Source organism: Ranitomeya imitator, chromosome 8, assembly GCF_032444005.1.
Source record: "Ranitomeya imitator isolate aRanImi1 chromosome 8, aRanImi1.pri, whole genome shotgun sequence".
Classification (NCBI taxonomy): Eukaryota; Metazoa; Chordata; class Amphibia; order Anura; family Dendrobatidae; genus Ranitomeya; species Ranitomeya imitator.
Window position 1 is genome coordinate 183009403 of NC_091289.1, and position 60948 is coordinate 183070350.

The following is a 60948-nucleotide window of genomic DNA, read 5'->3' on the forward strand; positions in this document are numbered from 1 at the left end:
GCAGCAAAAGCATATGAGGCAAGTGGCTGTACGGAGCATCTTATGGGGCCATAATATTTGTGCAGCACTATATGGGGCAGTGACTGTATGGAGCATCTTATGGGGCCATAACACTTGTGCAGCACTATATGAGGCAGTGACTGTATGGAGCATCTTATGGGGCCATAACACTTGTGCAGCACTATAAGGGGCAAGTGGCTGTACGGAGCATCTTATGGTGCCATAACACTTGTGCAGCACTATATGGGGCAGTGACTGTATGGATCATCTTATGGGGCCCTCAGTACCCTTTATGCAGGATTATATGGGGCATATTTTAATATGGAGCATCTAATGGGGCCAATCAAACTTTATGGAGCATTATATGAGGCTCTTGATTCAATATGGATATTCAAAAACACTTAACCTACTGATGTCTCAATTAATTTTACTTTTATTGGTATCTATTTTTACTTTTGAAATTCACTGGTAGCTGCTTGCATTTTCCACCCTAGGCTTATACTCGAGTCATTAAGTTTTCCCAGTTTTTTGTGGCAAAATTAGGGGGGTCGGCTTATACTCGGTCGGCTTATACTCGAGTATATACGGTAACTGGATTTGCGCTGCTAGGTTTTTTTTTTTTTTTTTTTTTTTATAAAACTCCGGGGTCAAGTGTCCGCCCCCCCCTCCTCCCTCCATTTTTCCCGCCCCCCCTCCAGCAGGGACTGTGTGGGGGGGCGCCATTTTTCCGTTCGCCTTAGGCAGCAGAGAGGCTAAGTTCACCCCTGGGAAGGCGACATTAACCAGAACAGGAGGAGAACCTCTAAGGGTATGTGCACATGTTCAGTAATTGGCAGCTCTTTGGACGCAGAACATGTTCGCTGCACCTAAAGCGCTGCTGTCTATTGAACGCGGGTGAATCCGCATGTGTTCATTGAACCGTGCGGATTCACCGCGTTCAATACATTATGCGGGTGAAATTTATCTTGCTGAGACTTGCATCTCCACAAGATAAATAGACATGCTGCGGTCTGGAAAGACGTGCCGTGTGGCCGTCTCCGCTGGTAAGCCGCGGGCGTCTGTGCACGCATAGTGGGCATCAGATTTCTTAAAATCCCATCCACTATGCTGTATCATCTGGCCGCTGCGGGTTGGACACTGCACAAGTACGCACAGTCCAACTCGCAGTGTTTACAGATCGTGTGCGCATAGACTAATACTTACAGGTGCTTTTCACAAATTAGAATATCATCAAAAAGTTTATTTCAGTTCTTCAATACAAAAAGTGAAACTCATATATATTATATAAAGTCATTACAAACAGTGATCTATTTCAAGTGTTTATTTCTGTTAATGTTGATGATTATGGCTTACAGCCAATGTAAACCCAAAAGTCATTATCTCTGTAAATTAGAATAATTAACAAAAAACACCTGCAAAGGCTTCCTGGGCATTTAAAAAGGTTCATTAGTCTGTTTCAGTAGCTCCACAATCATGGGGAAGACTTCTGACCTGACAGATGTCCAGAAGGCAGTCATTGACAGACTCCACAAGGGGGGGAAGCCACAAAAGGTCATCGCTTAAGAAGCCGGCTGTTCACAGAGTGAACATCCAAGAATATTAATGGAAAGTTGAGTGGAAGGAAAAAGTGTGGTAGAAAAAGGTGCACAAGCAACCGGGATAACCGCAGCCTGGAAAGGATTGTTAAGAAAAGGCCTTCATAAATTTGGAGGAGATTTACAAGGAGTGGACTGCTGCTGGAGTCATTGCTTCACCACACACAGACATATCCAGGACATGGGCTACAAGTGTCGCATTCCTTGTGTCAAGCCACTCATGACCAATAGACAACGCCAGAAACGTCTTACCTGGGCCAAGGTGGAAAAGACCTAGACTGTTGCTCAGTGGTCCAATGTGTTGCTTTCAGATGAAAGTAGGTTTTGCATTTCATTTGGAAATCAAGGTCCCAGAGTCTAGAGGAAGAGTGGAGAGACCACAATCCAAGCTGCTGGAGGTCTAGTGTGAAGTCTCCACAATCAGTGATGGTTTAGGGAGCCTTTTCATCTGCTGGTGTAGGTCCACTGTGTTTCATCAAGACCAAAGTCAGCGCAAACGTCTACCAGGACATTTTAGAGCACTTCATGCATCCCTCTGCCGACAAGCTTTTTGGAGATGGAAATTTCATTCTCCAGCAGGACTTGGCACCCGTCCACACTGCCAAAAGTACCAATACCTGGTGTAAAAAGAACAGTATCACTTTGCTTGATTGGCTGCAAACTCGTTTGACCTTAACCCCATAGAGAATCTATGGAGTATTGTCAAGAGGAAGATGAGAGACACCAGACCCATCAATGCAGATGTGCTGAAGGCTGTATCAAAGCAACCTGGGCTTCCATAACCCCTCAGCAGTGCCACAGGCTGATCACCTCCATGCCATTGATGCAGTAATTGATGCAAAAGGAGCCCCGACCAAGTATTGAGTGCATTTACTGAACATACATTTCAGTAGGACAACATTTTGGATTTTAAAATCATATTTCAAGCTGGTGTTATAAAGAATTCTAATCTACTGAGACAATGACTTTTGGGTTTTCATTGGCTGTAAGCTATAATCATCAACATTAACAGTAATGAACACGTCAAATAGATCACTCGGTGTGCAATGACTCTATATGTGAGATTCACTTTTTGTTTTGAAGAACTGAAATAAATTAACCTTTTGATGATATTCTAATTTTGTGAGTGGCCCCTGTATATACAGGTCCTTCTCAAAAAATTAGCATATAGTGTTAAATTTCATTATTTACCATAATGTAATGATTACAATTAAACTTTCATATATTATAGATTCACTATCCACCAACTGAAATTTGTCAGGTCTTTTATTGTTTTTATACTGATGATTTTGGCATACAACTCCTGATAACCCAAAAAACCTGTCTCAATAAATTAGCATATTTCACCCATCCAATCAAATAAAAGTGTTTTTTAATAACAAACAAAAAAACCATCAAATAATAATGTTCAGTTATGCACTCAATACTTGGTCGGGAATCCTTTGGCAGAAATGACTGCTTCAATGCGGCTTGGCATGGAGGCAATCAGCCTGTGACACTGCTGAGATGTTATGGAGGCCCAGGATGCTTCAATAGCGGCCTTAAGCTCATCCAGAGTGTTGGGTCTTGCGTCTCTCAACTTTCTCTTCACAATATCCCACAGATTCTCTATGGGGTTCAGGTCAGGAGAGTTGGCAGGCCAATTGAGCACAGTAATACCATGGTCCCATGGTCCGTAAACCATTTACCAGTGGTTTTGGCACTGTGAGCAGGTGCCAGGTCGTGCTGAAAAATGAAATCTTCATCTCCATAAAGCATTTCAGCCGATGGAAGCATGAAGTGCTCCAAAATCTCCTGATAGCTAGCTGCATTGACCCTGCCCTTGATGAAACACAGTGGACCAACACCAGCAGCTGACATGGCACCCCACACCATCACTGACTGTGGGTACTTGACACTGGACTTCAGGCATTTTGGCATTTCCTTCTCCCCAGTCTTCCTCCAGACTCTGGCACCTTGATTTCCGAATGACATGCAAAATTTGCTTTCATCAGAAAAAAGTACTTGGGACCACTTAGCAACAGTCCAGTGCTGCTTCTCTGTAGCCCAGGTCAGGCGCCTCTGCCGCTGTTTATGGTTCAAAAGTGGCTTTACCTGGGGAATGCGGCACCTGTAGCCCATTTCCTGCACACGCCTGTGCACGGTGGCTCTGGATGTTTCCACACCAGACTCAGTCCACTGCTTCCTCAGGTTCCCCCACGTCTGGAATCGGTCCTTCTCCACAATCTTCCTCAGGGTCCGGTCTCCTCTTCTCGTTGTACAGCGTTTTCTGCCACATTGTTTCCTTCCAACAGACTTACCATTGAGGTGCCTTGATACAGCACTCTGGGAACAGCCTATTTGTTGAGAAATTTCTTTCTGGGTCTTACCCTCTTGCTTGAGGGTGTCAATGATGGCCTTCTTGACATCTGTCAGGTCGCTAGTCTTACCCATGATGGGGGTTTTGAGTAATGAACCAGGCAGGGACTTTATAAAAGCCTCAGGTATCTTTTGCATGTGTTTAGAGTTAATTAGTTGATTCAGAAGATTAGGGTAATAGGTCGTTTAGAGAACCTTTTCTTGATATGCTAATTTATTGAGACAGGTTTTTTGGGTTATCAGGAGTTGTATGCCAAAATCATCAGTATTAAAACAATAAAAGACCTGACAAATTTCAGTTGGTGGATAATGAATCTATAATATATGAAAGTTTAATTGTAATCATTACATTATGGTAAATAATGAAATTTAACACTATATGCTAATTTTTTGAGAAGGACCTGTAGTTAGTAAGGCCGAAAAAAAGACATTTATAACATAGTAACATAGTAACATAGTTAGTAAGGCCGAAAAAAGACATTTGTCCATCCAGTTCAGCCTATATTCCATCATAATAAATCCCCAGATCTACGTCCTTCTACAGAACCTAATAATTGTATGATACAATATTGTTCTGCTCCAGGAAGACATCCAGGCCTCTCTTGAACCCCTCGACTGAGTTCGCCATCACCACCTCCTCAGGCAAGCAATTCCAGATTCTCACTGCCCTAACAGTAAAGAATCCTCTTCTATGTTGGTGGAAAAACCTTCTCTCCTCCAGACGCAAAGAATGCCCCCTTGTGCCCGTCACCTTCCTTGGTATAAACAGATCCTCAGCGAGATATTTGTATTGTCCCCTTATATACTTATACATGGTTATTAGATCGCCCCTCAGTCGTCTTTTTTCTAGACTAAATAGTCCTAATTTCGCTAATCTATCTGGGTATTGTAGTTCTCCCATCCCCTTTATTAATTTTGTTGCCCTCCTTTGTACTCTCTCTAGTTCCATTATATCCTTCCTGAGCACCGGTGCCCAAAACTGGACACAGTACTCCATGTGCGGTCTAACTAGGGATTTGTACAGAGGCAGTATAATGCTCTCATCATGTGTATCCAGACCTCTCTTAATGCACCCCATGATCCTGTTTGCCTTGGCAGCTGCTGCCTGGCACTGGCTGCTCCAGGTAAGTTTATCATTAACTAGGATCCCCAAGTCCTTCTCCCTGTCAGATTTACCCAGTGGTTTTCCATTCAGTGTGTAATGGTGATATTGATTGCTTCTTCCCATGTCTATAACCTTACATTTATCATTGTTAAACCTCATCTGCCACCTTTCAGCCCAAGTTTCCAACTTATCCAGATCCATCTGTAGCAGAATACCATCTTCTCTTGTATTAACTGCTTTACATAGTTTTGTATCATCTGCAAATATCGATATTTTACTGTATAAACCTTCTACCAGATCATTAATGAATATGTTGAAGAGAACAGGTCCCAATACCGACCCCTGCGGTACCCCACTGGTCACAGCGACCCAGTTAGAGACTATACCATTTATAACCACCCTCTGCTTTCTATCACTAAGCCAGTTACTAACCCATTTACACACATTTTCCCCCAGACCATCCAGTTCAGCCTATATTCCATCATAATAAATCCCCAGATCTACGTCCTTCTACAGAACCTAATAATTGTATGATACAATATTGTTCTGCTCCAGGAAGACATCCAGGCCTCTCTTGAACCCCTCGACTGAGTTCGCCATCACCACCTCCTCAGGCAAGCAATTCCAGATTCTCACTGCCCTAACAGTAAAGAATCCGCTTCTATGTTGGTGGAAAAACCTTCTCTCCTCCAGACGCAAAGAATGCCCCCTTGTGCCCGTCACCTTCCTTGGTATAAACAGATCCTCAGCGAGATATTTGTATTGTCCCCTTATATACTTATACATGGTTATTAGATCGCCCCTCAGTCGTCTTTTTCTAGACTAAATAATCCTAATTTCGCTAATCTATCTGGGTATTGTAGTTCTCCCATCCCCTTTATTAATTTTGTTGCCCTCCTTTGTACTCTCTCTAGTTCCATTATATCCTTCCTGAGCACCGGTGCCCAAAACTGGACAAAGTACTCCATGTGCGGTCTAACTAGGGATTTGTACAGAGGCAGTATAATGCTCTCATCATGTGTATCCAGGCCTCTTTTAATGCACCCCATGATCCTGTTTGCCTTGGCAGCTGCTGCCTGGCACTGGCTGCTCCAGGTAAGTTTATCATTAATTAGGATCCCCAAGTCCTTCTCCCTGTCAGATTTACCCAGTGGTTTCCCGTTCAGTGTGTAATGGTGATATTGATTCCTTCTTCCCATGTGTATAACCTTACATTTATCATTGTTAAACCTCATCTGCCACCTTTCAGCCCAAGTTTCCAACTTATCCAGATCCATCTGTAGCAGAATACTATCTTCTCTTGTATTAACTGCTTTATATAGTTTTGTATCATCTGCAAATATCGATATTTTACTGTGTAAACCTTCTACCAGTTCATTAATGAATATGTTGAAGAGAACAGGTCCCAATACCGACCCCTGCGGTACCCCACTGGTCACAGCGACCCAGTTAGAGACTATACCATTTATAACCACCCTCTGCTTTCTATCACTAAGCCAGTTACTAACCCATTTACACACATTTTCCCCCAGACCAAGCATTCTCATTTTGTGTACCAACCTCTTGTGCGGCACGGTATCAAACGCTTTGGAAAAATCGAGATATACCACGTCCAATGACTCACCGTGGTCCAGCCTATAGCTTACCTCTTCATAAAAACTGATTAGATTGGTTTGACAGGAGCGATTTCTCATAAACCCATGCTGATATGGAGTTAAACAATTATTCTCATTGAGATAATCCAGAATAACATCCCTCAGAAACCCTTCAAATATTTTACCAACAATAGAGGTTAGACTTACTGGCCTATAATTTCCAGGTTCACTTTTAGAGCCCTTTTTGAATATTGGCACCACATTTGCTATGCGCCAGTCCTGCGGAACAGACCCCATCGCTATAGAGTCCCTAAAAATAAGAAATAATGGTTTATCTATTACATTACTTAGTTCTCTTAGTACTCGTGGGTGTATGCCTTTCGGACCCGGAGATTTATCTATTTTGATCTTATTTAGCCGGTTTTGGACCTCTTCTTGGGTTAGATTGGTGACCCTTAATATAGGGTTTTCATTGTTTCTTGGGATTTCACCTAGCATTTCATTTTCCACCGTGAATACCGTGGAGAAGAAGGTGTTTAATATGTTAGCTTTTTCCTCCTCATCTACAACCATTCTTTCCTCACTATTTTTTAAGGGGCCTACATTTTCAGTTTTTATTCTTTTACTATTGATATAGTTGAAGAACAGTTTAGGATTAGTTTTACTCTCCTTAGCAATGTGCTTCTCTGTTTCCTTTTTGGCAGCTTTAATTAGTTTTTTAGATAAAGTATTTTTCTCCCTATAGTTTTTTAGAGCTTCAGTGGTGCCATCCTGCTTTAGTAGTGCAAATGCTTTCTTTTTACTGTTAATTGCCTGTCTTACTTCTTTGTTTAGCCACATTGGGTTTTTCCTATTTCTAGTCCTTTTATTCCCACAAGGTATAAACTTCTTACAGTGCCTATTTAGGATGTTCTTAAACATTTTCCATTTATTATCTGTATTCTTATTTCTGAGGATATTGTCCCAGTCTACCAGATTAAGGGCATCTCTAAGCTGGTCAAACTTTGCCTTCCTAAAGTTCAGTGTTTTTGTGACTCCCTGACAAGTCCCCCTAGTGAAAGACAGGTGAAACTGCACAATATTGTGGTCGCTATTTCCTAGATGCCCGACCACCTGCAGATTTGTTATTCTGTCAGGTCTATTAGATAGTATTAGGTCTAAAAGTGCTGCTCCTCTGGTTGGATTCTACACCAATTGTGAAAGATAATTTTTCTTGGTTATTAGCAGAAACCTGTTGCCTTTATGGGTTTCACAGGTTTCTGTTTCTCTGTTAATATCCGGGTAGTTAAAGTCCCCCATAACCAGGACCTCATTATGGGTTGCAGCTTCATCTATCTGCTTTAGAAGTAGACTTTCCATGGTTTCTGTTATATTTGGGGGGTTTGTAACAGACCCCAATGAGAATTTTGTTACCATTTTTCCCACCATGAATTTCGACCCATATGGACTCGATATCCTCATTCCCTTCGCTAATATCCTCCCTTAAAGTGGACTTTAGACAAGACTTTACATAGAGACAAACCCCTCCTCCTCTCCGATTTTTACGATCCTTTCTAAACAGACTGTAACCCTGTAAGTTAACTGCCCAGTCATAGCTTTCATCTAACCATGTCTCGGTTATTCCCACTATGTCAAAGTTACCTGTAGATATTTATGCTTCTAGTTCTTCCATCTTGTTTGTCAGGCTTCTGGCGTTTGCGAACATGCAGTTTAGAGGATTTTGTTTTGTTCCAATCTCCTCGCTATGGATTGTTTTAGAAATGTTCTTACCTCCCTTCTGAGTATGTGTTGTACTAGTAAGTAAATGAGTATCATGACCAAATTTAATAAAATAGATAATGTGAACAATCCCCAATTTGTTGAAGACTGAAGAGGTGCAGTATGGGTATCTTTTAAAGGTACATAATAACAGCCAAAATCTTTTGTCACCTAGACTTTGAATAGATGTCAAATATTAGCTTATTAGCTTGGTGAGCACTTTGACTATCAGGATCCCCATGATTACTGCTCTCCAGCACCGCTACAAAACAACATCACAGAGGAGCGTACGCTGTGTCAGTCCTCAAAAACTCTTAGCCAAATTCCAGACCTTTCCCACAGTTTAACTGTAGTGTATGTAGAAGAATAGGGTCTTTTGTAGTGTCAGTGGTCAGCCCCCAAAATGCTGGGAGTTGTAGTTTTGCAGATATAAGTTGGGGAACAATATAATAAGAAGACTATATCCCTTTAAGACCAAAGTCAGCCTATCATAACTCTGTAGTCCCATCTACAGGACTGAATGTGTACATTATAATAGCCACATTTGCATAGCTTGATATGTAAGTATTTTGGAAACATGTAACCCCATGGGAATGCTGCAGGAAGACTTCTTGCTAAGTAATAGTCGGCTCCGGCCTGGAGTGACTTCCTTTGTTATTTCACATAGAACATAATAACACATAATAGCCGGTTATAATAGCATAATAACAGATTAATTATCACTGTAAAATTTTAATGATTGCCATTTCATGTTCTGATATAAAATGTATGCAAGAATACTTAATACTCAAAAACATACAGCAACATAATAACCATAGGAATCTTTCTGATATTTCTTTCATTCTTTCTGATTCCTTTTGGCTGGTTCACGGTTATTGTGTATCTACTATGGATAAACTGCGTCCTAAGGGCTGTTTGCCCTCTTTGGCCAAGCACTGCCCTATTACCCTTCTGGTCAGTCTGCCCTGAATCTCCGTGGTTCACATTTAACCTGAGATGCCACTAAGGTTGATGTGATTTATTAACCTAGATTATGCACCCATAATGTATATTGATAATATTTAACATTTTTCAACCTTGGGGATCTTTGGTGTAAACTTGACATATCAAACTTGTGTTCTGGGAAAACCCATAACCCTCACTGTTCCCTCTAGCTATACATTTCCTTTGCCATTCTTCACCTTTTTGGGACAATCGAGGGGGTTCTCTAATCACAGCTTTCCTCTCTATTGGCCCTAATTCGCTAAATACCTGTGAGTAATTTGTCTTCTTTGTCCCTTCTTTACGTTCGACTCACCTGTACTTTTTTCACGTCTGTCCATCTTGGGATCCTCCTTTTTGGCAGTAATATGTAGAGGAGTCCAGCAACCACCACATGTCCTGAGAGTGGTCACCCAGGCTAAGAGGCCTGCAAATACTAGGTAGAGGCTGATATTTAAAGAGTACCTCACTTCTTATTTCATAAGTGAATAGTATACATGAAAGTGAGCAACTTTGTAATATATCTTATCAGATAAAGCTGCTTCTTTCGCATCCTTAACTAATAATTCATTCTCAATTTAGGGGAAAAAAATTGTAAAATCTGTATTCCGTGAAGACATATTTTCCAATTACTGAGATAAATATCAGTTGGTTCTTTTACAATTCTATGGAGAGAGGAGGAGCAAGAGGCAGACACAAATATTCTATAGCCCCATAGAGCTTTATGAACACCAACTGTCATCTTCTATCTCAGTAATGGAAAAATCTGTATTCAATGAAGGCAGATTTTACTTGTGAACTAAGAATTTTGAGAATGAATGATCAGTCCTAGAGGAGGAAAACGCTGATTTCTATAATAAAATATATTACAAAATTTCATGCGTGCAATTGATTTATGAAAAAAATAAAAAGATGGTTACTGTTTAAAACTAGAAGAAAGCTTAAGCGATCATGAGTTTAAAGGGAACCTGTCAGCAGGATTGTGCACAGTAACCTACAGACAGTGTCAGGTCGGCGCCGTTATACTGATTACAATGATCCCTTGGTTGATGAAATCCGTCTTGTGGTTGTTGTGTAATCTTTATATTTGGGGGTGGTGGGTCTTCATGTGGTGCTCTGATTAGGTAATCATAATGCTGACTGCTGACAGGTCACTGATCCCTTAGTTTACATAATGAATATTCTATATATAGCTTGGAAAAAAAAACCTTCCGCAGGCAGGCGTTGGCGCCATCTTGGAGGACACATTTTTTTTTTCTCTGGCAAGATGGCGCCGCCTGCGCAATAGCAGCTATTGCATCACCAATAGCTGTAACTGCGCACGCGCGGACGGCGCCATTTTCAAACAGATCTTTTTTTATTAATATCAGGATTACATCAAACAAATTAATTATATGCATAGTACATATGCGATCACAGTGTCACCGCCAGCACCTGCCTGCAGAAGGGTTTTTTCTTTTTTTGCAACATATATATATATATAATATTCATTATGTAAACTAGCGGGCAGGTCAGTGAGGGATCATTGTTCTGTCAGAAGCCATACACATGAATACCTAAGCAGAGCACCACATGAAGCACACCCCACAGGGCGCCCCGGAGCACGAGTATATCGTTAACTCAAAACTGAAAACAAGGATTAAAGGACAACAAGTGATGAGCGAGTATACTCATTACTCGAGATTTCCTGAGCACGCTCAGGTGGTCTCCGAGTATTTCGGCATGCTCGGAGATTTAGTTTATGTTGACGCAGCTGCATGATTTGCGGCTGCTAGACAGCTGTTTGTTAGGGAATCCCCATATGTATTCAAGCTGTCTAGCAGCCGTACGTCATGCAGCTGCGTTGACATAAACTAAATATCCAAGCACTCACAATTACTCGGAGACCACCCGAGCGTGCTCGGAAAATCTCGAATAACGAACACACTCGCTCATCACTAACAACAACCACAAGACGGATTTTATCAACCAAGGGATCACTGAAATCAGTATAACGACGCCGACCTGACACTGACTGTAGGTTACTATGCACAATCCTGCCGACAGGTTCGCTTTAATTGCACAAATGAAGTGGATGGCCAACCAAATCTCAGGTGCCAGATAGCTGATTTCACTCTGAATATTTTTACCGGCACCGAATCCTTCTGAGTTATTTCTTGTAATGTCACTCGAGACATAGCCTTCCTGGAAGCTGCTGAGGGACTGACTCAGGTATATAGTCCTTTCATTGGGGTTTATCAGTCTGTATGCAGCACTTACCTGAAAACCTTTTATTTTTCACGCAGGTGACAGTAGGATGAGCTCAGACTACCACAGACTCTAATTGACAAGGGATCTAAGCTGGAGTCACTGCCCATAGCTGTTTTGTAATACAGTCTGGTAAGAGGGAAATAATATCCGTGATGTACTGTTGTGCTGAAGCCAAAAGCTTCACGACAGACGACCGTACTGATTTCCGAAGATGCTTAATGCATGCAAAATGTAAAGGGGAAGTTCACTTAGCGTAGCTCATTATACTCGGTTACAACGAGCCTCTGAGAAGTTGTGATTGAGAATTTAGCTATAGTGTATTGTCATACTCGCCTCACCATAAAGTTTGTTGCATACATGGAGGCGGATATTTAGACAATTTGCATAAAGTTCCAGGAATCACACATTGCAGAGAATGGTTGCAACAAAAGAACAAGGACAGACGTTTCCTTTTTTGTTTTAGTTTGGAGACCTGAGGACCACGAATCTAGACTTCAACAGCTGACCGTAGGTTTCAAAGGGATGTCTAGCTTTCAGACCACTTTATTTATTCATTTGAAATGCATACATTTGGAGTAAAAATATTTTTTGCCTTTGGATGTAATTAAAACGTTAGCACTATTTCGCTTTTACAAACATTTGTTTTCCTGCACATTCAACTTTGATGTGTCTATGTCTGGTGACTACCAGAAGGCAAATGGTGCAACATTTTTAATGAAACCCTATTGCAAATATTATTTTTAGCCCAACATACATGTATATAAGTAAAAAAAAAGTAATATAAGGGGGACAACCCCTTTCAATTGGACTCTTCAATCTACTCATTTCTATGCTCAAAGAACCAACAATCGCCAAGCTAAAGGTTTAAAGGGTATAACATTCTGAAGTAGCGATCTAGGGTTCGATTAGAATGTGCTCAAGCCAAATGCTTTAACATAGATGTCTTCACATTATGTGAGTATTTGGCAAGCGTTTTAGGTAATAATACTAATCCGTTTTACCTGCCCCTTAGTGCTTAGGCACATTCTTGAAAACTAAGTCTCAGATAACCCCTTTAAGTGAAGATTTTCTGTCTGTCAGAAGTCACCACTAGGGGGAGCTTACTGTATGTGGGTATATACTGAACCCACTAACAATGTAGTAGCTCCTAAGCACCCCCTAATGGTGACTACAGGTATACAAACAAATGGGGCCATGGCCTTTATATGAATATATTGGGAATAATAAACATAGAATATAGGAACAATGTGATAAAAAAATAAAAGGATAAACATCCAATTGCTATTGTTATTGTGCAGATGACAGATATTATTTGATTGACCCCAAAGATTGTGCTCAGCACAATCAGGTTCCATTGTGGTCAATGGAGCTGCCTGCCATATCCATTTCCTATCATGTGGGTAATAAAAGTCACAGAATGTTATTGCTTTGTCATTTCTTTATTAATATTGCCATAAATAAGATCTTTTAGCATAAATCTCACATGTAAAACCTAGAAAGTATTCTGACTTTGTACATATCTGCATGCACGGAATCATAAAAAATACAATCATCTTATAAAAAAATAAATTACAGCATTTATATAGTAAAGGATCCTTTAGGGAGCAGTACGCGGAGGCAGCACTTAGGGTGAAGGCGCACATGGCTACTTATCACCTGAGCTTCTCCATGTAAATAGTGTGTCATATTGGCTGTTACCTTCTTTGTGACACAAGGGGGCGCTGCACCAGATATCATCTCCAGTCCTTCTCCATGAAATTTGTTGGACCCATCAGAATTTCCCATCGTATTAGGTCGTATAAGTCTATAAATAGTGCAAGATTTTGCCTCTTTGTCCTTATCAAGAGGACACCTTGTTCAGATATTCTAGCTTGTGGCCACTTCATGGATTAACGAGATAAGAACCTCTCTGGAATGATGAAAAGTAGAAATGACGCTCTTCATTTGTTAATAGGCTCAATGAAGAGCTGTAATGTAAAGTATAGAGGAGGAATAAAGCATCCTGAACCTCCAATGAGACAGAAAATGGATTTATGATTCCCATAGGCTCCAGTAGATGTGATAGCCAGGAAATGTCACTGATTATACCTGCATCCTAATGAAGCAGAACCAAAAAAGTAGCTGCACCTTTATGGAGTGATTTGCTGCTGAAAATGATTGTGTGATGGTTTGTTGTCTTTCTTTGGTATTAGTGTCTCTTAAATTGAGAATATGCTGTAGCGCATCTCTTACCTTAATAGTCGGCATTTGCACCCCAGTACTTCGTGCCTGCATTTCGGACTCTGGTAGATCATATACAGGAGCCTGAGTCCATGGACTAGCAGCCTGACAACACAGCCGCAGTCTGACGGCCTGAGGAACAGAAAGATGAAGAGATGAAGCCATCAAAAGAAGAACAGCTAGACGTTTCTGCACTATAACGTTTATAGGACGGGTTTAAAGGGAATCGGTCAGAAATGTTTATACCTCCTCCTAACCACTTATATGACTGTGTATCTGTAACATCCCAGGAAACTGGTTGTTACAGTGGTGTTGCCTTCCTTTCGGGGAGAGTGATACCATTCCTGGAAGCGAGGAGGATCCCTATAACAGGTTTTACATACATGCAACATGTTCTGATTCCAGGCCAGAAGGGGGAGCTCTAGACCTGGTTTCAGGGGAGCTTCCCCACATATATATTCTGCTTTGGAGGAGGAGTTAGTTGAGTTTTGGAGGGAGATTGTAGCACACAATCAGAGAGGACGGTCTGGGAGAGGAGAGTGAGCAGAAAAGCTGGGGCCGTGCAGCTACGTGTGCTGCAGCTCCAGGCCAGAGAGGAGAAGCAGACAGCGTTGCATCTGTTGAACATGCCAGAGGGAAGAAGCACAGGAGAATTGAGGAGCTGGAAGGGAGCTGTGACTGAGCTCCTTCCACGCTGAGGCGCAGGAACTGGACACCGGGAGCCCGAGGCTGTGTGGAACTGTAAGTCCCAAAGCAGAATTGGAGGGCAGAATACTTTAGGTCGTCTGACCGCACCCACACCCAAAGGTACAGCAACACACAGAGCCCGGAGTCATCTGAGAGACCCCTGTAAAAAGGCTTGCGTTGCCTACCACGCGGGTACAGTCTTAGGACAGGAAAAGAGAGAACCTTGTGTGAGGCCTAAGGCAGCAAGGGACTCGCCTTACAGCGCAAGAAGGAAGGCTTACAACCTAACCTGGAATGGGGGATGTATAATCACTTCCAGGCTGACTGGACCTCACCAACACCTGTTACTGGTACACTGGACTGTGGCCGTGAAACACCAGTAAACAGGTAAAGAGACTGCAACCTTGTGTCCTTAGATTATTTCTGGTACCACAACATCTTTGCCAACTACATCGGGAGCCCTGGGGTCCCAGCATCACCTGTGGGAAGCCGTACCAACCCTGCTGCCACAACATCACCCCAGTGGACACCTTTAAGCAGCATCAGTCTCCCTTGATCGAATACCACAGGTGGTGTGACGAACATTCTTATTTCTAATAACCACTTTAAAGACCTTCCCTTTAATTTGGACGCCGAGGGCCATGGACCGGGTCGCTGCCACCATGACCACCCCTTTAATGACGACCGGACCCGGTACCGAGTAACCCCTAGGCCCTGAGGCGTTCCATATCCCTTTAAAAGGTATTAAAATATAAGCAAGTTGATCTCTTTATGACTCCAGAGTGGCGCTCCAACATTTTGACGTTCTGTAAAGATGTATCTGGAAGTGCATTGGGAAGTGAGCTATATTCCCTGCTAACATCCTGTCAATCAACCAGAGGAGAGTGGCGCTGGCAGGGGATACTGCGTGAGGCTGAGGAGCTGTAAGTGCATAGTCACGCCCCAGTGCATTTCTCGCTGCTGCAGCATCACTGTCGGGTCATAACGAGATCAATTTTCCTATCTTTTAAAGGGCTACATGGTTTGGGAGTGTAGAAGGCTTTTTTGGACAGATTCCCCTTAAAAGGAAAAAGTCACCAAGTTTTTGTCATGTAATTGTAGGGCAGCATGATCTAGAGACAGAGACCCTGATTCTAGTGATGCGTCACTTGCTGGGCTGCATGTTGTCATTTTTATACAATCACAGTTTTCTCTGCTACAAATCTACCAGTTCTCAGAATGCTGAGTTCTGTATAACTTCCTACACAAGGGTGAGCTGAAATTATCTTTTCTTTTTTTATTCACATAACTCCGCCCCCACCACTGATTTGCAGCTTTCTGTTTACACTGTGCATAAGCAGAAAGCTGCCAATCAGTTGTGGGGGTGGGGTAAGACAGAACCCAGAGGACTATATCGCATGAGACACCTGCAGAGATAATTTCCTGCTGATAAAACAATGATTTTAGTGAAAATACAACACACAGCCCAGTTAGTGACACATCACTGGAATTAGGGTCTCAGGCCCTACATCGTGGAGCTCTTAGACTATATAGAAAAACCTGTGGACAGATTCCCTTAAAGAGCTGATTGCTCTACAGCCTTCACAATATAGGTAGCTAGTCATCACACTACATCAAGTAGGTGAGGTATTATGTGGGGGACTGTATGGCGCTTTTATCTGACCACTGCTATGTGTTTAGGTAATATTGTTCCCTCCCTGAGTGGTACTATTCTGTATGAAGTTGTTATCTGGACACTATTATGTAATGAATGTGTGTCAGTCCTATGTGGGGACTGTATTGTACTTTTATTTAATACTCTGTGGCAGCGCTTTTTGTTCAATGCATGTTACTTTATTACATAGCATGATCCTTCTGTGACAGTATTATACAGCTGTATGTATTTGTGGTGCATTGTATGGCACTGTTATTTATCCACTATATGTCATTATTGCTGCACTACTGACACTGCTTTGTAGGTATTGTGTTACGTCACTTTGGCACTGTATGGTGCTATGCATTATTGTCAGGGCAATGTATGGCAGTGGCACTGTTGTGTATTTGCTATGTCACACACAGCCCTACAGCACGAGAGCAGCTCTACTGTATGACAGCTCCACTTTGTACTATGCCATTATACAGTTAGGAAGCATTGAACTGTACTTACCATAAAAATGAGTAACGGCAGCAGGAGAATTGCCACGCTGGCCATCACAATCAGCGCAATTGCAAAGGCAGGGAAGTTCGATTTCTTACCAGAAACCACAGCAATGCTACTCGCTGTCCCTAAAAGTAGAGGAGAAAGTCACTGATTTATTCATCATAACAGACATGTACAGCAATTAAAGATAAGGATCCAAACCTTCAATTTTTCACTTCGTATAGGTCAGACCATGAATTTTCAATCTAACGAGAAGCATTAGATCAACCTGAGGTCACTGAAAAGCGTCTTTCCAGAACCACCAAAAAATCTCCTAAATGAACCACAAAATCCTCTAAATGAACCACAAAATCCTCTAAATGAACCACTTACCCATAGAAGAACCCAATTTTCCTACAAAACAACCTATTCTTTCCCCTATTGTTTATCTGGAGCATATCATTTAATTTCACCATTTTGCTCCCCTGTCCAGGCTTCAGCACCGGACTCTGCATCTTCTTTCCCCAGCAACCAGTTCCCTCTGCTCTCCTGCATGTCATATTATCATGGTAACCCACCTCTTGGAGCCTCAGACAGATGACTGAGCTATTCTATACTTGCTTCACCGTGTGCTACAAGACAAACCTAGCTCTGCTTCACAGCTGTGGTCTGCTACATCTATCCTACAGTGAATGTCCACCTACTTGAGTCTGCTGTTCCAAAGTGCTCTACAGTGTTTCTACAAAATCTGCTCTGCTTTTCCAGGATTTGTCCGCATAGTTGGATCTGCTGTTCTAAGGTGCATATCTGCATATTTGATTTAAACAAAAGGCGGGATTCCTCATTGCTACTGCCGATTCCATGTGAAAATGGCTTCTCAGGATATACTCAGCAACCACGCTCACTTATAGGGTATTCTGTGCATAGTGTTGCTCAGCATAACAGCGCCCAGGTATCCAAATTACAATGAAAAGACTTGCGATACTTGTACCTTTTAACTTGCGCTTTATTCCAAATTACATGTGAACTACACGGGGCAGAGGGCTCGCTCAATAGCCAATGCTGTTTTGCTTCCATACAGTTCCCCGATGCAGTTTACATGTCATTTGGAATAAAGCACAAGTTATAAGGAATGAGTGCCGCAAATGCTTTTCTTGCAATTTGGTTTGTCTGCATACTTGACTCTGCTATTCCAAAGTGTCTGCTTGCAAATTCCGCTTTGATCTTCAAAGGTGTTTTTCTGCCTCTTGGCTCTGCTGATTCAAGCTGCCTATCCGCATACTCAGCTCTGCATATCCAGCTCTGCATATCCTCAACCTGAATGCCATCCAGCCTACCAATTGTACCATTACACAACAAGGTTCCATCCTTCATTCTCAATTCTGTTGCTTCACAACCAATGTGGGGTCCAGCATGCTCGTTTTTGGTATACCGCGGTCCAGCTTTTCTTCATCTGCTGGAACTCATTATAGGGTGCCATCCAGACCATTTGGTTCAGAGATCTCATTTTGCTCCAGATAGTGTTCAGCGTTTTCAGCTTGGCTGATCAACACTTGTCAATGCCTTTTGTCCATGTTGCTCATCATCTGGACCTGTGCTTAGAGAGTCCACCTAACTTGGTGAGCTATAACAGAATACTCAGGCCATGGATTGCAGAGGAGCAGTGGCTTCATTGTCGTTAGTCTGATAATGCAGTTTGCTGTGAGCCAATAAGCAGTTGCCCAGACTATACAGGTCCTTCTAAAAAAATTAGCATATAGTGTTAAATTTCAATATTTACCATAATGTAATGATTACAATTAAACTTTCATATATTATAGATTAATTATCCACCAACTGAAATTTGTCAGGTCTTTTATTGTTTTAATACTGATGATTTTGGCATACAACTCCTGATAACCCAAAAAACCTGTCTCAATAAATTAGCATATTTCACCCATCCAATCAAATAAGTGTTTTTTAATAACAAACAAAAAAACCAACAAATAATAATGTTCAGTAATGCACTCAATACTTGGTCGGGAATCCTTTGGCAGAAATGACTGCTTCAATGCGGCGTGGCATGGAGGCAATCAGCCTGTGACACTGCTGAGATGTTATGGAGGCCCAGGATGCTTCAATAGCGGCCTTAAGCTCATCCAGAGTGTTGGGTCTTGCGTCTCTCAACTTTCTCTTCACAATATCCCACAGATTCTCTATGGGGTTCAGGTCAGGAGAGTTGGCAGGCCAATTGAGCACAGTAATACCATGGTCAGTAAACCATTTACCAGTGGTTTTGGCACTGTGAGCAGGTGCCAGGTCGTGCTGAAAAATGAAATCTTCATCTCCATAAAGCATTTCAGCCGATGGAAGCATGAAGTGCTCCAAAATCTCCTGATAGCTAGCTGCATTGACCCTGCCCTTGATGAAACACAGTGGACCAACACCAGCAGCTGACATGGCACCCCACACCATCACTGACTGTGGGTACTTGACACTGGACTTCAGGCATTTTGGCATTTCCTTCTCCCCAGTCTTCCTCCAGACTCTGGCACCTTGATTTCCGAATGACATGCAAAATTTGCTTTCATCAGAAAAAAGTACTTGGGACCACTTAGCAACAGTCCAGTGCTGCTTCTCTGTAGCTCAAAAGTGGCTTTACCTGGGGAATGCGGCACCTGTAGCCCATTTCCTGCACACGCCTGTGCACGGTGGCTCTGGATGTTTCCACACCAGACTCAGTCCACTGCTTCCTCAGGTTCCCCAAGGTCTGGAATCGGTCCTTCTCCACAATCTTCCTCAGGGTCCGGTCTCCTCTTCTCGTTGTACAGCGTTTTCTGCCACATTGTTTCCTTCCAACAGACTTACCATTGAGGTGCCTTGATACAGCACTCTGGGAACAGCCTATTTGTTGAGAAATTTCTTTCTGGGTCTTACCCTCTTGCTTGAGGGTGTCAATGATGGCCTTCTTGACATCTGTCAGGTCGCTAGTCTTACCCATGATGGGGGTTTTGAGTAATGAACCAGGCAGGGAGTTTATAAAAGCCTCAGGTATCTTTTGCATGTGTTTAGAGTTAATTAGTTGATTCAGAAGATTAGGGTAATAGGTCGTTTAGAGAACCTTTTCTTGATATGCTAATTTATTGAGACAGGTTTTTTGGGTTATCAGGAGTTGTATGCCAAAATCATCAGTATTAAAACAATAAAAGACCTGACAAATTTCAGTTGGTGGATAATGAATCTATAATATATGAAAGTTTAATTGTAATCATTACATTATGGTAAATAATGAAATTTAACACTATATGCTAATTTTTTGAGAAGGACCTGTACATTACCTCTCAGGCTGCATGGACGCACTAGATTAAATGCCCAGTACTTCACGTCCAGTTACATAATATTTGCCTCAGTGCCGGTCTCAGGTGGGACATTCCACTTTGGGATCATTTTCTCATTTACTTACCTCAGCTCATTTTGATGGGAATTCCAAAAGATTATAATATTTAAAGCTTCATGCTCTGGTTTTTCATTGGTCAACTGAACAGATCGCCCTGTGATGATCTTATTTATAAAATTATGTTAAAGCTTTACCTCAGACATCTTCATTGTGTTCCTCCATTTCCTTCATACATCTTTCTCCCTATGAGAAATTCTAGACATCTTCCCCATGCAAAATACCAAAACTCTGCAGCCTCACCCTCCGTTTAACTGTGCCATATTTCTTCCCCTTGAAGCTGAACCACCTAGAGAAGACTCTACCCTTTGTCTCTCTCCACGACTGAATCATTGTCCACTTACAGTAAGGAGAACTTGTAAAGGGGCTTCATCCGAAAATTTATCGTAGGATTCTTCTTTGTGAAGAAGAATGGATCTCACAGAACTTGCATAGACTGTTAGTGTTTAAATAAGATTAGCATAAAAGATCGCCACCTGTTCTTGCCTTTCATATCAGAATGTTTTGCTCTGATTAAGGGATCCAGTATTTTCACCAATCTAGACCAGCATTGATCATTAGTAACATAGTAAGGCTGAAAAAAGACATTTGTCCATCCACCTTATGAATTATGAATGCCATGTTATGCTCTTTGGTCTCTATAGCGGACTTTTCTTAGATGTGATGTCTTTGTTCTAGTCTACTCGGACTACATCTTATTTTTTTCCCAAGTTATAGACACTATCTACAACCTCTGTAACAAAAGGATTCTACACATCAGATGACTTTTGGCCAAACTATGCTTTTTGACAACCATCTCAGCCGACTCTCCCATACACAGGAGCGCTCGTTCGGCCAAGATCTCCTTTATTGTCTATCATTAAGCTGCTGACTGACACATCGGCCAGTGGCTTAGCTTCGGGAGAACAATGTGATTGGCAGTCAAAAATCAGACATGTGCGATTGACATATGCCCCAACCATCAGTTGTCTGGGGCCCCCATACAGTTTAGACCATCAACCGAACCCGAGACAGTCGGGTTTGACCGACATTAGTCTAATGTGTATGTGGTCCTTTAGACTGTGAGAAAATAATCTACATGCCAAACTCAAAAAATGGCTATTTGAATTCCATGAATTGGCACTCCTAGGATATATAATCGCCTCTGGAGGTCTGCAGAGAGATTCGTAAAGTTGTCTGTAGGAGATACTCTGTGGATCAGATTCTTACACTGACCACAGTAGGGGTTCATGATGAAACTGATTGCCATAGTGACAATTTTGTATCTTATTTGAGAAAACCGCTTTCTTCAACTTATCAAATGTTTTTCCACTTAGTGCACTCTTCTATATCTCTCGCATGATTTGCATGTTTCTCCCTCCTTTTTTGCTTACCTAGACAAGCACAACCTGTAGAGAAAGGTGGTACAATTCAAGGCTGTGGTATGAAGAGTGCACTGAAACCTCTAATTAGCACAATTGATAAATCTACACTTCCTGGAGAATGGAGGAAGGAAGCAATTAGAAAACTAATGAAGCGGTTTTTACAGAGTGTATATCCCCTCCGCTGAAGCCATTAGAGACAGATCTTATGGTCAGTAAAGTGTTTTAAAGATTTATCTGCTAAATATACCACATATATCAGTCACACAAGTAAATCTATGCCGTACCTGGCATACTGGTTGATGCAGACCTTGTGGTGTCTCTTGTTGTGCTCTTCGTTGTTGTTCTTGGCTTCTGTGTGTTTGCGGTAGCAGTTCTCATGTAGCCAGCATTAGTGCTGGCTCCGAGTGTATTGTTGATGCTTGATAAAATGGTTGGGCCAACTGTTAAAAGAGGATCTGGATTTGATGTATTGCCCGGTCCAATATTGCTGGTTAGAGTGGTAGGCCCAATTGTTAAGGTGGGACTTGATTTATTGACAGGTAAAATATTGTTGTTACCTGTGGAAATTATGACTCCAGGTGTAGTGGAAGGGCCTGATGTAGTATTAACTCCGGGGGTAGTGCTTCTTCCAGGTGTAGTCCTTCCTCTATATGTAGTGCTATCTTCAGGTGTAGCAGTGGGGCCTGATATAGTGCTACCATCAGATATAGTGCTGATGTCTGATGTAGCGCTGTGTTCAGGTGGAATGCTATGGCCGGATGTAGTGCTATCTCCTGATGTAGTTCTGATATCTGATGTAGTGCTACCTCTAGGTGTAGTTCTGGTTTCTGATGTAGTGCTACCTCCAGGTGTAGTGTTAGGTCGATATGATGTAGTGCTACCTCCGGATATTGTGCTGGGGTCTGATGTAGTGCTATCTTCAGGTATAATGCTAGGGCCAAATGTAGTGCTGCCTCTGGATATGGTGCTGGGGTCTGATGTGCTGTTTTCAGGTGTAATGCTAGAGCCGGATGCACTGCTATCTACTGATGTAGTCCTGGTATCTGATGTAGTGCTACCTCTAGGTGTAGTTCTGGTGTCTGATGTAGTGCTACCTCCAAGTGTAGTGTTAGAGCCTGATGTAGTGCTACCTCCGGATGTAGTCCTGGTATCTGATGTGGTGCTACCTCCAGGTGTAGTTCTGGTGTCTGATGTAGTGCTACCTCCAAGTGTAGTGTTAGAGCCTGATGTAGTTCTACCTCCGGATGTAGTTCTGGCATCTGATGTAGTGCTGTCTTCAGGTAAAATGCTGGGGTCGAATGTAGTGCTACCACCAGGTGTAGTGCTAGGGTCTGATGTAGTGCTACCTCTGAATATGATGCTGGGGTCTGGTGTAGTGCTATCTTCAGGTGTAATGCTAGGGCCAAATGTACTGATAAGTCTGGATATGGTGCTGAGGTCTGATGTTGTACTGTTTTCAGTTGTAATGCTAGGGCCGGATGTAGCGCTGTCTCCTGATGTTGTCCTGGTATCTGATGTAGCGCTACCTCCAGGTGTAGTGTTAGGGCCTGATGTAGTGCTACCTCCGGATGTAGTTCTGGTATCTGATGTAGTGCTGTCTTCAGGTGTAATGCTAGGGCCGGATGTAGTGCTGTCTTCAGGTGTAATGCTAGGACCGGATGTAGTGCTTTCTTGAGGTGTAGTGCTACTATCATGTGTAGAACTAGGATCTGATGTAGTGCTACTTCCATGTGTAGTGCTACCTCCAGGTATAGTGCTGGTGTCTGTTGTCATGCTGCCTTCAGGTGTAATGCTGGGGTGAAATTTAGTGCTACCTCCAGGTGTAGTACTCTGACCTAATACAGTGCTATTTTCAGGTGTACTGCTAGGGCCTGATACAGTGCTACCAACAGGTGTAGTGCTAGGGCCTGATGTGGCGCTACCTCCAAATGTAGTTCTGGTATCTGATGTAGTGCTGTCTTCAGGTGCAATGCTAGGAACGGATGTAGTACTTTCTTCAAGTATAGTACTACTTCCAGGTGCTGTGATAGGACCTGATGTAGTGCTTCCATGTGTAGTTCTTCCTCCAGGATTAGTGCTGGTGTCTGATGTAGTGCTGCCTTCAGGTCTAATGCTGGATGTAGTGCTTTCTCCAGGTGTAGTACTACTTGCAGGCGTTGTGCTAGGACCTGATGTAATGCTACTTCCATGTGTAGTACTACCTCCAGGTGTAGTGCTGGTGTCTGATGTAATGCTACCGCCTGAGGTAGTGCTACCTCCAGGTATAGTGCTAGTGCCTGAGGTAGTGCTACCTCCAGGTGCATTGCTTGAGACTGCTGTAGTACTGCCTCCAGGTGTAATGCTGGGGACTGGTGTAGTACTGCTTTCAGGCATGATGCTAAAGTTTGATATACTTCCACCTACATGTGTAGTGCTAGGACCTGATGTAGTGCTGCCTTCAAGTGTAGTACTGATTTCTATTGCATCGCTACCTCCAGGTGCCGTGACAATGGACATGGTACTGACTGCAGGCATTGATGTGGTACTAGTTTCTGTAATAAGTAGATGTCCACTGCTGGGCACTGGTCTGGTGGTGACTTCAGATGTACTGACTGGTGTTGTCATGCTCAGGGGTGTGGTGCTAACTTCAGGTTCTGTGGTAATATCTGGTGTGATTGTGACCTGAGTGGTTGTGATCTCAGATCTTGATATGGAAATAGGCATTTTGGTGGCATCTGGTGTCATTTTAACATCAGGGGTTGTAGTCACATTTGGTATAGTTGTCACAATAGGCATTGTTGTGGCACTTGTGTTAGTGGTTACTAGAGATGTGGTTGTCTTTGGAGTGGTGGTGATCTCTGGTGTTGTGAAGACCTGTAGTGTTGCGGTGGTGCTTTGTGTAGTGTTAATTACAGACATTGTAATAGCATTTGGTGTGGTGGTAACATCAGTTGTTGCGGTGTAACTTGGTATAGTGCCGACCATAGATATTGTTTGGACCTGAGGTATTGTGGTGATCTTCGGTGTTGTGGTGGCCCTTGGTGTATCTGTAACTTTAGATGTTGTAGTAGCACTTGGCATAGTCACAGCCTCAGGTGTTGTGGTGGCCAACGTTGTTTTAGTGGCGCTTGGCAGAGTACTGATTTCAGATGTTGTGGCACTTGATTTAGTGGTGACCACAAGTATTGTGGTTTCCTTAGGAGGTGTGATTTTTACTGTGGTGGCACTTGGTGTAATAGTAACCTTAGGTGTTGTAGCATTGCCTTCAGATGTTGATGTCAAACTTGGTGTGATGGTGAATTCACTTGTTGTGATGGCACTTGGCGTTGTGGTTACTTCTAGTGTTATGTTGGTCACTTCTAATATTGCATAAGCATTTGATTTGGTGATGACAAGTGTTGTTCTGGTGACTTCAGGTATTATGGTAGTAATACCAGGTGTTGTGTTAGCAGTAAGTTTGGGTGTTGTGGTTATTTCAGTTGTTGTGATGGGGACTTCTGGAGTTGTAGTAGTAGCTCCATGTGTTATAGTAATAATTTTAGTTGTGCTGGTAGTACTTGCCATGGTGGTTTCTTTAGATAATGTGGTGGTAACTCCAGATGTTGTAGTATTGATATCAGGTATCGATGTGGGACTTTTTGTGGTCTTAGCTTCATATATTGTGTTAGCAATTGGTGCAGTTGTTATTTCTGGTGTTGTAGTGGTGACTTCTTCTGTTGTTTTGGCATATGATGTGGTGGTAACTTCAGGTGTTGTTTTGGGATTTGGCGTGGTTGTTACAACAGGTATTATAGTGACACTAGGTGTTTTGTTAGTACATTTTGGCATTGTGGTTATTTCAGATGTAACCATGACACTTGGTGTAGTGGTTACTTCAGACGTTGTGGGGGGGACTTCTGGTGCCGTTGTGACTCCAAGTGTTGTAATAGTAATTTCAGGTGCTATATTGGGACTTGTTTTGGTTGTTACTGTGGCGGCACTTGATGCGTTTGTGGTTGTATGAAACATTGTACTAGTGTCTCCAGGTGTTGTAGTAGTGATTTCACGTGTTGTTGTGCTATTTGGTGTGGTGGTAATTTTAGGTGTTGAAGTAGTGACTTCACGTGTTGTGGTGGGACTTGGTGAGGTTGGGATTTCAGGTGTTGTGGCGTCAATTGGCATTGGTGTACTGGTGGGACCTGTCATGGTAGTGACTTCAGGAGTTGCAGTAGAGAATTCAGGTGTTGTAGGGGCACTTGACATGGCAATGAATTCAGGAGTTGGGCTGGCTATTGGAGTGGTATCGGTTGTGCTAGACGTTGTCATTGGTTGAGTAGTTGTTAGTACAAATACTTGTTGACCTATAAAATATAACATTTTGTAAGAAACAAAAGAACAGTTGTCTTAAGCATACTAGATCCTATTACCATAACACTGCCTACAATTCTGGTGAGATAAATATATTAAAGTACTTGTCAAACCTCAAAAACATCCAAAATTCTGTGCCAACTAATTTCATAAATTATCTTTAAATGAATCAGAGCCTCAATTATCTAGTGTAAACCTCCAAATCGCTTTGAGGTGGGGTGGGATTTATTTAAAGGGTTGTTCTGGATCAGCCAACAATGGTGCCATGGCTTGTAATGCATTACAATATATATTAAATAAGAATAAGGTGAGTTAAGTATACTTACCTTTGGACGCCACTACAACTGCTCTGCACACATCTTTTTGGGCCGTGGCAGAGCCATCCTACTTATTAATTCACTGCTGCAGCCAATCAATGGCTTTAATGATCACAGTGCAGTTTGCAGAGATTTGTGCTAAAATTTGTGATAATTTCTTGCATATATGTGATGGTAGATCAATGAGTCCGCAGGAGGCTTCATCCCCTTCTGCTAACCCCTACCTACACACCTTCTTGAGGTGTGAAAAGTCACAAACTAGATCACAAATATGGCATACACCATAACGTTCTATTTTTTTGCACCTCAAAAGGGGCATAAAGCCTTTTATTAAATCTTTCTGACAATGTTTGTCTGCTGCTTATAACATGCATAGATTTTTATCTCTAAGGACAGCCAAAGATATGTCAAATTTATTAGGAAGCATACATTTCATAATAAATTTGGCTCATTTTACTCATATGAATTATGGTGTTTGAATGGCAGAATGCCAGTGTTAGTAAATCTGATTTGTAACAGGAAAACTGAGATGAAAACGCCTTAAAGAAAAGTAATTAAATTAATCAACACATGTATGAAAATGTCAGGCAAAACCCTTCTTTACCATTAAATGTAATGCTGAAAATATCCACAGCCAGATTGGCCAGCGCGCCTGTCTTCCTGACTTCATCAAACGACCGTTGGACGTCTGCAATATTCACAGGGACCAAAGTGCCATTGAGAAAGGTGATTTGTAACTCCACGATCACTGATCCGGGGCTGTTACAAGTAAGATGTTGTTAGCATATTGAAAATTAGAGACTTCCTACATTGAGTCACAGTTTTAAATTTACTGCCCCGCAGTCGCTGTGTTCATAGAAAGGAATCTGCCACTTCAGACAACCCCTTGTCATTGCAGTCAGTAGCATATACGGTAGTTTTCCTTATTCTATAATGTCAAACATGTCAGTGTTTACACTTACCTAAATGACACTACAGATACTATCACATTTCCAAATGTTGGTATGAAAATATTCTGTATCTATGGGGACACAAAATGATCCATAATAAAACCTATGTACATCACGTGGATTAGGTTTATAATTATAAATGCACTGTATCATCAGAAAATAACATGATGTACAAGTGGCTTCCGACTTGCTAAGATGTCATCAGTTTCTGATCATAACATCTGGACTGAAGGGAGATACGGGAGACTTGATATATTCCATGTATTAATGGTCCTACATTACTTGTAATAGTTAACATGTAATACTACAGTACTCAAACCCCATTGCTGATTTGATTTATTACCGAAATGTGCAATATTTCTGCAGTTTGCAATAAACTAATAAAATAAGAAATAGCTCAACACAACTAATATAACAATTATTCACAGCCTTCATAAATAGCGTTTTTAGTAAAGTCCCTCTGGCTGTTATAACCTACAAAAATTGTGATGCACCAGACACCACTTTCTGCCTGCAATCTTGAGGAATCCTGGCCTATTCCTCATTCCATTTTACAAATATTCTGAGGTTTGTGTACTGCGATCTCCTCTATCTTAGTTGGCTATAGATTTTTTTATGGGATTTAAGTCAGACGAATGAGAATCTTCCAGGACTTAAAAGTGGAATTATGTGTTGATTTGGGAGAAATAACTTGTTATATTAGTTGCTTTCAGCTATTTGCATTGTTCTTGTTTGATTAGTAAATTAATCAACTTACGGTACATATATGTGATGAGCAGAGAGTGAATAGTCCAAAAACCGCACATATATGAGAAAAAGAACCTACAAAGAATGTGTGCAAGGCACAAAGGTATACTGTACAGATAAAAGCATTATTTATTGATGAATAAATTAATATATATATGTGTATATATACAGTGGGGCAAAAAAGTATTTAGTCAGTCAGAAATAGTGCAAGTTCCACCACTTAAAAAGATGAGAGGCGTCTGTAATTTACATCATAGGTAGACCTCAACTATGGGAGACAAACTGAGAAAAAAAAATCCAGAAAATCACATTGTCTGTTTTTTTAACATTTTATTTGCATATTATGGTGGAAAATAAGTATTTGGTCAGAAACAAACAATCAAGATTTCTGGCTCTCACAGACCTGTAACTTCTTCTTTAAGAGTCTCCTCTTTCCTCCACTCATTACCTGTAGTAATGGCACCTGTTTAAACTTGTTATCAGTATAAAAAGACACCTGTGCACACCCTCAAACAGTCTGACTCCAAACTCCACTATGGTGAAGACCAAAGAGCTGTCAAAGGACACCAGAAACAAAATTGTAGCCCTGCACCAGGCTGGGAAGACTGAATCTGCAATAGCCAACCAGCTTGGAGTGAAGAAATCAACAGTGGGAGCAATAATTAGAAAATGGAAGACATACAAGACCACTGATAATCTCCCTCGATCTGGGGCTCCACGCAAAATCCCACCCCGTGGGGTCAGAATGATCACAAGAGCAGTGAGCAAAAATCCCAGAACCACGCGGGGGGACCTGTTGTGAGTTCTGTTTTTGGGCTCCCTCTGGTGGTTACTGATGGTACTGGGTGACTTGTCTTTCCTGGGTTTCTGGGTTCCACCTGTTCCATCAGCATATGGGAGTTTCCTATTTAACCTGGCTTTGCTGGCATTTCCTCGCCGGTTATCAATGTATCCAGTGTGTCTTGTTACCTCTGCTCCCTGCTCCTAGAACCTTCTAGACAAGCTAAGTTTGGATTTTCCTGTTTTGTGTTTTGCTTAATTTGGTTTTTAGTCCAGCCTGCAGATATGTGATTCTCTGCTGCTGGTTGCTCTAGTGGGCTGAAATTGCTTTTCATGTACCATGAGTTGGCACATGAGTTCAAGTAATTTCAGGATGGTTTTTTGAAGGGTTTTTCGCTGACCGCGCAGTTCACTTTTGTATCCTCTGCTATCTAGCTTTAGCGGGCCTCATTTTGCTGAAACTGTTTTCATACTACGTATGTGCTTTCCTCTCATTTCACCGTCATTATATGTGGGGGGCTGCTATTTGCTGTGGGGTATTTCTCTGGAGGCAAGAGAGGTCTGTGTTTCTTCTGATAGGGGAAGTTAGATCTTCGGCTGGAGCGAGACGTCTAGGATCATCGTAGGCACGTTCCCCGGCTACTTTTATTTGTGTGTTAGGTTCAGGGTCGCGGTCAGCTCAGGTTCCATCGCCCTAGAGCTTGTTTGTATCTGTGCTTGTCCTTTTTGTGATCCCCTGCCATTGGGATCATGACAGGGACCTAGTGAATGAACTGCAGAGAGCTGGGACCAATGTAACAAGGCCTACCATAAGTAACACACTACGCCACCATGGACTCAGATCCTGCAGTGCCAGACGTGTCCCACTGCTTAAGCCAGTACATGTCCGGGCCCATCTGAAGTTTGCTAGAGAGCATTTGGATGATCCAGAGGAGTTTTGGGAGAATGTCCTATGGTCTGATGAAACCAAACTGGAACTGTTTGGTAGAAACACAACTTGTCGTGTTTGGAGGAAAAAGAATACTGAGTTGCATCCATCAAACACCATACCTACTGTAAAGCATGGTGGTGGAAACATCATGCTTTGGGGCTGTTTCTCTGCAAAGGGGCCAGGACGACTGATCCGGGTACATGAAAGAATTAATGGGGCCATGTATCGTGAGATTTTGAGTGCAAACCTCCTTCCATCAGCAAGGGCATTGAAGATGAAACGTGACTGGGTCTTTCAACATGACAATGATCCAAAGCACACCGCCAGGGCAACGAAGGAGTGGCTTCGTAAGAAGCATTTCAAGGTCCTGGAGTGGCCTAGCCAGTCTCCAGATCTCAACCCTATAGAAAACCTTTGGAGGGAGTTGAAAGTCCGTGTTGCCAAGCAAAAAGCCAAAAACATTACTGGTCTAGAGGAGATCTGCATGGAGGAATGGGCCAACATACCAACAACAGTGTGTGGCAACCTTGTGAAGACTTACAGAAAACGTTTGACCTCTGTCATTGCCAACAAAGGATATATTACAAAGTATTGAGATGAAATTTTGTTTCTGACCAAATACTTATTTTCCACCATAATATGCAAATAAAATGTTAAAAAAACAGACAATGTGATTTCCTGGATTTTTTTTTCTCAGTTTGTCTCCCATAGTTGAGGTCTACCTATGATGTAAATTACAGACGCCTCTCATCTTTTTAAGTGGTGGAACTTGCACTATTGCTGACTGACTAAATACTTTTTTGCCCCACTGTATATATATTGTAGCATGGCTAAAGGGTTTGTAGTCGATGGGAGGTATGTGCCACATAAGTGCCTGGTTGCTGTAATGTAGCTCGGAGTATTCCTTTCTTGCACATAATCTTGTATATGTGTTTCAGGACCTGTGGTAATGTCAGACCACATGGCTAATCATGTGATGGGTTACTGGGTGGGGTTAGCTCTTTATAAGACTGGCTAATCCTTTACACAGCAGATATGTGTGGAGGTGAAACCCTCCTGAGTGTGTTACGGCTTCAGGACTGAGCCGGATGAACTGGACACTTGCGTTTCTTTGCCTGAACCAAAGGCCCATTTTGCTTTCTGTTATTTGCCACATGGTTCATGAAGCAATAAACCCAGTGAACTTTAAAGGAACATGTCTCCTGAGTGTCAGCCGTCGCAGCTGAGTGAGTGAAATCCTTACAATTGGTGGTAGACGTGCGAGCAGCGTTCCCAGCGGAGACGTGAGTTTATTTTTTAATGTCCTGGGTCAAGGCTGTTGCAAGCCAGCAAGCATTGCCGGAGAAAATGGAGGACCTGCTGAAACACTTGGTCCAGATGCAGTCACAGCAGGAGAAAAGGCAGCAAGAGACCAACAGGCTGTTGATGCAGCAGATACAACAGAGCCAGCAGGAGCAACGGCAGAGTCAGCAGGAGCAACGGCAGCAGATGCAGCAGAGCCAGCAGGAGCATCAGCAGCAGATGCAGCTTCTGGCAACCGCCATCCAGGGCAAGGCGAGCGCCCCAACCCCAGGTTTGGCTGATGACACCCACGTCCGGAAGACGGTAAGACGCGCATTGCAGAAAATGACTCCCGGGGATGATGTTGAGGCCTTCCTGACGGTGTTTGAGAGGGTCGCTGAGAGGGAAAAACTTCCGCCAGAGCAGTGGGCAGAGGTACTTGCGCCATACCTGACGGGAGAACCCCAGAAGGCGTACTATGATTTGACCTTGCAGGATGCCAAAGAGTATCACAAATTGAAAGCCGAGATTCTCGCACGTTTGGGGGTGACACTGACTGTCAGGGCACAGCGAGTTCACTCCTGGGGCTATCACCGGGACAAACCACCTCGTTCCCAAATGTTTGATCTGTTGCACCTGGTCCAGAAATGGCTGCAGCCAGAATCCTCTGCGCCTGCACAGATGGTAGAACGGGTGATGGTGGATCGGTTTTTCCATTCCCTCCCGAGGCCTATACAGTCTTGGGTTGCCCAGGGTGATCCCCAGAATGCCGACGAGCTGATCGGACTGGTTGAGAGATACCAAGGGTTGGAAGGCTCCTTCGGGATGCAGCCCATGCCGTACTGGGGGTCCCAGAAGGCAGCTGAGTCCCAAAAAGGGGTGGTGCGTCCAAGGTCACAAAGGGCGGGGGAGGTGGTGCCCAAGGTCCCCACGGGTGATATTATTTGTTGGAGGTGCCACAAGCCAGGACATATAGCTGCCCGTTGTTCCCAAACCACTGAGCAGATGGACTGCAGCATGGGACGCCGTTGTTCATACTATGCGTATCCAGCCTGTAGTGTGAACTCTCCATCCAACGAGGGACCTCAAGCGTGTCCCGTAAAGGTGAACGGTCGAGCAGTAACGGCACTGTTAGACTCGGGGAGCCTAGTGACCCTGGTGAGGGCCACTTTTCCTCTCCACCTGCTCCCAGGAAAGAAGGTCGGAGTGCGGTGCATACATGGTGATGCAAAGGACTACCCTATGGCCAGGGTGGACATTGAAACGGCATGTGGCACTGAGTCCCACATAGTCGGCGTGGTTCAGGACTTGTTGCACCCTAAAATTATTGGCCGGGATTTCTGTTTGTTTTGGGATTTGTGGGGAAATGGTTCTGAGCTCCCTGGCAGGGAACCAGTGAACCCTGGAAGGGTATCGCCACACCCAGAGGCAGACAGTTTTCCTTTTTGTGTTCTGGTTGGGGATGAGGAGGAAGTATCCCCTACATCTGACATTCTGGAGTTAGAAGTTACCGGTGAAAATTTTGGGACTGCCCAACATAGGGACCCCACTCTGAGGGAAGCCTTTAATAATGTCACAGTTATTGACGGGGTGGTACAGGAGCCGGGGGCAGACACAAGATTTCCCCATTTTCTGTTGAGGGGGGAGTTGTTGTACCGTGTCACGAAAATACGGGAGGAGTTGGTAGAGCAGTTGATAGTGCCGGGTCCGTATAGACGGAAAGTGTTGGACATGGCCCATTCACACATCTTGGGTGGACACCTGGGGGTGGAAAAAACGCAGGAACGGGTTGTGCAGAGGTTCTATTGGCCTGGGTGTCACCGGGAAATAGTGAATTATTGCAGGTCCTGCCCTACATGTCAGCTAACTGCTCCTACTCCTCATTTCCGGAACCCCCTTGTGCCACTGCCCATTATTGAGGTACCGTTCGAGAGAATTGCCATGGACTTGGTCGGTCCCTTAGTTAAATCAGCTCGGGGCCATTAGTATATATTAGTCATCCTGGACTATGCCACACGCTATCCTGAGGCAATTCCCTTGAGAAATTCTTCCTCAAAAAGCATAGCCCGCGAGTTGGTCCATGTCTTTTCCCGGACAGGTCTGCCAAAGGAGATCCTGACTGACCAGGGTACACCTTTCATGAGCAAGGTGATGAGGGAGTTATGCAAAGCCCTGAAGATCTCCCAGTTGAGGACCTCGGTGTACCATCCCCAGTCAGATGGCCTTGTTGAGAGGTTTAACAAGACACTAAAGAGCATGCTGAGAAAAGCTATAGAGAAAGACGGTAGAGACTGGGATTGTCTCTTACCCTATCTGATGTTTTCCATTCGTGAAGTTCCACAGGCCTCCACAGGGTTCTCACCGTTTGAGCTTCTATATGGCCGACATCCACGAGGACTCCTGGATATAGCCAAGGAAACCTGGGAGGCCGAAGTCACACCCCACAGAAGTGTCATTGAGCATGTGGCCCTGATGCAGCAGAGGATTGCAAAGGTGATGCCTATCGTGAAAGAACACCTTCTCCAAGCACAAGAAGCTCAAGCCAGGGTCTACAACCGGTCTGCAAGAGTGAGGCAGTTCAATCCGGGAGACCGAGTTCTTGTGTTAGTTCCAACGGTGGAAAGCAAGTTCTTGGCCAAATGGCAAGGGCCATATGAGGTTGTCGAGAAACTTGGTGAGGTAAATTATAAAATTCACCAACCAGGAAGACGGAAACCATTCCAAGTTTACCATGTCAACCTCATCAAGCCATGGCAAGATAGAGAGCCAACAGCAACTCCATCATTGTTAAGCAACCCAGAAGGTGAGGTTGGAGCGGTTACTATAGCAGAGACGCTATCAAAGACCCAGAAACAGCAGTGCCGGGAGTTACTCCAGAAAAACAGGGACCTGTTTTCAGAATTGCCAGGATACACGAAGGTCATAGAGCACGAGGTCCTAACAGAGCCACATGTGCGGGTGAATGTGAAACCTTATCGTATTCCTGAGGCTCGTCGAGAAGTTATCTCCAAGGAAGTGGAGCGTATGTTGAGGCTTGGGGTCATTGAGGAATCCAAGAGCGGTTGGTCGAGCCCAATTGTCCTGGTCCCAAAACCTGATGGAGAGTGGAGGTTTTGCAACGACTATCGGAAGTTGAATGAAGTCTCCAAGTTCGACGCTTATCCCATGCCCCGTATTGATGAGCTCATCGAAAGGCTTGGGCACGCCAGATATATATCCACCTTGGATTTGACAAAGGGGTATTGGCAGATCCCCATGGCACAGGAAGCCAAGGAGAAGACGGCCTTTTCGACACCTGATGGATGCTTCCAATATGCCCGGATGCCGTTTGGCCTACAGGGAGCTCCGGCGACCTTCCAGAGGGCTATGGATAGAGTCCTTGCACCCCATAAGGCCTACGCTGCTGCGTACCTAGATGATATCGTCATCTTTAGCCCGGACTGGGAGAGTCATCTGGAGAAAGTCCAAGCGGTGTTGGATGCTATAAGAGAGGCCGGATTTACTATAAACCCGAAGAAGTGCGCCTTGGGTAAAGAAGAAGCTAAGTACCTTGGATACATAGTGGGTCATGGAGAAATAAAACCCCAAATCAATAAAGTGGAGGCAATCCAAACATGGCCAAAACCAGTTTCCAAGAAACAAGTTAAAGCCTTCCTGGGAATCGTGGGATATTACAGGAGGTTCATCCCAAACTTCGCCACGATGGCTGCGCCTCTGACTGACCTGCTAAAAGGGACAAAATCAGTAATGGTTAAGTGGTCCGAAGAAACAGAGTCAGCCTTCCAAGAAATGAAAAACGCTTTGTGTAAGCAACCCGTTCTGATGGCCCCAAACTTCAAGAAAGAGTTTATTCTTCAGACAGATGCCTCAGATGTTGGGGTGGGAGCAGTCCTTTCCCAAGAACTACATGGGGAGGAGCATCCTGTTCTCTATCTGAGTAGGAAGCTGTCCTCATCTGAAAAGAACTACTCAGTCGTTGAGAAGGAGTGCTTGGCCATAAAATGGGCAGTGGACACATTGCGGTACTATCTGCTGGGACGTAAATTTAGACTGGTATCTGACCATGCCCCGCTTAGGTGGATGAGAGAAACGAAAGGAAGAAATGCTAGAGTCACCCGTTGGTTCTTAGCCCTGCAGGACTTCAGTTTCCATGTGGAACATAGGGCCGGAAAGCTGCACGGTAATGCGGATGCCCTATCGAGAATCCCTTGTTTAGTGGGGGAAAGTGCCAAGCCCCACGGCTTTAGGCAGAGGGGGGAGGTATGTAGCATGGCTAAAGGGTTTGTAGTCGATGGGAGGTATGTGCCACATAAGTGCCTGGTTGCTGTAATGTAGCCCGGAGTATTCCTTTCTTGCACATAATCTTGTATATGTGTTTCAGGACCTGTGGTAATGTCAGACCACATGGCTAATCATGTGATGGGTTACTGGGTGGGGTTAGCTCTTTATAAGACTGGCTAATCCTTTACACAGCAGATATGTGTGGAGGTGAAACCCTCCTGAGTGTGTTACGGCTTCAGGACTGAGCCGGATGAACTGGACACTTGCGTTTCTTTGCCTGAACCAAAGGCCCATTTTGCTTTCTGTTATTTGCTACATGGTTTATGAAGCAATAAACCCAGTGAACTTTAAAGGAACACGTCTCCTGAGTGTCAGCCGTCGCAGCTGAGTGAGTGAAATCCTTACATTATATACACAGTATATACAAATATATATATATATATATATATATATATATATATATATATATATAAAAAGGTAAGACATAAGATAATCATGGCTTGTGAACAGACCAAAAAGCCACTGACATGATGCAGAAAAATAAATATATGTATATGTATACAAGGAAGTCAATAAATACAAAAGTAGTCACAACTGTATAAAGTGCATAGTTCCAGTCTCAATATTACAGAAGGATACCAATGTATAAAGAGTGTACAGACATATATACATGTAGCAGCTCAGTGTTCAATAAATAAGTTTAAGGCCGGAGTCACACTAGCGTGGAATACGGACGAGTGCTATGCAAGAAAACATTTTATATATATATATATATATATATATATATATATATATTTTTTTTTTTCTTTTTTTATTTATTCCTCAATAAAAAAAGACTTTTGCCTGTATACCTTTGTGCCTTGCCCGCATTCTTTGTAAGTTCTTGATTAATTTATTGTAAACAGCAGAAAGTTTGTACATTTTCCTTACAAACTCAATCTGCAAAGGGGGTTAAATAATCATGATTGCAACTGTGACCTAAGAAACTACAATGAGTTCCTCCCAGTGATAACAGCTAACAGCTGGACTGGGGGATTTCCTTCTATGAAGGGGTGGTCAAACTGGACAGCGATGATGATGATAATAATATACAGCATAACATAAATATAAATTGATATGAAACAATGGTAAATTATTCCATGTTATAATCAAAATAGTAAATGTAAACCATTAGTCTCCAATCTCCTCCTTTATGTATAGTGATGTAATTATGGTACTTACGGCTGGCACTATATTTCTCTGTAGCTGCCGGTATTCTTGAGAGCTGGGGTTAGATAGATTATTGCTAAATGTTTTGTCAGGTAGTTTAAAAGTCAAAATTGCAGTTACATTATCAATTCCATTATTACTTGGAAGACTTTGAGTTAACTGTTCAGATTTGACTGAACTTTCAGAGCTGGGATTAGTAATCTCTTCTGTTGCCATTATTGTGCTAGTTGAAATAAATTTGCTTGTTGGGGCTACTGTTCTGGATAAGGAACCAGTGGTATGTGGTTCATTAATTACACCTGGTGTTGTGCCGATTGTCTTTAATGAAGTGGCAGTGAGTTCCTTGGTTGTGGCAGATTCTAATGTTATAAATTTTCTAATTGTTGTAGGTTCTGTTGATACAGCCTGTGTGGTCTTTGGAAGTTGTGTAGTTATTTGTTCTGTAGTTGTTTGAGGCTCCGTGTTTGTTATTAGTTCTGTTGATGTCATAGCTTCTGGAGTTGTTGAAGGCTCAGTGGTGGTTATTGGCTCTGTGGCTCTTGTAGTTTCTGTAGGTCTATGAGATGATGTGGCTGTTGGAGATTTTGTAGTTGATGGTGCATCTGTGGTTTTTGGAGGCTCTGTATTTGGTGATTTTGTAGTTGGAAGTTCTGTAGCTGTTGGCGGCTCTGTAGTTATTGGAAGCTCTACAGTTGTAGGTGCCTTTGTAGTTGGGGATTTTGTAGAAGTTGGTGGCTCCGTGTTTGTTAGGGGGTTTTTAGTTGTTGTTGTATCTGTGGTTGTTGGAGGTTTTGTAGTTGTTGGTGGCATTGTGTTAGTTGGTTGTTTTGTAGTTTTCATTGGCTCTGTGGTTGTTGGAGACCCTGTAGTTGATGATAGCCCCAAAGGTTCTGTAGTTGTTGGTGGCTCTGTTCTTGTTGATGGTTTTATACTTGTTTGTCGCTCTGTGTTTATTGGAGATTTTGTAGTTGTTGGTGGCTTTGTGGTTGTTGGAAGTTCTACAGTTTTTGGTGCCTCTGTGCTTGATAGTGGTTTTGTAGTTGTCAATGGCTTTGGTGTTGTTAGCACTGTAGTAGTTGTAGGTTCAGTAGTTTTTGTTATCTCTGTGGTTGTTACAGTTTCTGTTGTTCTGGGTGACTTTGTTGTTGTTGGGAGATCTGTAGTTGTTGATGGCTTTTTGGTTGTAGATTCTGTAATTGTTGGTAGCTCTGTGATTATTTGAGGTACTGTAGTTATAGGTGGCTCTGTGGTTGTTTGAAGCTTTGTAGTTGTTGGCTCTGTGGTTGTTGGAAGTTTTGTAGTTGTTGATGGCTCTGTGGTTTTTGGAGGTTCTACACTTGTTTGTGGCTCTGTGGTTTCTGGAAGCTCTATAGTTATTGGTGCCTCTGTGGTTATTTGAGATGTTGTAGTTGTTGGAGGATCCATTGATGGCTTTGAGGTTGTTGGAAGATCTGTAGCTGTTGGTGGCTCTGATTTGGGGGATTCTGTAATTGTTGGAGGCTCAGTGGTTATTTGAAACTCTAAAATTAGTGATGGCTCTGTGGTTGTTGGGCGTTCTGTAGTTGTTGGGGGATCTGTAGTTATTGGTGGCTCAGTGGTTGTTTGAAGATCCAAATTTGCTGATGGTTCTGTAGTTGTTGGGGGTTCTGTAGTTAGTGGCTCTGGTGTTGTTGGAAACCCTGTAGAGGTTGATGGCTGGGTGGCTGTTGGAGATTCTGAAGTTGTTAGTGGCTCTGTTTTTGTTGGAAGCTCTGTAGTTGTTGGCTCTGTGGTTGTTAGATGTTCTGTAGTTGTTTGTGTCTCTGTGGTAGTTTCAGATTTTGTGGTTGTTGGAGAGTCTGTTGTTGGTGAGATTGTTGGAAGCTCTGTTGTCGATGGCTTTGTAGTTGTTGGAGATTCTGTAATTGTTTGTGGCTCTGTGGTTGTTGGAGGTTCTGTAGTTGTCATTGGCTCTGTAACTGTTTGAAGCTCTGAAGTTGTTGATGACTCTGTGGTTGTTGGATGTGCTGTAATATTTGCTATCTCTGTGGTTTTAGGAAGCTCTGAAGTTGTTAATGGATGCTCTGTAGTTGTTGATGGCTTTGTGGTTGTTGGAGGTTCTGTAGTTGGTGGTTCTTTGGTTGTTGGAGGTTCTGAAGTTGTTGGTGACTGTGTAGTTGCTGGAAGATCAATAATTGTTGGCTCCTCTGTAGCAATTTCAGATTTTGAATTTGTTGGAAAATCTGTAGTTGTTGGTAGTTCTGTTGATGGTTTGGTGCTTGTTGGAGGTTCTGAAGCTGTTGGTGGCTCTGTGGCTTCTAGAGGTTCTGTAGTTGTTGATCGCTTTGTGGTTGTTATTTCTGTAGTTGTTATTGCGTCGGTGGTTGTTTGAAGCTCTGAAGTTGATGGCTCTGTGGTTGTTGGAGCTGCTGTAGTTTTTGCTGTCTCCTTGGTTTTAGGAGGCTCTGAGGTTGTTGGTGGCTCTGTTGATAGGAGCTTTGTAGTTGATGGCTCTGTGGTTGTTGGAGGTTCTGTAGTTGCTGGTGGCTCTGTGGTTTTTGGAGGCTCTGTGGTTTTTGGAAGCTCTGTAATTGTTGATGGCTCTGTGGTTATCATAGGTTCTGTAGTTGTTGGTGCTGAGGTTGTTGGAAGGTCTATAGTTGTTGGTGCCTCTGTGGTTATTTCAGAGTTTTTAGTTGTTGGAGGATCTGGTCTTGTTGGTGGCTTTGAGGTTGTTCGAAGATCTATAGTTGATGGCTTTATGATTGTTTGAGATTCTTTAATTGTTTGTGGCTCTGTGGTTGTTGGAGGTTCTGTAGTCGTTAGTGGCTCTGTTGTTGTTGTTGGAAGCTCTATAGATGTTAATGGCTCTGTGCTTATTGGAGGTTCTAAAGATGTTGGTGGCTCTGTGGTTTTTGGAAGCTCTGTAGTTGATGGCCCTGTAGTTGTTGGAGGTTCTGTAGTTGTTGCTGTCTCTATGATTGTAGGAGGTTCTGTAGTTGTTTGTAACTCTATAGTTTTTGAAAGCTCTATAGTTGTTGGTGCCTCTGTGGTTATTTCAGAGTTTGTAGTTGTTGGTGTCTCTGTAGTTGCTGGAAGCTCTGTACTTGATGGCCCTGTGGTTGTTGAAGCTTCTGTAGCTGTTGCTGGCTCTGTGGTTGTAGGAAGTTCTGTTGTTGTTTGTGGCTCTCTAGTGGTTGGACTTGGAAGCTCTATAGTTGTTGGTGCCTCTGTGGTTATTTCAGAGTTTGTAGGTGGTGATACTGTGGTTAGAGATTCTGTAGTTGTTGGTACCGCTGAGATTGTTAGAAGCTCTGTAGTTGTTAGAAGTTCTGAAGTTTTTGGTGACTCTATGGTTGTTGTAAGCTCTCTGGTTGACGGTTCTGTACTTGTTGATGATTTTGAAGTTATTGGTGGCTCTGTGGTTGTTGGAATCTCTGTAGTTGTTGATGGTTCTGTGATTGTTGAAGGTTCTGCAGTTGTTGGAGGCTCTGTGGTTGTTGGAGGTTCTATAGTCGTTGGAGGCTCTGTTGCAAGTTCTGTAGATGTTGACGTCTCTGTGCTTTTTGTAGGTTCTGAAGTTATTCGTGGCTCTGTGGTTGTTGGAAGCTCTGTAGTTGTTGATAGCTCTGTGGCTGTTGGAAGTGCTGTAGTTGTTGGTGGCTCTTTGATTGTTGAAGGTTCTTTAGTTGGTGGCTCTGTTGTAAGCTCTGTAGATGTTGATGTCTCTTTGCTTGTTGGAGGTTCTGAAGTTGGTGGCTCTGAGGTTGTTGGAAGCTCTGTAGTTGATGATTCTGTGGTTATTGGAGGTTCTGTAGTTGTTGCTAGCTGTGTTGTTGTAAGAGGTTCTGTAGTTTTTTGTGGCTCTGTAGTTGTGGGAAGGTCTATAGTTGTTGGTGCTTTTGTGGTTATTTTAAAGTTTGTAGTTGGTGGAACTGTGGTAAGAGATTCTGCAGTTGTTGGTAGCACTGAGGTGTTTGGAAACTCTGTAGGTGTTGATGGCTCTGTGGTGGTTTGAGGTTCTGTAGTTATTGGTGGTTCTGTGGTTGTTGGAAGCTCTGTAGTTGTCGGTTCTGTACTTGCTGATGGTTCTGAAGTTGTTGGTGGCTCTGTAGTTGTTGGAAGCTTTGTAGTTGATGGCCCTAGGGTTGTTGGAGGTTTTGTAGTTGTTGCTGCCTCTATGATTGTAGGAGGTTCTGTAGTTGTTTGTGGCTCTCTAGTTGTTGGAAATTCTATAGTTGTTGGTGCCTCTGTGGTTATTTCAAAGTTTGCAGTTGGTTGCACTGTGGTTAGAGATTCTGTAGCTGTTGGTACCACTGAGGTTGTTAGAAGCTCTGTAGTTGTTAGAGGTTCTGAAGTTGTTGGTGACTCTATGGTTGTTGTAAGCTCTGTAGATATTGATGTTTCTGTGCTTGTTGTCAGTTCTGAAGTTGTTGGTGGCTCTGTGATTGTTGGAATCTCTGTAGTTGTTGATGTCTTTTTGGTTGTTGGAGGTTCTATAGTTGTTGGAGGCTCTGTTGTAAGCTCTGTAGATGTTGACGTCTCTCTGCTTGTTGGAGGTTCTGAAGTTGTTGGTAGCTCTGTGGTTGTTGGAAGCTCTGTAAATGCTGAAGGCTCTGTACTTGTTGATGGTTCTGAAGTTGGTGGCTCTGTGGTTGTCGGAAGCTCTATAGTTGATGGCTCTGTGGTAGTTGATGGCTCTGTGGTTGTTGGAGGTTCTGTAGTTGTCGGTGGTTTTGTGGTTGTTGGAGGTTCTTTAGTTGTTGGAGGCTCTGTTGTAAGCTCTGTAACTGTTGACGTATCTGTGCGTCTTGGAGGTTCTGAAGTTGTTGGTGGCTCTGTGGTTGTTGGAAGCACTGTAGATGTTGATGGCTCTGTACTTGTTGAAGGTTCTGAAGTTGATGGCTCTATGGTTGTTGGAGGTTCTGTAGTTGGTGACTCTGCGGTTGTTGGTGGCTCTGTTGTAAGCTCTGTAGATGTTGATGTCTCTTTGCTTGTTGGAGGTTCTGAAGTTGGTGGCTCTGTGGTTGTTGGAAGCTCTGTAGTTGTTGCTGTTTCTGTGGTTGTTGGAGGTTCTGCAGTTGTAGGAGGCTCTGTCCCTGTAGTTGTTGGAGGTTCTATAGTTGTTGGAGGCTCTGTTGTAAGCTCTGTAGATGTTGACGTCTCTGTGCTTTTTGTAGGTTCTGAAGTTATATGTGGCTCTGTGGTTGTTGGAAGCTCTGTAGTTGTTGATAGCTCTGTGGCTGTTGGAAGTGCTGTAGTTGTTGGCGGCTCTTTGGTTGTTGAAGGTTCTTTAGTTGGTGGCTCTGTTGTAAGCTCTGTAGATGTTGATGTCTCTTTGCTTGTTGGAGGTTCTGAAGTTGGTGGCTCTGAGGTTGTTGGAAGCTCTGTAGTTGATGATTCTGTGGTTGTTGGAGGATCTGTAGTTGTTGCTGGCTGTCTTATTGTAGGAGGTTCTGTAGTTTTTTGTGGCTCTGTAGTTGTGGGAAGGTCTATAGTTGTTGGTGCCTCTGTGGCTACTTCAAAGTTTGTAAGTGTTGGTGGCACTGTGGTAAGAGATTCTGCAGTTGTTGGTAGCACTGAGGTGTTTGGAAACTCTGTAGATGTTGATGGCTCTGTGGTGGTTGGAGGTTCTGTATTTATTGGTAGCTCTGTGGTTGTTGGAGGTTCTGCAGTTGTTGGTGGCTCTATTGTTGGAGCTTCTGTAGTTGTTGGAGACTTTGTGGTTTTTGCAGGTTCTGTAATTTTTTGTGACTTTGTTGTTGGAAGCTTTGTAGTTGTTGGTATGCTTTGTGTTATTGGAGGTTCTGACATTGTTTGTGCCTCAATGCTTGCTAAATACTGTGTTGTTGGCATAATACTTTTTATTGAAGCAGGAGTTGTTGTATTTAGGCTTATTGTTTCACCTTGATAATGAAATAAATATATATCCTCACATTAGTTGGAAAAAAACACATTCATTAGCAAATGGATCTCTTTAAAACATATCTATTTGCATAGCAACCAAAAGATATTTACAGGTCACGTGAGAGTCTATTCAATGTTCTGAAGCAACCAGGCTTTTTTTTTTTTTTTTTTAAGCATATCCCCAAAATACAGCGTCATGTTCACACAGAGTTTCCTTTAAATAGATTTTTGACATTGGAAACTTGCCCCTTTTTTGTAATGGGACACCCACACTACTGTTTATATTGGACACTATTTATACATGGTTTTGAAAGCCATACAGAAGAAAAAAGTTACATCACTTTTTAATGCGTTGTCGTTAGTGTTACACCTTACATTGATTTCAAAACGCTTAAAAAATAAAACAAGAAAAATGTCTGAAAAATCATGCCAAAAATCACATCAAAAGCAGTATCAGAACTGAAAATCTTATTGAAAATCCACTTGAATTTCTGACATGTATGTCTTTTAAAAACCATAATTGCAGTAGTTTAATATTGCAAGTTGGCACACTTTCCAAAGGTATCAATGCGGCTTATTGGCACTTCCACTTGCACTCAGAACATGTAGAAAAAAAACAATTCCCCTCCTTTACTACTTATCACTTGGCTCTCATGGGAACATTTCATTTCTTTTATGGCTATTAATAGGAACTAATCACTCACCTGCGGATTCAACACTCGAAGCATCCAACAATAAGTCTGCTAGATCAGAATTGATTGTTTTTAACAGTTCATATATTTGTTTAATCAAATCTTCAGATAAAGGAACTTGAGTCCCGTTCTTAAACACCAGCAACATGTCCACAAGCACAGATCCACTCCTAAACACAGAATACAATGTCACATAAAGAAGTAGTAATACTATGCTGATCAGTGTAACAAGTGGGGTGCTATACAATAGGTCTTCAGCTAAACTTACTACATTATCATCATTATGTACCATTTCAATATTTGGCTGTGTTATGTGCAGGGCCGGACTGGGACTAAAATTCAGTCCTGGCATTTGAAATTACACAGGCTCACTTGTCACATGGTGACTGTATAATATCTTTGTACACTTGTAGGCAGGGCTGGTTTTAGGCAAAGTGGGGCCCTACGTTTAGGCAAAGTTTAAAATGGGGCCCCAAATGCTAACATATTGCACATCACACAGAAGCATTTCGGTTGTATTTACATGCGCTGAGTTCAGGCCGCTAAATGAGTTGAATCGACAATACTGAAGTTGTTCAATACTTTTTTCCCAACCTCTTTCCTCTTACCACATTCAATACATTCTATTGATGACATTTCTGCTGCAGAGACCAGCGTCTCCACAAGAGAAACTGACATACTACGGCCCTGAAAGATGGGCTGCATGTCAGTTTCTGTGGGTGATCGCAGGCGCACATACACACATAGTGGACATGGTATTTCTAGAAATCCCATCCACTGGCTGTTGCGGTTTTGACCCTGCATAAACATGCAGGGTCAAAACCACAGCAATTCCTGAACATGGGCACATACCCTTCGGTTATGTTCACATGATGCATTTTTGCTCCATTTTTTTTTCTATACGAAGACCTGCTCTCTTGGCCGTAAAAAAGCTGCTTACAAAAAGCAGGTTTTGCTGCATTTTTGTTGCATTTTTCAGGATCCCAAATTTCAGCTTTGCTTCCGCCACAGAAGGAAGAACACAGGTCATCAATGCAAGGTATATGTGAAATCATAAAACCATTTTGTTTTTCAAAATGTAACAGTGGTGGAGATGAATTGGTCTGTAATAGTTTACCTAAGAAATTGACAGAGTTGAGTTTGTAGGACACTGTTTACTTTTACACTATGGTCAGCCATATACATTGCTAAATGTCATACCTTGGTCAGCCAAAGTTTACTTCTTACACATCACTAATTTAACCCCTTTCTGCCATTAGACGTACTATTGCGTCCATGTGGGGTGGGCTTTTCTTCCCAAGGACGCAATAGTACGTCATATGCGATCGGCAGCGCTCACGGGGGGAGCGCCGCCGATCGCGGCCGGGTGTCAGCTGTTTATCGCAGCTGACATCCGGCACTATGTGCCAGGAGCGGTCACGGACCGCCCCCGGCACATTAACCCCCGGCACACCGCGATCAAAGATGATCGCGATGTGCCGGCGGTACAGGGAAGCACCGCGCAGGGAGGGGGCTCCCTGCGGGCTTCCCTGAGCCCCCCGCAGCAACGCGATGTGATCGCGTTGCTGCGAGGGTCTCACCTCCCTCCCTGCTCCCTCCAGCCCCGGATCCAAGATGGCCGCGGATCCGGGTCCTGCAGGGAGGGAGGTGGCTTCACAGAGCCTGCTCAGAGCAGGCACTGTGAAGCTGCCTGCACTCCTATCAGATCAGTGATCTGACAGAGTGCTGTGCAAACTGTCAGATCACTGATCTGTGATGTCCCCCCCTGGGACAAAGTAAAAAAGTAAAAAAAAAAAATTTCAAATGTGTAAAAAAAAATTAAAAAAAATATTCCAAAATAATGAAAAAAAAATAAAAATATTATTCCCATAAATACATTTCTTTATCTAAATAAAAAAAAAAAAACAATAAAAGTACACATATTTAGTATCGCCGCGTCCGTAACGGCCCGACCTATAAAACTGGCCCACTAGTTAACCCCTTCAGTAAACACCGTAAGAAAAAAAAAAAAAAAACGAGGCAAAAAACAACGCTTTATTATCATACCGCCGAACAAAAAGTGGAATAACACGCGATCAAAAAGACAGATATAACTAACCATGGTACCGCTGAAAACGTCATCTTGTCCCGCAAAAAACGAGCCGCCATACAGCATCATCAGCAAAAAAATAAAAAAGTTATAGCCCTGAGAATAAAGCGATGCAAAAATAATTATTTTTTCTATAAAATAGTTTTTATCGTATAAAAGCGCCAAAACATAAAAAAATGATATAAATGAGGTGTCGCTGTAATCGTACTGACCCGAAGAATAAAACTGCTTCATCAATTTTACCAAACGCGGAACGGTATAAACGCCTCCCCCAAAAGAAATTCATGAATAGCTGGTTTTTGGTCATTCTGCCTCACAAAAATCGGAATAAAAAGCGATCAAAAAATGTCACGTGCCCGAAAATGTTACCAATAAAAACATCAACTCGTCCCGCAAAAACCAAGACCTCACATGACTCTGTGGACCAGAATATAGAAAAATTATAGCTCTCAAAATGTGGTAACGCAAAAAATATTTTTTGCAATAAAAAGCGTCTTTCAGTGTGTGACGGCTGCCAATCATAAAAATCCGCTAAAAAACCCGCTATAAAAGTAAATCAAACCCCCCTTCATCACCCCCTTAGTTAGGGAAAAATTAAAAAAATGTATTTATTTCCATTTTCCCATTAGGGCTAGGGTTAGAGTTAGGGCTAGGGTTAGGGCTAGGGCTAGGGTTAGGGCTAGGGTTAGGGCTAGGGTTAGGGTTAGGGCTAGGGCTAGGGTTAGGGTTAGGGCTAGGGTTAGGGCTAGGGTTAGGGCTAGGGTTAGGGCTAGGGTTAGGGCTAGGGTTAGGGCTAGGGTTAGGATTAGGGTTAGGGCTAGGGTTAGGGCTAGGGCTACAGTTTGGGTTGGGGCTAAAGTTACAGTTAGGGTTTAGATTACATTTACGGTTGGGAATAGGGTTGGGATTAGGGTTAGGGGTGTGTCAGGGTTAGAGGTGTTGTTAGGGTTACTGTTGGGATTAGGGTTAGGGATGTGTTTGGATTAGGGTTTCAGTTATAATTGGGGGGTTTCCACTGTTTAGGCACATCAGGGGCTCTCCAAACGCGACATGGCGTCCGATCTCAATTCCAGCCAATTCTGCGTTGAAAAAGTAAAACAGTGCTTCTTCCCTTCCGAGCTCTCCCGTGTGCCCAAACAGGGGTTTACCCCAACATATGGGGTATCAGCGTACTCAGGACAAATAGGACAACAACTTTTGGGGTCCAATTTCTCCTGCTACCCTTGGGAAAATACAAAACTCGGGGCTAAAACATATTTTTTGTGGGGAAAAAAAAGATTTTTTATTTTCACGGCTCTGCGTTATAAACTGTAGTGAAACACTTGGGGGTTCAAAGTTCTCACAACACATCTAGATTAGTTCCCTGGGGGGTCTAGTTTCCAATATGGGGTCACTTGTGGGGGGTTTCTACTGTTTAGGTACATTAGGGGTTCTGCAAACGCAATGTGACGTCTGCAGACCATTCCATCTAAGTCTGCATTCCAAATGGCGCTCCTTCCCTTCCGAGCTCTGCCATGCGCTCAAACGTTGGTTTCCCCCAACATACGGGGTATCAGCGTACTCAGGACAAATTGGACAACAACTTTTGGGGTCGAATTTCTCCTCTTACCCTCGGGAAAATACAAAACTGGGGGCTAAAAAATAATTTTGGGGGGAAAGATTTTTTTTTTTAATTTTCACGGCTCTGCGTTACAAACTGTAGTGAAACACTTGGGGGTTCAAAGATATCACAACACATCTAGATGAGTTCCTTAGGGGGTCTAGTTTCCAAAATGGTGTCACTTGTGGGAGGTTTCTACTGTTTAGGTACATTAGGGGCTCTGCAAATGCAATGTGACACCTGCAGACCATTCCATCTAAGTCCTCATTCCAAATGGAGCTCCTTCCCTTCCGAGCCCTCCCATGCGCCCAAACAGTGGTTCCCCCCCACATATGGGGTATCAGCGCACTCAGGACAAATTGGACAACAAATTGTGGGGTCGAATTTCTCCTTTTACCCTCGGGAAAATACAAAACTGGGGGCTAAAAAATAATTTTTGTGGGAAAAAATTTTTTTTTTATTTTTACGGCTCTCCATTATAAACTTCTGTGAAGCCCTTGGTGGGTCAAAGCGCTCAGCACACATCTAGATAAGTTCCTAAGGGGGTCTACTTTCCAAAATGGTGTCACTTGTGGGGGGTTTCTACTGTTTAGGTACATTAGGGGCTCTGCAAACGCAATGTGACACCTGCAGACCATTCCATCTAAGTCTGCATTCAAATGGCACTCCTTCCCTTCTGAGCCCTCCCATGTGCCCAAACAGTGGTTCCCCCCACATATGGTGTATCATCGCACTCAGGACAAATTGGGCAACAAATTTTGGGGTCCAATTTCTCCTGTTACCCTCAGGAAAATACAAAACTGGGGGCTAAAAAAATAATTTTTGTGGGAAAAAAATTTTGTTTTATTTTTACGGCTCTGCATTATAAACTTCTGTGAAGCACTTGGTGGGTCAAAGTGCTCACCACACCTCTAGATAAGTTCCTTAGGGGGTCTACTTTCCAAAATGGTGTCATTTGTGGGGGGTTTCAATGTTTAGGCACATCAGTGGCTCTTCAAACGCAACATGGCGTCCCATCTCAATTCCTGTCAATTTAGCTTTGAAAAGTCAAACGGCGCTCCTTCCCTTCCGAGCTCTCCCATCCACCCAAACAGTGGTTTACCCCCACATATGGGGTATCCGCGTACTCAGGACAAATTGTACAACAACTTTTGGGGTCCAATTTCTTCTCTTACCCTTGGGAAAATAAAAAATTGGGGGCGAAAAGATAATTTTTGTGAAAAAATATGATTTTTTATTTTTACGGTTCTACATTATAAACTTCTGTGAAGCACTTGTTGGGTCAAAGTGCTCACCACACCTCTAGATAAGTTCCTTAGGGGGTCTACTTTCCAAAATGGTGTCACTTGTGGGGGGTTTCAATGTTTAGCCACATCAGGGGCTCTCCAAACGAAACATGGCGTCCCATCTCAATTCCAGTCAATTTTGCATTGAAAAGTCAAATGGCGCTCCTTCGCTTCCGAGCTCTGCCATGCGCCCAAACAGTGGTTTACCCCCACATGTGGGGTATTGGCATACTCAGGACAAATTGTACAACAATGTTTGGGGTCCATTTTCTCCTGTTACCCTTGGTAAAATAAAACAAATTGGAGCTGAATTACATTTTTTGTGAAAAAAAGTTAAATGTTCATTTTTATTTAAACATTCAAAAAATTCCTGTGAAGCACCAGAAGGGTTAATAAACTTCTTGAATATGGTTTTGAGCACCTTGAGGGGTGTAGTTTTTAGAATGGTGTCACACTTGGGTATTTTCTATCATATAGACCCCTCAAAATGACTTCAAATGAGATGTGGTCCCTAAAATAAAATGGTGTTGTAGAAATGAGAAATTGCTGGTCAACTTTTAACCCTTATAACTCCCTAACAAAAAAAAATTTTGGTTCCAAAATTGTGCTGATGTAAAGTAGACATGTGGGAAATGTTACTTATTAAGTATTTTGTGTGACATATCTCTGTGATTTAATTGCATAAAAATTCAAAGTTGGAAAATTGCGAAATTTTCATAATTTTCGCCAAATTTCCGTTTTTTTCACAAATAAACGCAGGTACTATCAAATAATTTTTACCATTGTCATGAAGTACAATATGTCACGAGAAAACAATGTCAGAATCACCAGGATCCATTGAAGCGTTCCAGAGTTATAACCTCATAAAGGGACAGTGGTCAGAATTGTAAAAATTGGCCCGGTCATTAACGTGCAAACCACCCTTGGGGGTAAAGGGGTTAATTAAACTATACTAATCTTATTAAATTGTATGAATCCTAAACTGCCATCCTCAACTGCAATGAGCATCAAAAAATCACAAAAATAAATGGGTTTCACATACTTATGTATAAGGTATAACACTGGCGCTTCCTTTAAATCATATACATGCTGCTGTACCTGCTTTTTTTCACTAAAAGCTCAGCAAAACCTGATAATTGTGTTTTTGCTGCGTTTTTGCAGCTGCCCATTGATTTCTATGGGGAAAAACGCTGTAAAAACGCTGAAAGAAGTAACATGCTGCATTTTGCAAAAAAAACAAGGTATTTCACAAAATACTGAGGACATAAAAAAAGCAAGCTATGTGAATGATTTTCTGAAATCTAATAGACTTTGCTGGTACTGTAAAACGCAGCTGAAAATTTGCATTTAAAGAATCATAAAAAAGGGTGAAAAAACGGAACGTGTGAACATAGCCTTAGAGCAATACTAAATGCATTGGCCTGACAGCAACTCTGGCAACAAAACATTTGCGGACATCTAGCAGCACACAGTTACAGCCTATCTTAACTTTTATTTGTTTTAAATAAATAAATAATATACTTACGAAAATGTTACATTTTGGATTTCAACAAGGTTTGGGAATATTTCTAGCAGGACAGGAAAAAACTATTAAAAAAAGAGGGCATGAGACATTGTTTTGTAAAATGGAATAGAAAGGTAATAAATGAGGTTAAATTGGTTACCTTGTTTGTAAATGTAGAAGACATATTCTTATAGTCATCTGAACTCTTGTTTTTGAGACTTTCAGTAAAGTTTCTGTTTATAATTCTTACTGTTAGTGGGCGAATGTTTGGTCCTGCAGCTCTTGTTGTGAATTCAGCTGATGAGGGTAATGTACTTACTACAAGAGTAGATGAGCGATCTGTTGTTGATTGAGGTTCTGTAGTTGGTAGTGGCTTAGTGGTTGTTGGAAATCTTGTGAAGGTTATAGGTTCAGTGGTGGTTTGTATCTTTGTAGTTCTAGGTGGCGCTGTGGTTGTTGGAGATTTTGTAATTGTCAGTGGTTCTGTGGTTGTTGAAGGCTTTGTAGTTGTCAATAGTTGTATGGTTGTTGAAGGCTCTGTAGTTAGTAGAGGGTTTTTAGTTGTTGGAGATTCTTTACTTATCATTGGCTCTGCAATTGTTGAAGCGATAGTTGTTGGAGTTTGTGCAGTTGTTAGAGGTTCCATAGTTGTTGGTGGCTCAGCGGTTGTTGGAGGCTTTGTAAGTGTTGGGGGCTCTGTGGTTGTTCGAAAGTTTGAAGTTGTCAGTGGCTCTTTGGATGTTGGAGAATTTGCTGTTTTTGGTGGCTCTGTGATTGTTAAAGCCTTTGTAGTTGTCAGTGGCTGTGCTGTTGTTGGTTCTGTATTTGCTGATAGCTCTGAAATTGTCAAAGGTTCTGTAATTGTCGATAACTTTGTGGCAGTTGGATCCCCTGTGGTTGTTACCAATTCTGGAGTTGTTATTGTCTTTGTAGATGTTGTTGGTAATTCTATGGTAGTAGTTGAAGGTTCTGAAGATGTTGACAGCTTTGTGGTTTTTGGAGGTTCTGTTGTTGTTTGTGACTCTGTGGTTGTTGGCATCTGTGTTGTTGTTAGATGTTCTGTACTTGTTGGCCTTATGGTTTTCAGTAACTCAGTGGTTGTTGGAAATGTTGACGTTGTTGCTAGCTCTGTGATCGTTGGATGTTCTGTTGCTTTTGATTCTGTAGTTATTGTTGAGCCTATAGTTGTAGGTGCCTGTGTAGTTGTTGGAAGCTCTGCAGTTTGTGACTGTGTGGTTGTTAAAGGTTCTGTAATTGTTGGTGGCTCTATGGTTGTTGGAGGTTTTGTAGTTGCTGGTGTTTTAGGGGCCTTTGGAAGTTTTATAGTTGTTTGTGGTTTTGTGGTTGTCAGAATTTCCACAGTTGTCTGTGGGTTTGTGATTGTTGAAAGTTCTGTAGTTGTTGATGGCTCTATGATTGTTTGAGATTTTGTAGTTGTCAGTATGTCTGCCGCAGGCTCTCTAGGTGTTGTTGGTACTGTGCTGTTTGGAAGTTCTGCAGTTGCTGGTATCTCTGTTGCTATTGAAGATTTTGTAGTTGTTGGAGTTTCTGTAGTTGTTGGTAGCTTAGTAGTTGTAAGAGATTCGGTAGTTGACAGCGACTTTGCGTTGCTCAGAGGCTCTGTGTTTACTAATTTTAATGTTGTTGGCTTTGTGATTGTTATTCTTGTACTTTGTGGCTCTGCAGTTGTTGGAGGTTTGGTACTTAAATGAGGCTTTGTTCTTGAAGGTGCTGTATTTAATGGTAGCAATGTGATTGTTGAAGGTTCTGTAGTTATAAGTGGTACTGTGGTTTTTGGAAGTTTTGTAGCTGCAAGTAGATGTGTAGTTTTTGGTGTATTTGTACTTGTCAGTGGCTCTGTGGATTTTGAGTGATACAGTGACTCTGCAGTTAGTGATTCTGTGGTTGTGGGGTTTGCAGTTGTTTGTGGCAATGTAGTTGCACGATATTCAGTAGATAATGATGACTTTGTAGTTGTTAGAGGCTCTGTGGTGGTTAATACTTCTGTGTTTATTGTTAACTGTGTGCGTTTTACTCCTGTAAATGTTGGTGGTTCTGTGGTTTTTAAAGGTTGTGAAGCTGATTGTGACTCTGTGGTTGTTCTAGGCTCTGTAGTTGTTGATGTACATATGGCTGATGGAAGTTCTGTAGCTATGGTTATTGGATGATTTTTAGTACTTGGTGGCTCTGTGGTGGATAGAGTTTGTGTACCTTTTGACCCTGTGTTTGTTGGTGACTTTGTAGTTGTAGGTGGCTTGGTGGTTGTTGGAGATTCTGTAGTTGGTGATTCTGTGGTTGTAGAAAATACTGTAGTTGCTGGTGTCTCTGGGGTTGTTAAAGGATCTGTAGTTGCCAGTGGCCTAGAGGTTATTGGATGTGTTTTAGTTGTTGGTGGCTCTGTGCTTGCTTGAGTTTGTGTATCTTTTGATTTTGTGGTTGTTAGTGACTTTGTAGTTGCGAGTGGCTTTGTGGTAGTTGGAGGTTCTGTAGTTGTCACTGGGTCTGTAGCTCTTGCAGTTTCTGTCATTGTTGGTGACTTTGTAGTTGATGGAAGCTCTGTTATTGGTGTTACTTTTGGGGTTGTCGGTGGCTCTTTGGCTGCAGGTTCAGTTGTTGTTAGAGGCACTGTGTTTTTTGAAAGTCCCGTAGTTATTTGTGACTCTGTGGATGTTTGAGGCTCTGTAGTTTTTGTCGTCTTTGCTTTTGTTAAATGTTCTGTAATTTTTGTTGCCGGTGTAGCTGTTAGATCTGTAGTAGTCAGTGGCACAGTGGTTGTTGAAAGTTCTTTTCTTGTAGGGGACTTTGTGGTTGTTAGAGGTTTTGTGGTTGTTACTAATTCTGGGTTTGTTGTTGAATATGTGTTTATTACTCCTGTGGTTGTTGGTGAGTGTGTGTTTTTTAGAGATTCTGTAGTTGTTAGTGACTTTGTGGTTGTTGGAGTCTCTGCAGTTGTTGTTGATGTATGTATGGCTGATGGAAGTACTGTACTTGTCAGTGACTTAGTTGTTATTGGTTGTTTTTTAAGCTCTGTGGTTTTTGGAGTTTGTGTAGCTTTTGACTCTGTGTTTGTAGGTGACTTTGTGCTTGTAAATGGCTTGTTGGTTGTTTTAGATTCTGTAGTTGCTGATGGATCTGTGGTTGTTGGCAGTTCTTTAGTTGTCACTGGCTGTGTACTTGTTGGAGGTTCTGTAGTTTTCAGTGACTCTGTGGTTGTTGGAGATTCTGTCGTTGCTGATGATTTTGTGGCAATTGCAGTTTCTGCAGATGTTGGTGGCTTTGTGGTTGCTAGAGATTCTGTGGTTATTGGTGACTCTTTGGTTGTTAAATGTTCTGTAATTGTCGGCGCCTCTGGAATAGTCAGAGGTTCCATAGTTGTTGGTAACTCTGAAGATGTTGATGGTTCTATAGTTGTTGATTGCTCTGTTGCTGTATGAGATTCTGTAGTTGTCACTGCCTCTATAGTTGTTGGAGATTCTGCAAATGGTGACTGTGTGTTTGCTGGAGTTTCTATAGTTGTCTGTTGCTTTGTGGTTATAGAAGGTTCTATAGTTGATAGTGTGTCTGTGGTTGATATAGGTTCTGTAGTCATTTGTAGCTCTAGGATTGTTGAATATTCTGTAGTTATTGGTGGCCTTTTTGGAGTTTCTGTAGTTTGTGGCACTAATGTTGGAGTTTCTCTTGTTGATGTTACTATTGTAATTGTTGCAGGTTCAGTGATGGTTTGAAGCATTACGGATGTTGTGAGGTCCTTTCTGTTTGTTAGTAGATCTGTAGATGGAGGTTCTGTTGTTTGAGATTCTTTAGTTGTTTCTGGTTCTGAGGTAGTTAGAGGTTTTGTTGATATAGATAGCTCTGTGGTTCTTGGAGGTTCTGCATTTGTTGATGGCACTGGGGTTATTGGAGAGTTTGTAGCTGTTAGTGTCTTCATAGTTGTTAGTGGCTTTGTTGTTGTTAAAGTTTCTGTTGCTAATTCTGTTGTAGTTGCAGCTTCAGCAGTTTTTGGTGGCTGTGTGGTTCTTGAAGATTTTGTAGCTGTTGGCGGCCCTTTGCTTGTTGGATATTTAGGAGTTGTTGGTCGCTTTGTGATTGCTGGAGGTCCTGTTGTCGTTGGTGACTCTGTGGTTTTGGTATGCTGAGGTTCTGTAGTTGTCAGTGCCTCTGTAGTTTTTGAATGTTCTAAAGCTGTTAGAAATGTAATTGTTGGTGATTCCGTGGTTATTGGTGGTTTTGTAGTTGGTGATTCTGTAGTTCTTGGCAGTTCTGTAGTTCTCAATGTCTGTGTGGTTGTTGGGTATTCTGTAGTTGTCAGTGAGTCTGTGATTGTTTGAGGTACTGTAGCTGCCGATGCCTCTGCCGTAGTTGAAAGTTCCATAGTTGGTGGCTCTGACATTGTTGGATGTTCTTTAGTAGTTGTTTGCTCTACTGTTTTTTGAAGTTCTCGAGTTGCTGGTGTCTCTTTAGTTGTTGGCATTTCTGTAGTTGTTGATGACTTCGTGGTTGTTGGAGGTTCTCTAATTGGTGACTCTGTGGTTGTTGGTGGCAGTGTAGTTGTTGGAGTTTCTGTAGCTACCGGTGCCTCTATAGTTGTTAAATGTTTGGTAGTTGTTGGAGCCTCTGCAGTTGTTGAAGGTTCTGTAGTTGTCAGTGGGTCTGTAGTTGTTGAAGGTTCTGTAGTTATTTGTAGCTCGGGAGTTGTTGGAAATTTAGTAGTTGTTGGTGGTTCTATGGTTGTTGCAGATTCTGAAATTGTCAGTGAGTCTGTAATTGTTGGAGGTTTTGTAATTGTTGGTGCCCCTGTAGTTGTTGGATATTTGGTAGTTGTTGGAACCTCTGTAGTTGTTAGGCGCACAGTATTTGTCAGTGAGTCTATGATTGTTGGAGGTTCTGTAATTGTTTGCAGGTCTGTAGTTGTAGGAGTTTCTGTACTTGGTTTAGTAGCTGGTTCTGAGGTGTTTGGAGGTTCTACTACTTCTATTGGTAGCTCTGTGGTTGCTGCAGGTCCTGTCGTTTGTTGGTCAGTGGTTACTTGAAGCTCTCTAGTTGTTTTTGGCTCTGTGGTCTGAGGAGGTTCTGTAGTTGTTGATTGCTTTTTAGTTATAAGCTCTGTAGTTGTTGATGGCTCTGTGTTTGTTGAAGGATGTGCAGTTGTTGGTGGCTCCATGTTTGTGGAATGTATATTATTATTCTTATTTCTCAGTGAATCTGTGGTTATTGGAGAGTCTGTAATCATTTTTTGCTTTGGAGTTGTTGGAAATTCTGTAGTCGTTGTTGCCTCTGTGGTTGTTTCAGCATCTGAAGTTGTTGGTGATTTTGTGGTTGTTGGAGTCTCTGTGGTTGTTGATGGCTGTATGCATCCTAGAGCTTCTGTTGTTATTGGTACCTCTGTAGTTAGATGTTCGGTAGTTGCTGAAACCACTGTAATTGTTGAAGGTTCTGTAGTTGTTGGTGGCTCTGTGGTTGTTGGAGTCTCTGTGGTTGTTGGTGGCTGTGTGCTTGCTTGAGTTTCTGTAGGTACTGGTACCTCTGTAGTTGTTAGATGTTGGGTAGTTGTTAGGGCCACTTTAGCTGTTGAATGTTCTGCAGTTGGTGGCTCTGTGGTTGTGAAATGTACTTTATTACTCAGTGAATCTGTGGTTGTTGGAAATTCTGTAGTCATTTTTAGCTCTCGAGTTGTTGGAAATTCAGTAGTTGTTGGTGGCTCTGTGGCTGTTACATGTTCTGAAATTGTCAGTGGCTCTGTGGTTCTTGGAGGTCCTGTTGTCATTAGTGGCTCTATTGTTGTTGGAAGTCCTGTAGTTGCTGATGCCACTGTAATAAATGGAGGTTTCATAGTTTTTGGTGGCTCTGAAGTTGTTAGACGTTCTGTAGTAGTTGAGTGCTCTGTTGATCTTTGAGGATCTGTAGTTGTCAGTGCCTCTGTATGTGTTGGAGGTTCTGCAGTTGGTGGCTGTGTAGTTGTTGGAGTTTTTGTTATTTTTGAAGTTTCTGTGGTTGTCAATTGCTGTGTGGTTATAAAAGATATAGTTGATAGTGCATCTGTGGTTGATGGAGGTTCTGTAGTCATTTGTAGCTCTAGGATTGTTGAATATTCTGTAGTTCTTGGTGGCCTTGTTGGAGTTTCTGTAGTTTGTGGCACTTTTGTTCGAGTTCCTCTTGTTGATGTTAATTTTGTAATTGTTGCAGGTTCAGTGATTGTTGAAAGCACTGCAGTTGTTGTGAGTATCTTTCTGTTTGATAGTAGATATATAGATGGAGGTTCTGCTGTTGGAGATTCTGTAGTCGTTTCTGGTTCTGAGGTGGTTAGAGGTTTTGTTGATATTGATAGCTCTGTAGTTCTTGGAGTTTCTGTAGTTGTTGATTGCTCTGGGGTTGTTGGAGGGTGTGTAGCTGTTAGTGACTTCATAAGTGTTAGTGGCTTTGTTGTTAAAGTTTCTCTTGGTGATTTTGTTGTAGTTGCAGTTTCAACAGCTGGTGGCCATGTGGTTGTTGGATATTTTGCAGTTGTTAGTCGCTTTGTGATTGTTGGAGGTCCTGTTGTCGTTTGGGACACTGTGGTCTTGGTATGCTGAGGTTCTGTAGTTGTCAGTGCCTCTGTAGTTTTTGGATATTCTATAACTGTTGTTGGAAATGTAGTTGCTGATGATTCTGTGGTCGTTGGTGGCTCTATGGTTGTTTGAGGCTCTTTAGTTGACAATGCCTCTGCGGTAGTTGAAAGTTCCATAGTTGTTGGTGGCTCTGACATTGTTGCATGTTCTTTAGTAGTTCCTTGCTCTACTGTTGTTTGAAGTTCTCCAGTTGCTGGTGTCTCTTTAGTGTTTGGCATTTCTGTAGTTGTTGATGACTTTGTGGTTATAGGAGGCTCTCTAATTGGTGACTCTGCGGTTGTTGGAGTCTCAGTGGTTGTTGGTAGCAGTCTACCTGTTGGAGTTGTTAAATGTTCGGTAGTTGTTGGAGCCTCTGCAGTTGTTGAAGGTTCTGTTATTGTCAGTGGGTCTGTAGTTGTTGAAGGTTCTGTAGTCATTTGCAGCTCTGGAGTTGTTGGAAATTCAGTGGTTGCTGGTGGTTCTATGGTTGTTGCAGGTTCTGAAATTGTCTGTGAGTCTGTGATTCTTGGAGGTTTTGTAGTTGTTGGTGCCCCTGTAGGTGGATATTTGGTAGTTGTTGGAACATCTGTAGTTGTTAAAGGTACTCTAGTTGTCAGTGAGTCTGTGGTTGTTGGAGGTTTTGCAGTCATTTGTAGCTCTAAGATTGTTGGATATTCCGTAGTTGGTGGTGGCATTGAAGGAGTTTCTGTAGTTTGTGGCACTGTTGACGGACTTACTCTTGTTGATACTACTTTTGTAATTGTTGCAGGTTCATTGGTGGTTGGAAGCATTACGGTTGTTGTGAGTGGCTTTCTGTTTGTTAGTAGATCTGTAGATGGAGGTTCTGTTGTTGGAGATTTTCTGGTTGTTTTTGGTTCTGAGGTGGATAGAAGTTCTGTTCCTATTGGCAGTGGCTGGTGTGTTTCCGTGGTTCTTGTAAATCCTGTAGTTGCTGGTGAGTCTATGGATGTGATAATCTTTGTAGTTATTAATGGCTCTGTGGTTGTTAGAGGGTGTGTACTTGTTGGTGATTCCATAGTTGTTAGTGCCTTTGTTGTTGAAGGTTCTGTAGTTGGTGATTCTGTGATAGTTGCATCTTCTGCAGTTGATGGCTTTGTGGTTTTTGCAGGTTCTGTAGTTGTGGGTGGCTCTGTGGTTGTTGTTTCTTCTGTAGTTTTTGGGTTCTCTGTGGTTCTTTGAGTTTCTGTAATTGGTGGCTCTGTTGTTGGAGTTTCTCTTGTTATTGTTACTTTTGCAGTTGTTGGAGGTTCATTAATGGTTGGTGGCATTGCTGTCGTTGTGCGGGGCTTTGTAGTTCTTGCTGGTTCTGTTGTTTTTGTAGTGGCTTTTGGCTTTGCCGGTGTTCTTATTTTTGTAGTATTTGACAGCTCAGTGGTTGTTCTTAGTTCTATGGTAGTTGAAGGTTCTGTGAGTACATAAGGATAGATCTGTCAGTCAAAGGGATAGGGGCAGGGATAAGCCGATCATTGACTCGTCTAAGACTATATAGCTGAGATACATATTCCCTGGCTGGCTTTTTTGAAGGATATTTACTCTGAAATACCACGGCATTTTGCAGTAAAACATATCTGACTGTAATCGTACAGCCAGTGTCAAATGAATACTGCCTGTGGTTCTTTTTAAAGGGAACCTATCAGCAGGATTGTGTATGGTAACCTACAGACCGTGTCAGATTGGCGCCGTTATACTGATTAAAATGATACCTATATATATTGAGATGCTCTGCTCAAGCTACTGAGCACCTTGGATGAACCCATTACAGGTGTGATGAGCTGTTGGTTTTTCTTATGTTGGGTAAATTATTGGTTGTTTGGGTCTGACGGTAGCGACCCCAGGATTGGGGCTCCGTAGAGATAGATGAGCACTGCACTTGACTTTCTTTGGCAGTGTCGCAGACAATGAATAGTGTGGAGGGGCTCATACTAGACCACCGCCCCATCCAGATGGGGCTCTGTAGAGCCTCATTTTCAGGATCACTGAGGGATATTTTAAAATTTTGATAAAATCCCTTAAAAGCATCACAAGAATGGATGCTACATTTATATATAATAGTGCCCTCCCTTACAAAAGTTGCATTTTTTGTACTCCTTTGATGCAAATGGATAAATTACTTTTTTAGCTGCACAATAATCTGTTAGCTTTTGCTTTGGAAGATTAATCTTTGGGTATTTTTTGGGGGTGTGCTTGTGTTTTTTACCTCCCATTTTTCCAAGAGGCATAACGTTTTTATTTTTCCTCACGAGGGATTGTTTTTTTTTATAGGATAAGTTGAAGTTTTAAACAAGAAAAAAAATTCCAAGTGCTATGAAATGGTAAAAAGGTAACGTTCCGCAATTTATAGATTTTTGTTTTTATGGCATTAATTGTCCTGTAAAAATGACCTGGCAAAATTATTCTCCAATTTAGAAGATAAGTACAATTATCAGAATGGTAAATATGCTTTTAAGTAGTAAAATAAATATTCAGAAATGTATCCTTCATAGAAAAGTTGCTTTGCGTCGCCATGTTCCGATACCCGTAACTTTTTATTTTTTCCGTCTATGAACCTACCGTATACCATTTTGGGGTGCATTCAACATTTTAATACATTATTTTTACATTTTTTGAGGGAATTGCAGGAACTGAAAAAGGTGCAAATTCAAACTTTTTTAGTTTTTTACCTGTTTCAGCATTCGTCATATGGCATAAATATTTGCATATCCTATTAGTTTAAACATTTAAACATGTAGCAATACCAAATGGTTTTTCTTTTTTTTTACATTTCACTTTTTAGGTTTGGGCACATGAGAAGTACATGTCATAGTGCACCGCAGAAATTAAAACTTAATGACTTCATAAAACACACATGGCAATTTAACGATGAGGAGATATTTCTTTTTAAAAATTTTCTATCGTGTATTTTTATTAAATAAAGAAGAATTCACTTTTTTTATGCTGAGTGCTGGCCTACCCCAACTTTTTCTGCCTGTTCTGTCTCTGCTATTTTGCTCCGTACTCCAAAGATTTAAAGGATATCCAATGTTTTCGATGCAAGATGAATTCATGGAATGTTAAGCTGATCTTTCTTTTGGCATTTAATTACTTCTGTTTTTACATTTTACTGTATTTTAATGTGATCATTGGAGTAAGCTCCACTTACTTGTAATGAAAGAGTTTGAGGTGACTTCCACAGGAGCGGTTTGTGCTCTGGCCTCGGTACACAAGGCTGTATATGACAAAAAGAATAAATGTCATGATGGTAATGGTTGATATTACTATTGTTTTGTTCCTATGTTTTGTTCAGTCTTTATTCTTCTATCACAATCCTACAGCTGAATTTGTCATGTCCCTTTTCATCATGCATTATATTTTTTAATTAATATAATGCAAAGGATTTAGCTAATCTTACTATAAAACCTCAATGCAGTTAAACAAATTGTTTCGAGGACGACGATTGTACGATCCTTGAGTTGAGAGACAGAAACTGCAGAAAATTCCCTGTCTTCTTAATCTCTACTTTATATCATATATTTCCAGAGCTAACAGCCTCCGGAGACATTTACAGCCATATTTTTGGGTGATATAACACTGAGTATAAATTGCTTGATCAGCAGGAGAGTATCAATAGAAAGTAGAATCAATCATTTCAATAGTTAAAACCTAACGTAATGGCAAAAGAGCTCTGCTCAAAAAACGCTGAAATGTAACACAGACAAGGTGATCGGCAAAGAGTAAAATCACAAATATACGATGATAAAGTGATCAATGATACCTGTGCCATTAAAAAGGTTTCATCTCACCCAATGTTATGTAGTTAAGCCACATTAGACACAAAAACAGGGGTACATGGCCAGAGGGGTAAGCTGATAACTAATGTCCTGTCGTGCCTCACATGGATACTTTATATTCATACTCTCCTACTGATTAAGTGATAGTTTTCTGAAAAGTTAACGTTGCCAATATTATTGATGGACCTCTCTCTTGTTTTATAAATATAAATGGCAAGAATTTCAGACACTAACCAGCAGAGGGCGCTTTGGTTACATTGTATCATGCAGTTTTACAGCTCTTTTGCATAATATTATAAATGAATTATAAATAAATGCAAATTAAAGCTGCTCCTAGGTCAGGCGCGACTGTTGTTAACCCCGTCCATATCAAAGAGATCCTGTAAGATGAGATGTAAAGAATTTTTATGTGGGGTCCTCACAGTGTAGGATAACTTTCCATGTCCATGTGCTGTTAGTTACTGAGGGGTAACAAGAACCAAGATACTGTTGATCTTTAAGATCTACTATTGTGTTAGACTGTGATGGAACTACTTTTATCTATGTAATATACAGCTCGTCCGTGCATGAACCCTATCAAGCAGCTCCTCATAGCTCAGATTCCCGGAGGAGATATAGATTTATTCCCATCATCTGTTTTTCACCTTCATGACAATTCTTTCTCTTACCTGTTAGAAGAAGCCAGAGACTGGATTGTAATTTCCAGCTCATTCTGAGATCAGGGTCTCAGACTTTCTCATTCGCGGACCCCCAGTATCTGCCAGGGTTAAATGGAAAGTCAATAGCAATACTTACAATATGCATACAATAGGTTTTAAGATTATGCGTGTAATAAATGTATAATGCATAAAAAAGACCATGACGTTCATTAAGTCCATGCCTCTATGCAAACATAGTACAGGTAATGGAGAAGCGAACGGGTTACCTGCACTTTCATCCTTTCGTAGGTCTGCAGCAGCCTAAGCGTTATCAGTGGTTGTGTGCACCCAACCCGACCTGCTGAGCACCATTAGACAATTATATTTGCCATTTTACCCCGATATGACCCTATTGCGCTTTGTCTTTCCAGTCTTCTTTAATCTGGATCTATTCAATCATAGCAATATTCTGCTGCATTTAGATTCAAGTGGTTGACAATGGTGTGATTTATAATTTACAAGTACAGTTGCGTAAACGTGTTTTCCCCCTTCCTGATTTCCTGTTCTTTTCCATGTTTGTCACACTTAAATGTT

General features: G+C 42.1%; 2 protein-coding genes across 2 annotated transcripts; both read right to left on the bottom strand.

Moving 5' to 3' along the window:
- Positions 1-13126: 13126 nt before the first annotated feature.
- Positions 13127-25287, bottom strand: LOC138647550 (mucin-2-like). The gene is made up of 4 exons (XM_069736627.1): positions 21750-25287; positions 16696-16814; positions 13875-13994; positions 13127-13551 (listed from the first exon to the last, which is right to left on the bottom strand). The coding sequence occupies exons 1-4, from the start codon at positions 25270-25272 to the stop codon at positions 13525-13527; spliced, it is 3789 nt and encodes a 1262-aa protein (XP_069592728.1). The 5' UTR covers positions 25273-25287; the 3' UTR covers positions 13127-13524.
- Positions 25288-25313: 26 nt separating this feature from the next.
- On the bottom strand, positions 25314-60427 carry LOC138648140 (mucin-2-like). Its single transcript, XM_069737645.1, has 10 exons — positions 60385-60427; positions 59089-59154; positions 49505-57354; positions 49366-49427; positions 42878-43035; positions 36300-42172; positions 27071-27129; positions 26713-26867; positions 25414-25784; positions 25314-25355 (listed from the first exon to the last, which is right to left on the bottom strand). Exons 1-10 carry the CDS (start codon positions 60425-60427, stop codon positions 25314-25316), a joined length of 14679 nt encoding a protein of 4892 aa, XP_069593746.1.
- Between the last annotated feature and the right edge of the window lie 521 nt (positions 60428-60948).

Bases quoted from the DNA above. Each gene is read 5' to 3' on its own strand.
- LOC138648140 (XM_069737645.1), bottom strand. From the start codon at position 60,427: ATGAGCTGGAAATTACAATCCAGTCTCTGGCTTCTTCTAACAG. The intron at 43,036-49,365 runs GTAAGTATATTA...TTCTGTGTTTAG, and splicing joins ATCCAAAATGTAACATTTTC to GAGTGGATCTGTGCTTGTGG. The intron at 25,356-25,413 runs GTAACAACCAAA...CAACACTTGGAG, and splicing joins ACGCATCAAGTGCCGCCACA to TCACAACGGCACCAGAAGTC.
- LOC138647550 (XM_069736627.1), bottom strand. From the start codon at position 25,272: ATGCCAAAATGTACTAACAAAACACCTAGTGTCACTATAATACCTGTT. The intron at 13,995-16,695 runs GTAAGTACAGTT...TCTGTTCCTCAG, and splicing joins TGCCGTTACTCATTTTTATG to GCCGTCAGACTGCGGCTGTG. The intron at 13,552-13,874 runs GTAAGAGATGCG...TCATCATTCCAG, and splicing joins TGCAAATGCCGACTATTAAG to AGAGGTTCTTATCTCGTTAA.